The 72,089-nt window shown below is 40.8% G+C and overlaps 1 protein-coding gene and 1 long non-coding RNA gene across 3 annotated transcripts in view; both read right to left on the bottom strand.

Moving 5' to 3' along the window:
* Window positions 1-9,946, bottom strand: part of SLC38A2 (solute carrier family 38 member 2) — a 14,447-nt gene extending 4,501 nt beyond the window's left edge. Inside the window, 15 exon segments of one of the 2 annotated variants that reach the window (NM_001082424.1) lie at window positions 1-91; window positions 202-346; window positions 712-836; window positions 1,420-1,520; window positions 1,635-1,714; window positions 2,121-2,288; window positions 2,380-2,438; window positions 2,827-2,909; window positions 4,310-4,391; window positions 4,522-4,614; window positions 4,704-4,777; window positions 7,718-7,833; window positions 7,982-8,063; window positions 8,346-8,543; window positions 9,678-9,946. The exon segment at window positions 1-91 is cut by the window's left edge and continues 7 nt beyond it. In NM_001082424.1, coding sequence (NP_001075893.1) covers window positions 1-91; window positions 202-346; window positions 712-836; window positions 1,420-1,520; window positions 1,635-1,714; window positions 2,121-2,288; window positions 2,380-2,438; window positions 2,827-2,909; window positions 4,310-4,391; window positions 4,522-4,614; window positions 4,704-4,777; window positions 7,718-7,833; window positions 7,982-8,063; window positions 8,346-8,461 — 1,415 coding nt within the window. In that variant the 5' untranslated portion in view covers window positions 8,462-8,543; window positions 9,678-9,946. 2 annotated transcript variants of the gene reach the window in all.
* A 37,501-nt stretch (window positions 9,947-47,447) lies between these two features.
* On the bottom strand, window positions 47,448-48,373 carry LOC107132478 (uncharacterized). The gene is made up of 2 exons (XR_001500331.3): window positions 48,118-48,373; window positions 47,448-47,620 (listed from the first exon to the last, which is right to left on the bottom strand). It is a non-coding gene; the product is annotated as an uncharacterized lncRNA (long non-coding RNA).
* Window positions 48,374-72,089: the final 23,716 nt, after the last annotated feature.

Here is a 72,089-nt window from a genome sequence, read left to right as displayed (position 1 = left end):
TTTTGTACAGACTTCATAGGTTCTTTCTTCACTAACTTGATATAGAATGCAGATGGAAGAATAAAAATCAACATAGCAGCTGCAGATGCACCTGTAAAAACAGCATTGACTATTTCTTAAGAATTCAATGAATCACTTGCTATTCCTTTAACTTTAAAACTCCTGATAATTCAATCAACTTTGATACTTCCCAAAACTTACCAATGAAACCAAAGATATCCCTAATATTTGGTACAAAGATGACAAGCAAATTGGTAAACACCAAGATAGACACTGTAATGACACTATGACGCCACCAACTGAACTCTTTCGATGCACACAGCAAATGAGTTATGGAACTCCGGATCTGCAAAAAATAAGTGAATAAATCAAAACTGCAGCTTTAATCAATGAAAAAGAGCTACAAACAACAGGAACTACACCTAAACAAGTAGCTATTTAAATACTCAAAGTGTACCCCTCCTCTACTGCTCTTTTCCTAAACATCTAAGCATTAGAAAGATCATTATATCCTGAATTATGGGAAAAGATCCCAAGATGTATTTTAAAGATGGACAAAACATTAACAACAACAACAACAAAAACCTTTCAAAACCAAAAACCCTTGATACTGCTGTAGTAGTGTTTTTCTTCTTAGAGAACACAAAAATCTCACAAATCTTCATGTCTAACAACTCATTCCTACTGAAAAGAGAGCAGGTGATCACTTACTGGGAAAATGACAACAGGTACTGTCAGGGTGACAGCCACCAACACAGCCAAACGGACAATGAGAAGCAGAATATCAGTTTCCATGACAGAAGAGTAGGTATGAAGCAATTCTGACTCAACGTGTCCTATAGAGAAAGACAAAAAAAGAAAAAACGCTTCATGTGTGTTGTTTTCTCTGGAGATTAGTTAGAAAAATCTAACTTACAGCTATTATCTGCACCAAAGTTATTAGCTACTCACAAAACGACTATAAACTAAGAGGCTAATAAGATTAATTTGGAATTAGGGTTAATGCAATTAAAATAACATTGAAGAAAAATTTTTCTAAATACCTAGGAGAGATTTAGCCACATGACCCCCATTAAAAACAACAGGAGCTAAATAGCTAAATCCCAGGGTTTGGCTTACAGTCTGCATGTGTGTTGTATATCTGAAGGGAACGGGAGAGGAGAGCCAGGATGAACCTAGATGCAAGCACATCACATATAAAAATGCCATCATATGGCTAATGGTGGATTTTGGAGCCTGTTCTCTAGAAATTACTGATTCAATATACACTACAGGAAATTCTAAACTCTAGGTTCAATTGCTCATCACAAATATGAAATATACTGAAACAGACTGAGCATTTAAAGTGACAGAACTATACATACAAAGTATGAACTTCATTTCATTCATTGTCCTTTTTGTAAACTAGACATTATTTACCGTAAAATGTCAGGTATCCAAAGAGGGCAGCAAGCAGGTACATGAGAAACATAGCAAAAAAGGAAATCTTGGACACATTCATCATTCTTCGACGGCTGCGGCTGCACAAATTCAAAGGAAAATATACATGCATATTATAGCCGTAGTTGTAGCAGCAATCTAGTATTTTTCCAGCTTTTCCAATTAATTTATATAAAAGTTGCTAAAGCACTCACCCTTTAAGCTCTTCATAAATAGGAAGAATAGCAGGATGACAGACAAATGAAAAGGTCAGAATTGGCACAGCGTAGACAGTCTGCAAAAAAATGTGAAACCCTTCTTAACATCCTGATGTAACAAACTCATGCGATATCACAGTCCTGCAACCTACATTTTATACTCATTAATCTTAGAAATCAAAGCTTAAAATGTTTTCTTGCCTAATTAGCTCTTCTAATTTGTTCACTAGGTGTGACCAATATTCTCACTTCTGAATGTGGCAGTTACTAAAATGAGATGATCTTCTCATCTTTCAATCTACTTTAAGATACAAACCAACACTTTCTTCTCAGTCCTCAATAATGAACTAATAACCATGCTTCCTAAAGAGGAAGCTACTACCTCACCTCCCTTTACCTTAGGAGTGTTAAAACTTCCAGTGGGTTGTTTTCCCTATTTTCTTCCCCAAAATCTTTCTTTGAAAACAAAATGATTATAGTTACCTGTGAGTTGAAGATAAAATAACGTGGTTGGCAAGAATCACTTTCAGTCCTATTAAAACCCATATCAGGTAGAAAAGTTGCTGGCTGTGTTAAGCTGCTGTTTACTGTTTCATTAACTAGAAAAGCAATTTCCGCAGGACAAGAAATCTGAAATTTCTTGAAAATCACCTGAAAATATATTATTTTGCATTTGTTAGAATGAATAATGTGACAGGGCTTAGAAAAAGAATCTTTAGCTTTAAAGAAAAATTATACCTACCACAATCAGAAAGAACATCATACACAGCAAGGAAAGGCCACTGGTATATCCCAAATATCCTACAAGGAGGAAAAAACATGGGATTCATTTACTAAATCAGGTTTAGGGCAAATATGACTCAATTCTGTTTCTAAGACTTCAGTGTGGACACATGAAATTTCTAATTCTTATACAGCAAGACGCAGAATTACTTAAAAATACTTGTTAATAACTAAATCGGTAACAACTATCCCTTTTGCATTTTTTATAAAGCACAAGATGTTCTAAATGGCAACCAAGTGCTTGGGCCTTTTGGTAGAATTTCTTGAAGACTGGCAAGTTACGAATGCGATTCTCAAAGGTATGTTTTTGGGGTTCTTTAACTCAGCCTTCATTATTTTCTATTAAGAGAAAGCCAACTAGTTGGTGGAGCTCATTTCAATTCTCTTTAGAGATGGATTTGCTCACCTAAATTCCTCAACAGTGACAAGGGAAGAATGAGCACCAGTGATACCAGCAGAACCAAATAGTCACCGTTCAGATACCACAATCTGAATGAAAGAAAAGAAAACCAAGGTCACAACCAGTCATAAATATCCTCAGAATAACATATATTTCTTCTCACAGGGCTCGTTTTATACTTAAAAAAAAAAAGAGAGAGAGAGAGACAGACAGGTTGGAAAGAGTTATCACTTATTCAAAAAGCCCACATAGGCAGGAACAGCTTTCTAACTTAGTGTGCACAATGAATATTCACTCAGGTTAGAAATGGGGTCTGCAACAGTATCACTTTTGTCCCACTGTTTGCTCTGGGAAGGCTGCCAGCTGCTTCATAACATAAAATGCTTCTTAAAGGCTTGATACTAACGGAGGGAACAAAGTGGCATTGTTAAGCCAGTTAATCTTATCTTTAAGCATTTTTAGAAAATTGTACACCAACTTTGTCATAGCTTTAGCTCACATTTTTTAAATGCTGGAAACAAGGAAATTTTAAAACAAGTTTCTATCAGACATTTGTTAGCAAATGTACTTACTAAACATTTCAACACGGAAATTTTTTCACAGTTCGATAAAATACATAGGCAAAAAACAAACAACAAAACCCAGTCCCCTCCAAACAAGAGCTTATTTCAGGCTGTCAAGAGTATGTGACACCTTGACCCACCTTGACTCCAACAGTAAAAAGATCCCTTCTGAACTCAGAGAAAATGTTATGCACCTCTCTAAAAGTTTTAGCAATGTTTTTTCCTTTTTAGGTAATCAACTATACCTTGCTTTAAATCACTTATTTTCAAATTCTAATTGCCCTGTCAATTCTAACTCAGCTCACTTTAGCAATAAAGACCCCCCACAGAAAACTAACATTTAAAGACCAGCTTATTAGGTTTCAAATGCTGCAGAGATAACCACACTTTTCTGTTTTGAGATATGAGCTGCATGTAAGCAGGGAAGTACATTATCCCTCCTCATGTTTACTTTAGATAAAAACCTGTTAGTCTGCTCGGATGAGTAACTCTGCTGGAAGGACAAGGTTTCTACAGCATGGCCATACATTTTCTGGTATTCTGCATTTTCAACAGATTTTCCAATTCACAAAAATCAGACAGGGATTGATTTTTAATATAATTCAAAATGTTAGTCCTAACTTAGGTTGGGGTATAAGTTATTCAACTGAATCTTCTGGGGACAGAGAAACTAAGTAGTTTCAGAAAACCTGTTTACATACATACATACATTTGAAATTTGTTATTCAGTTAGCTATCTAGCCACTATCTTGGCCTTTCCTTTGTGAAGTTCAAATCAGTTTCTGGCGGACTTCTTGGTCAGTTTCAACAGGAATATTAACAAAAAATAATTTACTGATAATCATTTTGTATCCAACTTTGATAAAATGTATCTAATCATTTTAGACTGCAATTGTTTCTTATGAGTAACCTTACTTAGCACCTACCCATTTGTATCTTCAATGTTCATTAATGCCTGGATCACCAAAGGTAACTCATATTTCACTATGAAGAGGTAGCTTGACATAGCTGGAGGAAAACAAAATTATACCATTACAAGTGCAAAATGTTGCATGTGACACCAAAAATAGCGTGTCACCACTCTCTGCTACATAAAGAGCAAAAAACTATACCCAAATCATCTTTTAAAAACTCTTACCTCCAATGTTCTGCATTGTAATGGATCCAGATGCTGTGAGCTTCCCAACCATTCCAAATGCTTTATGTCCCAGCTGTTCATATAATAAAGACCCTATAATTTAAAGAACACAGATGCATGAAGGGAGATAAAGAAAATCACGATAGGCATAATTGTTTTAGAAATACAGAGTGCTACCATACCTCCTTCATTGGCAGTCTTCAGAAGGAGATGAACAGAATACAGGGAAAATATTGACACAAATGTCAACAGAATTCTGATGAGAGAAGAAAAAGGTGCAGGGTTATACATAAGCACGTTTATACTTAAAAGACGATTCTTTTTGACTCTATTTAAACATTAAATACAAAACCTGTCCTAATATTTTGGCTAGACAGAATGACCCCAATGATGTGTGTTCACTCTTCTGGCTAGCATGTCAACAAGCTCTTACCTGACCCTAAACATGACTGCATCATGTCTCAGGTAATAGCTCTACAGTACTGGTTATGAACAGGGTCCACCCACTGAACCAAAGGTGCTGGGAGACACTGGAAAGATTAACTTTCCAGTGGTAGAGTTATAAGACTTATATTCTGATTCTGCTACCATGGTAATTAGTTATGTACTTGCTACTTCTTTGTGTTGTAATAGTTCCTATACCTATAAAATGGTTTTAACATTTGCCAGTTACTTGGGAAATCCAATTGAGACAAGTTCAGGAAAGGTCTGGAGTTCCCTTGAACCATATAGGTAAGCATAGGAATGGGACTATATAAAGGAAGGAAGGATGATACATGCTAAGTGTCAGGGACAGCTTTACAAAAAACTGTCATCAGTTATTTGTAAAATTGATGGGTGTCATCAGCACACATCAGAGGAGTAACTACTGAGAAGATGTACTATACTGTGCCCCATGGTATGGAAGACAAGCCCAGCACTGTCACAAAGTTAAACAATGTCTGTGTGAGAACAAGCAATCTATCAGTGAGACTGGGCTGTCTCCTCCCTCAGTCCTTTCGCTTGGATGGAACAGGAGAAAAAAAAAGAATAGAGAAGAACTAAAAGGTTCTCTACTCAGTCACTAAGTTTTCCTTTAGGGCACACATTGTCTCTCATTCCAGCTTTCCTTTCCTCCCCACCAGGCAAGCCGAGAAAAACAAATTTCTTTTTATTAAAATGAGCCAACAACAACAACAAAAAATCAAAACAGGGAAACTCATAGAAGACTCTGCAAATAAGATGACAGTCACATTTTCCAAATTCTGAAATGGCAAACTGGATAAAGTACCATTTAAGGTCTGGCAAAGAAATAGATGTCTGTTAGTTAAACATAGCTGGTGGCATTAAGCTGCCGTTCCAATGCCAAAAGTTTAACGGTGTCTAATCTGCAGTGGCAATGACACCATCAGCCTCATCGCTAACTGAACAAAGCATGGCTTAATCAAAAACAATGTTGAAAGTGTGCTAACAAACTCAGTCCCTCTTTTACACAGAGAAGACAACGAGGAATGAACAGACTCCATAACCTTTGAGGTCACTTTCAATCTCAAGACTGGGTCTTCTTTATAGGGTAAGCTACAGAGTTGTTTAACCAGATGAGGGCAGCCACGAGGCTTTTGGACCATTTACCTTTATACCTCGACATATACCATGTAAAACAGTGACGGATTTAAAACTCACTTTAGCATTTGTGATATTATTTAGCCATTTATTGAATAATCAAACATTCAAACACTACTAAAGTATAAATAATTTCAAAAGTGCAAGGGTACATATCAGAATTCTGAGTTCCTTTATGAAACAAAGGTAGCATTTTACCTCATGTAAATTCTGCACCACAACCACATTGGAAGCATTTAAAAATTGCCTCTGGTTTTTACATGAAGAGTTAGGAAGGGTTTCAAACATTTAACAATGATGCCATTCAAATACCCCACTAAAAACTTTGAAAACTCTGGGGTTCTTTCTATGTAAATTCCTGGCTCTTGGTCTTAGACCTCAAAAAGCCTCATGGTTGATGAAGCATGGTGAGTGAATCCTAGCTTCCAGTGCTCAAAGCCACACTTAACACATGTGGAATTTCACCACAAAGCAGAGTTTTGCAAAGGCTTGCTTTTCTTTTGATGAACATTCTCTTCTGCTAGAAAAAAATAACTTGAGTAGAGGCACCAGTCAGCTAACTAAAATAAGACTGTAGCAAAGAGCGAATTCCATGCTCTGTGTATACGTAGTTTCCTTGTCTGCACAGTAAATCACCCTAAAAAGAAAGTGCCTTAGCCAGGAGTCCACTGTAGCCCAATCTTAGGAGCAACGATACAAACATCGCGGAAACATATACTCAAAATCACAGGTATTTTTCTTTTATGCCTTTTTCCTGGAAATAAGGTCCATAGTTTTATATTCTCCAAGAGTCAGTGACCCTAAAATGGTTAAAAAGCACTGTTTGAAAGTCTTCTCCTGCTCCGAAATCCTATTCTACGTATTCACGTGGGAAAGCACAAGGAGTAACTAATTCTAACTAGACAACTAAGGAAAAAAAAAAAACCAAAGCAATTCAAAGCAGGTATTTTTTAAAGTAGTCACATTTTGTTGTGGTAATCACACAGACATGGATTAAAAAAAAAAAAAACCCAAAAAATTGAGACAAAAAAAAAAAAATATATATATATATATATCACATATGGGTTGTTTTTCGGTGTCCAGAAAATTACGACTCACTTTTCTTAAACATGTTCTAGGTTAGACAAATACCATCACACCCTATATATTAAAAAAAATAAGTTGTTTTCCTTATGTACATAAGAGGCCACAGGTCCTTGGGGAAACTGTCAATTTACTAAACGGAGTTGAAGGTACCATGCTTTTTAAGTATTTCTTGCTTCAGAGTTTGCCAGAGTAAAAATTTTACCCTGGATCCATCCACAGTTCTTTATAAATACCCAATCCCTATTCAACTTTATTCCCTCCGACTCAAAGACTTTTCGGATTATTAGTTTTAAAAGTTGTCCTAATTTTCCCTACCTAATTGACTTTTTTGGTATCATGCAGTTATGTAGCAGAATAAAGAGATTATTGGATTTCTCACATTTTAAATTTTAAGCAAATGATTAAGTCAATTACTGCAACTGTAAATTCAGTCTCTGGAGCCAAAATATATGCTGTATCATCATATTAACTGCCCTGCGTGGCAGACTCACTACTTACACATACTTACATAAAAAGAGCAATTCCAGTATTAGCCATGGCATAAGAAAGCCCAAGGATTCCACTGCCCACAATCGCATTGCTCAGATTAAATACTGACATTCCAAAGGAAGTAGTACCTGGATGCTACATAGAGGGAAAAGGATAACCAAACATATAACAATAATTAAATGGAGAAAACCAGCTTTGGGCAAGTTAGACTTGAAATCTAAAAATAAAACTATTCTTTTACTCCATAAAGCCACAGAAACACAAATGATTATTTTTAACTTACAAAGTCAGTTTCATACTTCTTCTTCCCCAAATTCGATTCAAGTAAAAAGTTCTGGTTTTCAGGATCTACATCGGCATAATGGCTACAAAACAGAAAAACAAAAAAAATCCTAAATTGGTTGAAATACACAAAGGAATGCTTCAACACAAAACGCCCCCGCGTTTAGCTGTCACATATTTTAAATGCATATTAAGTAGTAGTCGACTTTCACACGACCTGAAGGCGTGTTCCCATACAACAACCAGATAATGTTCCAGAGATTACACGCTCTCTCCAAATGCTACAATAATTTTAAGCAACAGAATTCTACGTAAAGAACTTCCGATGCACACAAGCCGTTTTTAAAAACGCACACATCTCCCACCTTTTCAGAGCAGCTTGTTTGGTGGGGTAGGAGTAGTTGAAGTCGCTGTTGGAACTATAGCTGCTGCTGTCCTCATCTGGGGAAATATTGAACCTTCCCATTTCAGCTTTCTTCATGTTGGGCAGCGGGAGGAATCGGACGCTGAGTGTAGTGCTGGGTTCCTTTTGTCCTTGGAGACGCACGAGCCCGCGCGGCTGCCTGTGAAGGTAGAGGCGGCGCGTCAGGACTGCAGAGCCCGCCCTGGTCACGTGACACCGCCGGGAGGCGCAGCGCGGCTGATTCATCCCCCGCCAGGCGAGTGGAAAAGTACCAGCCGAGCGCGAGGGGCGGGGGCGCGCGCCGAGGGGCGGAAAAGTACAGACCGCGAAGCCGCCGAGAACAAAGATAGTCCCACCGCAACGCTGCGCCCGCTGAAGCCCGCGCCTTCCGGGACCCTAAGGACCCTCTCCCGCGCAATTTAACGTTTTGCCCTCTCTATTAGCCCAAGTTTTACGAAAGGGGCGTGGGGGGGAGCTCTGTTTCGCTTTTCCCGCAGCCTCCTTGGTCGTGCACAGGCACGCAGGGCACACATCCCATCCAGATATTTGGCTGGTGTGCATTGCATGTAGCCCAGGCACACAGCTCCCCGTTTCCAGCATTTACAATAGCAATGCCGCGTAATCCTTTCACGTCTGGAGCCCCCAGATGGGGAACTGCCTCTGCGGCAGACAGACTCGAAGGGGGCGTTAGGCGGACACGAGTTTTATCCCGAGAAGAGGAGCAGAGGGCGCGCAGAGAACCGAGGGTTTGTTTACACGCGCACGCCCGTGCCCTCGAGCACACCCGTCCACTGGCATTTGACTCCCAAGCTCTTCGCCCGGCCGGCCCCTCCTATGCCCGGAAAGGAAACTGATGCAATATCGATCGCCGATTGTCAAATGTGCCCGGTATGTCTTCCCCAATCGTGGCCTCTGCTACATTAAAAGCTCGAACCCACATCCGCCCTCCCCCAAATTCCAAGACCCCTGGATTTAATTGTTTTTATTAAATCAGTCACCAGACTTGTCGCAGTGGAACCGCGGGCCTGGCTGGCTTCCCCTCCCCCTAACGGGAAGATGCGGCTCCGATCTGGGCGGGCACACGGCCCCCGCGCCGCGCCCCTCCCCCGCCCATAAGAGGACAGTGACCCCCGCTGCAGGCCGGGATAGCAGACTGGCCAGCAAACCGAAAACGCCCTCCCCGGGAAGAAACGACACCCACAGCTGCCTTCCCGCCGCGGCCCCTCCCGGACGCCCCTCCCCCACTCCCGCCCGGCCCCCGCGGCTTTTGCACAGACGCCCCCGCGCGTGTTACCTTGGTGGTCTGGGTTCCTGTATCCCGGAAACAACACGCAAAAGACTTCGGTGAGTTTTTCTCAGTCAACAAAAATCATAAAGAAAAATAGAACAAAACGAAAAACCCAACAAGACCCAGGAAAAGAATTTTAATTAAACAAGGAAATGGCAAGTTGCCGCCCCAATCGTCCGGCGTCCGCCGTCTGAAGGGAAAGGCGCGAGTGTGCGGAGCGCGTGGTCGGGCTGCTGGCGGCGGTGCGAGAAAAGCGCTCCGGGACGGCAGCGACGCGCGGCTCTGAGGCAGCGGGGCGAGCGGTGGGTTTTAGCGGGAGGACGCGTCAATGGGCGGGGCCCCAGCCTCCCGAGCTTGCTTTTTTGTATATCAACACTACCTGGGCTCCGCCCCCGGCCAGCCTGGGCCCGCGAGGCCCCGCCCAGCACCCCGCCCCGCCCCCTGCCCCCCCTGCCTCCCTGCCCCACTGCGCCCCTCCGGGGTGGCGGAATCAAGCAGCCTAGCCCCGCCTGCTTCCTCCCCTGCTCCTTCCAGGCTAACTCCACTCTGCTGACTCTGGTCAGCCTGAAAGACCCCCTCCCCTCGCCCGTGCTTTCCCCTGTCTGTCCCTTTCAGCCCAGACTGGTGCCAAATATGCTCTTTCTCCAAATATGCTCGTGTCCGAGTTACCAGCAGGCTTTCCTTTCTCCTCTAGGCTCTTTGGGGACACATCCCGCCCATCCAGTGCTTTTCTGCATGTTATTTTTATGATTTACAGGGGGATTTTCTCTCGCACTCTTGGGCCAACGGAGCAACGTAGTCTCCGTGGTAGGTTTCTGTTCTCGTTCTTTCTTCTCGTTCCTAGACCTGCTTTCATTCTTCAGAACAAGCCTGATTAGGTCGGTTGGCAGCTCAATATCGGGATATCCTTTTTGTACGGAGATGGAAAACCCTATGAAGTGTAAAGCGACATCCTGCCCAGCAAGCCAGACTCTTTGCAAGGGTCCCCAGTGGGCGACTCGGCTCCTCCGAGGGGGTGTAGGATCCCGTTTTTCCTTCCTGGACATGTTTCGCTCATTCCACCACCCCAAATGAAGAGCTCTTCTCGCCCTCCTCGCCTTTCTCTCCTATTTACAGAGGCACTGCCTCCTTTGGAATGCGGGTGCACCCCTTCCAGTGTGGATGTGTTCTTGCTTAGCCAGGCAACTAGGGGGACCCTTCGCTGTGGAATACTCGGTGCTGCCGGAAAGGCTGGAAACAAAGGCCTCTTAGGAGAGAGAATTGTTGGTTGAATGAACGAATAAACAAACGACCTGACCTACTGCTCTCTTCCTTTTGGAGACGTGGGAGAGACTGAGCAGGGTTGGGTGTGATCACAATTTTTGCTTTCAGTGTTTTCCTGAGGAAATCTGTACAACTGTTTCCATGACACGTGAGGCTGCGGGAGCCCTTGGCTTGCACCAGTGTGTATGATTGACATGGGAGGACCCGATTCCACTTTATACTCCTTTCTTCCCAACCCCTTCAACTGGTCAGACCAGTCTCACCTAAACAATACTCTTTCTTGCTTTAGAACCCAACTTCCCATCGCCATCACTCAGGGCTTAGTCACTGAGCCTCAGGAAGGCTTCCTTCCTCACCCCTCTTTATTCCAAGGAGTGTTTGCTAAACCGTGTGGTGAAAACGTTTTAGAACCTATGCTGTCTTGTACCCCGAATTGTTCATGTTTGTAGTCTTGTCCTACCAGGGAGACTGTGAGCACGCCAGGGCAAGTTTGGCATTTGATACACAATTAAGACTTTCACACAAATTCCCCGATAACACTGATCAACTCTTCTAGACTGGACAGCAATCTTAATAGTGGGTTAGGAAGGACTCCTTGAAAGTTCCTTACTGTCAAGTTTCAACTGATGAAAATCAAAAGGTCTTAAGTCACTTCTTCATCCAATTTAGTCCCCTGCATAGTCTGAAGTGATTGTGATTGGCAAGTCCTACTCTCAGACTAGTTCTCTCGTCAGTTGAATTTTTTGGTGGTGTGTATCACAGTGCATGGGCTTCCTTGGTGGCTCAAACGGTAAAGAGGTGGCTCAAAAGGGCTCCAGTGCAGGAGACCCGGGGTTCAATCCCTGGGTCAGAAGATCCCCTGGAGAAGGAAATGGCCACCCTCTCCAGTATTCTTGCCTGGAGAATTCGATGGACAGAGGAGCCTGGTAAGCTACAGTCCGTGGGATTGCAGAGCTGAACATGAGTGAGTGACTAATTTTCACGTTCATTATAATGCATGCTTAAGGGAACCTTTAAATTTGACTCGTGTGTGTGTGTGTGTGTGTGTGTGTGTATGTTGGGAGGAGGGCTGTAATCTTGTTCTGATTTTTCTATGACAAGAACCTGAACAGTAAATGACAAAAAAGAGGTGGAGGTGTTGAAACATCAATTTTTCCATTGGCAAGTTTGATTATATCTGATCACTCAAGTGGCTTCCAAGTGAGGCCTCATGTGTTTGAGATTTTGCTCTTAGGCTCTAGAGTAAGAGCTAGTAAGGGCTAGAGTGCATGGGACATAGTGCTGCTGCTGCTGCTGCTAAGTCGCTTCAGTCGTGTCCGACTCTGTGCGACCCCATAGACGGCAGCCCACCAGGCTCCCCCGTCCCTGGGATTCTCCAGGCAAGAACACTGGAATGGGTTGCCATTTCCTTCTCCAGTGCATGAAAGTGAAAAGGGAAAGTGAAGTCACTCAGTCGTGTCCAACTCTTAGCGACCCCATGGACTGCAGCCTACCAGGCTCTTCCATCCATGGGATTTTCCAGGCAAGAGTGCTGGAGTGGGTGCCATTGCCTTCTCTGATGGGACATAGTACCCTGACCCAATTTCTGGGAGACTAAACTGCCAAATTCTTGTTGGTCAGAAGTGCTACAATTTTGCTCTTTTCCTAAGCGAATGTTTAGCAGAACAGTGCCTTTCAAACTGCAGAGTGGGTCCCAGGAGTCGATAGTGATGCATTCAGTGGATTACTACAAACTTTTTTCCCCTTTAATTCAATAGTACAAAATAGAATTTAAAATTTCAGTATGCCATACGTGGAAATGCTAAGTACTAATCTATAAAATTTTACTTTTGATTATGTATAAATATGTATATATCCTGAGTTATGATGTAAAATCTGTTTCATACTGTGAACTGGGATCAAAGAATTTTAAAAGCTAGTGAGAGTAAAGACAGGGACATAATCACAAATATAAGTTGTCAACTCTGGATTTTCAGAAATGCACTACATTGTCAAGGTAGTTTGGTAGCAGTTTTTAAGGACGGTGGATAGATTTCTTCTGTAGAATTATTTGACCTTTATCACCTGATAAAAATAGAGCGGGTCTGTTTCTAAGGGCTCCAGTGAATTGTTTCCTAACCTGTGGTTGAACAAGATCATATTTAGGATGGTCCTCAAAATTTTATTCATCCAGCATTTCAGATTGCTTCAAGTGGGCTCAAACATCATATTGGTTCTCTCTACCCTTTATGGGACTTCCCAGGTGGCACACTGCTAAAGAATCAGTCTGCCAAAGCAGGAGACACAAGAGACGTGGGTTTGATTCCTTGGTCTGGAAGAGCCCCGGAGTAGGAAATGGCAACCCACCTTAGTCTTCTTGTCTGGAGAATTGCATGGACAGAGGAGCCTGGAAGGCTACAGTCCATAGGGTTGCAAAGAGTCAGACACGACTGAGCGTGCAGGCACGCATCCCTCCTGTCCAGCCGTTCTCAGGTTGGCTTTCATGGCTGTCTCTGATGTGGCACTAGTCTGTGGCCTGCGTATGTGCTCAGTTACTTCAGTTGTGTCCAACTCTTTGTGACCCCCTGGGCTGTAGCCCACAAGGCTCCTCTGTCCATGGGATTCTCCAGGCAAGAAGACTGGAGTGGGTTGCCATGCCCTTCTTCAGGGGATCTTCCTGTCCTGGGGACTGAACCCATATCTCCTGTGTCTCCTGCATTGTAGGTGGATTCTTAACCCATCAAGCCATCTGAAAAGTCTGGCACTAGCCTTTATTTCCACCCTGATCCCCCACTATTTCTTGTGGTAGGTAGCTTCTGAGATGGAGCTCAACGAACCTCACTTGATATTCATACTTATTTGTAACCCCCTTTCCTTGAATGTGGATTGGACCTAGTGATGTGCTTCTATTCAGCAAAGTGATGGTATATTACTTCTAAGATTAGGTTACAAAGAGTTCTGGCTTCCATCTTGTTCTCTCTTGCTCTCTCCCTCATTTGCTTTGAGGGAAACCAGCTGCCATCTTGTGAACTGGCCTACAGAGATGCCCCCAGGGCAAGGAAATAAGTCTCTCTGAACAGCCCAGGGAGGCCTGCCAAGTCACAAGAGTAAGCATGGAAGCTGATCATGCCCAGTTGAACCCTGAGATGACTGCAGCCCCAGCTAATACATTCGTGAGAGGACCCAAGTAAGCCCAGCCTGGATTCCTGACCCACGGAAATAAGTGATAATAAATGTGTATCATTTTACACCACTAAGTTTTTTACTGGCCATAGGTAACTAATACATTTCCCTTCTTATACCCTATGCTTTTGCCACTCTTCTCACTAGAAACCATTTCTCATTTAAGTGATACCCACTGCTTGGAATATTCTTTATACCTCCTTGTCCCTGGTATTACTATGTATCTAAACTTTTTCCTTTGAGACTCACCTTAATTTTTTTTTTATTTGATACTCCCATTTGAAAGTGGTCATTCTATTTTGAACATTGTACTTTTAAAATATCTTTTTGTGGCACTTCTTTTCCTGTTGTCAATTTACTTGATTTTATGTTAGTTCTTTCCGGGGTTGTTTTTAAGACAGCTCCTAAGCCCCCCAAAATAGTATTAACTCTGAGTACCCTGGTGACTTCATCGCGTTTTTCTGGTATTGAAGGGTACTCTACTAGGTATTAATTGCTGTGGAACAAATTATTTCCAAAACTCAGTGGCTGAAACTCTCAAACTTTGTATGAATCAGAAATTTGAGAGCAACTCAATTGTGTGTTTTAGCTTGGAATCTCTTATGAGGTTGTAGTAATCTGACAACTATGTGTATAGTTATCTGATGGCCTGACTAGGGCCGAAAGATCTGTTTCTAAGGTCACACACTCACATGCTGGCAAGTTGGTACTGGCCAGTTGACTCTTCTCCAAGAAGGCTTCTTCACAAGCCCGTCTGGTGTCCTCATGACATGGTAGCTGGCTGATTCCAGAGCAAGTTATCCAAGAGTGATCAAGGCAGAAGTTGCAATGTCTTTATAAAGCAGACTTGGAAGTCACACTTATATTTCCACCATATTCTCCCGGTCACAAAAGCAAGCCTGGATTCAATGTAGAAGGGGATTATACAAAGACATGAATACCAGGAGGTAAGGATCATTGGGGCCTTTCTGGAGGCTAGGTACCACCCAGAAAGGTTGTCAGTTGCAGAAAACTGTTTATTGTAAGAAACACAATATGCAATTAGAAGTGGCTTAAATAATGATACTTAGTATCTCATATAATAGAAAGTCTACAGATAGAGCAGACCTAGAATTAATTCTTAGCCTTTTAATCTCCTCAAAGACTGAGAGGTCACCATCTTTTCATTCTGTCATCTTCAGCATGCAGAGATATCTCCTGGCATGGGCACATGTTGGCTGCAGTAGTTTCAGAGCTCCTGGGCAGATGGGGCCATGTCCACTGAAAAAGAAAGAACTGTCAATTCTGTGAATCATTTTTATTAAGAGAGATAATATTTCCTGACAGTACTGTTGTGGATATCTCTGATCCTATTGGCCAGAATCAGGTAATAGTCATGCAAAAAAACCACTTTATATTGTGAGTCTGTATGTTTGCAGGCATTATGTTTTGCAAGTGCACACCTTCTCATCCAGAAAAGGAAAATTATGGTGCCCACAGAAATTCAATCTTAAAAAAAATTTTAGAAATGTTTAGCTTTACAGACCTGTTAGTATAAGCATATTTAATTATGTTAGGACTGTAGAACAACTACCCAGAGTGTCAGTACTCTGTTTATCACATTTCCTCCCCAAATAAAAAGGGAAGGAATGACTTGATTAAAGATCTTTTTGTGGTATTTACACAGTGGCCTTTTCCTGAGACCCTGGAAGAGTCCATTTTGGTAGGCGTGGTATATACTAATGAATATGAACAAAAACTGTCAGAAAGATGACAGATTTTTAAACTGACAATAGTTCTTTCACTGGATAAGTTAACATCTGCTAATTAGTAGTAAATGACTTAAAAATTTCACTCATAATTTTCCATAATAAAGTGATTTAAAAATACTTTTATTTTTAGTTTTTAATTGTTAGCAGTCTGTTTTCTTGTCCAGAGAAAAAGGACAGCAACTGTGTGATGTATGCCTGTGAGCTCAGTGGTATCCAACTCTTGCTGACCCAGTGGACTGTAGCCCACCAGGCTCCTCTGTCCATGAAATTCTTCAAGCAAGAATACTGCAGTGGGTTGCCATTTCCTACTCCAGGGGATCTTCCCCACCCAGGGATCAAACCCATGTCTCTTCTGTCTCCTGCATTGGGAGGCAGATTCTTTACCACTCAGCTATTTGGGGCCATGATGGACATTTATTCCTGGTCTTCAGTTTCCCACTCTTTCTTTGCCCAGGGCTATAAGATACTAAAATAAGGTTTTATGAAAATTAACATATGTACAATTCTGGTTCTTAGATGAAAAGCATTTTAATATCTGGGCTTGGTTCTGGGATCTTTACTTAGGTAAAACTACTGTTTTGACTGAAACATTTGACACCACGTGTCAGATTAAGGTGCCTGGGTCCACCTTCAAGTAACCTTGTCTTGGGACACGTGGTGTACCAACGCCACTTCTCAACCCCTCTCCCTATTCAGCGACACCCATTTGCAAGAATAGTCCAGGGCCCACCAGTCCCCGAAATTGTTAAATTTTGTTTGCTCTCTTGAAGTGAACCATTCACATAACACATCCCTTTTGAGTACCGTTTGTCAACCCTGGATGGGTGAAGTCAACAAACTCCCCGAAGTTGCTGTCTCGGGAATACATTTTATTCGTGGCTGGGGAAATGAAGTGGGGGATGTCAGGGACAGAGAAAACAACTTGTTTTCCAGGTGGTGAGCGGGGTAAGTGAACTACAATAGAGCTGACGACACGCTGTGTCTGAACGAGGACGCAGTGCAGGGCGTCAAATGAGTGGAAGCCAAGACGCCCATCGGAACCGTGTCCTCCCTTTGTCTTCTGTCCTTCCCCTGAAAGGTGTGGGGGGACCCGTATCACGCGGATCGGAGGTGGCGGGGCCGTGGGGGCTGTGGCGCCCCTGAGGCGAAGGCGGAGGCGCCAAGACGCCGCTCCTTGCCTTTCAGGATGCCAGCGGGGTACAAGCAAGGTCGCGGGCAAGGCCGCACGGCGGCTCGGAGCTCCAAGGTGGGGCACGAAGGAAGCGAAGACTGCCGGCCGGAGGGCCAAGGCGCGGGCGGCGCCAGGCGGGCGGGGCGCGCGGAGCGCTGCTCTCGTGGGAGAAAGGAACCTCTGCAGAGGCGGCTCGGGCCGCCGCCGGAAGGCTGGGGGCCGGGGTAGGTGCGGGGAACAGAGGGAAGGGAGGTGGGGGCGGGGCCACGGGCGCGCAGCCGCAGTAGGTCTCTGAAAATTTTCCACTAGGGCCCCGAGCGACCTAGCCGCCGAGGCGTTGTCAGCCTCTGCGCATCCGTGGCCACGTGACCGTGACTCAACAGGCGCCGCCTTCCGGGTCTCAGGCCGGGTAGTGCAAGGCAGCGGAGGGAAAGTGGAAAGACTGCTCGAGGTGCGGGGATGGGCGTTTATCTCGGCCCCACCAACCCCCCTCCTCCGTCCAGCTCGGCCAACTGGGAGGCTGCCAAGTGCGCGCCAGCCGGGCTCGCCCGGGACGCGCCCAGCCCGCGTCTGCGACGTGGAAAACCTAGAGAGCCCTAAACATCAGGGCTAATCTGGGGTTCTTTGAGGAAAGCCGCAGGGAGCTTCGAGGCCCCGGGGAGTTTTCGCGGACTCGCCTGACCGCGTGGGGGGATGCATTGCGGAAGACTGCAGCCTGGAAAGTGATCACGCCCTTTTGGCAGCTGTCGATGCTTGTGTACGTGGCTCCTGCCGTGGGGAACTGTGGCTGTGACAGCCTGCACAGGAGGGAGGGACGAAAGAGTGAGGCCTTGACCCATCCCCTGTGCCCAGGGAGTCCCGAAGGCACTGGTATTTTTCAGATGAAACTCCCAGACCCACCAGGAAATCCTCGAGGCTTTCTGTGAATGTGAGATTTGTCGTGCAGCAGGTTCCAGATGGTCCCCCGTTAAGACTTTTGGAAATCGAAATTGGCTTATCGAAAATTTCCTCTGATCCTGCTACTGCATTGAATAGACCCAGACACACCGCCCTATCTGTGCTCTTGTAAGGAAGGAAACGTTTGTTACAGAAATACTCCCAACTGTTTCATCTCTCGTGTTTCTTTCTTTTCTTTTTTTTTAAGATTCTTTCTAGTAACTGTGACCGTTTCCTTCTCCTGAAGTCATTCCATCAAAGTCTTGGAAGCAAATTTAAAAAAGAAAAAGAAAATACTAGATCAAATTAGAAAGTTAAGATCTTTGTTTACCGACTGCTTTGCCTGAAAAGACAGCCTTATGGATCTGCTAGGTTCAGGTTTCCTAACAGCCTCTTCTGGGGGCCTTTTCCTCTCACTCCCACCTTGAGAAAAAAGCCCGGACTGGGACTTGCCCGAGGTCCCTGATTTTCCACAGCGGTTTTAACTTTCCCACCAGAACTGCATTTTTTTTCTTAAAGGCTTGTATAATTAGAATTATTGTAATTAATAAGAATAGCTAATATTCATATAGTACTTGAGGCAGTTGTTTATAAATATGCGATTATTTAACTCATCCACTGTGTGAAGTATGAACTATTATTGTCCCATTATTCAGCTTACTTCATTCCTTAGAGGTGAGGAAATGGAGGCACAGTCAAGTTAGATGACAAGGCTCTTTGAGCTTGTAAGTGGAAGAAGTGGGATTTGAACCCAAAACTGTCTGAGGTAAAATCCATATTGTGGTCACAGTGTTATAGAAACGCTGTGTTAACAAGCATGATTGTACTGAAACATAAAATTTACATTTTGTTAGAGATTATTTTCCTTTTACTTATTTAGCCTTCCTGAAGTTTATTTCGGAGAAATGTCTGAATTTAATGTGGATAGAAAACCACACACAATTTAAAATAGAAACACTTGAGAACAAACCATACATTCTGGGGCAGTTTTATGCTTTTCTTAATGTAAGATTATTGAACTTTTTTACCTAGGAGCTTATTTTCGTTAGTAGACTTGTTTTCATATATCTTGAGCCCCGAGAGCATGGTGAGCCCTCCAGGAAAATGATAATGAAGCTCTTCAATCATCAGTTTGAAAAATATATATTGATTAAATGTGCTCAAGAAGTGAACACCCTTGAAGTGATTGATGACGTAATTCCAAATGAAAAGGAAATTTCCAAAAAGAAACATAAATATTAGGTGGATTCAATAGGGAAGATACTCCAGGGTAATTTTTTTTTTTCTGGAACCTTCTTCTCTGCCCTTGAACTGACCCTCCACGACTGGGTTAGAAGCCTCTTCTATATGCTCCTGTGGCACCTAGAATCTATGCCTGTGGTGGTACATTGAATTCTCATTGCTTGCTCACCTGACTCTACTTCCTAGGAGATCCTTAAGTTTCTGAGGGGCACTCTGCCCTTGTCAACAGTGTGTCTCCAGATCTCAGCACAGTTGTTTGTCTTAAGAAGGAGCTTAGCAATACTAGTTAAAAGGATGAGTTTACTGGTAAGCCTGGTCTTGTTGGGATGTACTGAGTTGAGATTATAACAGAAACTGAGAGATGAGTAAGGGCTTCCCAGGTGGCACAGTGGTTAAGAACCCACCTGCCAATGCAGGAGGTGCAAGAGATGTGGGTTTGATCCCTGGGTCCGGAAGATTCTCTGGAGTAGGAAATGGCAATGCATTCCAGTATTCTTGCTTGGAAAATTCCATGGACAGTGGAGCTTGGCGGGCTACAAAACTGAGCAGACACGAGACCAGTATACCCACTGTGAATGCAGTCTCCATCCAAACCCCTCCCAGTTTGCACCTTTCTTACATTTCTTTGTTTTTTTCCTCCCTTCCTTTCCCACTAGATATAAACTAGCTGTATATTTTGAGTGTTTGTATAGATCCTATTGTCCGGCTTGTTATTTTGCACATAACAGTTTTTAATGTTTATTAAATGAGAACAAAACAACCTGAAAAATTTTATGTCAGGTTAGCTAACTTTATTTCTGCACCCAATTAATAATCCCGCCCTTAATCCTGACCTCACAGCTCGCAGTCTTTAGAATGACAGAATCACAGGATTTTCCTTTTTTTTTTTTTAATTGCTGAAGGAAACCTGATAACTCTCTAAGACAGCCAGTAGCCACAAGAGACTATTAAATTTAAATTGATTAAAATAAAATTAAAAATTAAGTTACTCCATAGCCTTAGGTACATTTCAGGGACTTAATAGCACATGTGAGGAGTGGCTCCTCTATTGGTGAGTACTGATATATAGAAGTTTTCATTATTGCAGAAGGTACCATTGGACAGAGCTGGTAAGTTACAAAAAGTAGGTAAAAGGGCATAGTTTTATTAATTTAAATATATCACTATTACTAAAAAGTATTTCATACTAAAAAGTATCACAGCAGTTCTTTTACATACAAAGAACAGCACATTCCTCTCTAAGATGTGTGTTATTTCACATAAAGATTTTTACTTAGTAGTTGTGTTTAATGCACATTTAAACATATTCAGAAGAATATAGATGGTTCAAAAGTATTCCTTTTTGTATACCCCTAATGTGAATATGCACTCAGTCAGTCCTTTGGGAATCTTAATTTTTTCTCTGTTTAAAAATACTCTGATCATCTTTGAGTCACTGCACAAGTTTGACATTCATTAGATTCGGCTGTGCATTTTAAGCTCGCGTGATTGAGAAACTAGAATACTCAGTAATGTTGGTAAAGGACAAATGCCAGATAGTTTTGGACTGACCAAATATATATTTAATGACATCACACATACCGTAGAGACAGTTCTCAATTTACAAACACTCTATTCAGAAGCAGCCCAAATATAAAACACACTGGTGTACTTTCCTTAATCTCCTCCTTAGAACAGTATTGCCAAGGTAGTCATGGTACAAAAAAATTAGTCAATAAATAAATAAATCTTGGAATTTTTAGAGAATGGATAGCTTGAATTATAGAGGCAGTAAAGACACAGAAAAACCCTGGGGAATTGATAGAGGTTATTTCTGCAGTAGAGCAGATTTGCTTAAGTGGTAACCCCCCTGACAAAAATAGTCTAGCTCCACCTTTCTCCCCGAGGCTCTGCCCTTCCTTGTTGAATTTCTGTTTCTCCTACTCCCCCAGTCTTTTACAGTTCTCCAGTTTAATTTGTAATTCAGTTTTGTGACCTCACTTCTCTAAGCCTCAGTTTTCTGAACTGTAAAATAGGAATAATAACATGCTGATTGTCAAGAATTAAAGGAACATTTATGTGAAAATACTTTATAGATTAGCAAATGAATGTAAAACAAGAGACTATGATTATATATCTTAATAAAATTCAGCTCACTCCACCCCAGGGTTAAATGGCCCTCGAATGTGCATATGGTCAGAATCTGGTTGATCGGAATATTTAAGCCAGAGTTGATGGTTTGAAGGATCTGAGGGTTGCGGAGGTGTTCTGGGAGATGGAAAAAGATTTAAAAAAGGAAATGGAAGGCTGTGAAAGAAAATAGTTCAAATTTGGCAAGAGTTTGTATAAATATCACCTTTTCCTTTAAGGAATGAATGTAATTGCTTGCATTTTCTCCCTTCTTCCATCTTCTGTTTCATTGATTATTCCTAAGGCTAAAGTTTCTACTTTACATCCTAATTCATCTGACAGAGCGTGTTTTAAAAAACTTAACGTTGCTTACTTTTATTTTCCAGTTGTCTTTTGCTGATGGAGCTTCTGTGAAGGGCAAATTCAAAGTACAACTGACTACCACAGCAAAGGGAGAGGAAAATGGTGGTTGTGTTTCTGAGGGGTCCTGGGCAGCTAAGCCTTTAACTCTTGAGGTAGCAGTGCCAGTCACAGCTACTTGCTGGCCTAAGGCAGAGGAAGCAGTAGTTAGACCAGAGCAAATCAAATCAAACCAAATAAAGCCAAACAAAAATGGCATCGGGGGGTGAGGGGAGAGGGAGAGAGAAGAGAGGGAATGAAAACGAGAATGAACAAGGGAGCGGTGGTGGATGAAGAGGAAGGGAAGGATGCCAAAGAGAATGCTGGATACTGTCAGTAGTTCTAAGCACAGTACATGTATCAACTCATTTAAGCCTCACGACAGTCCAGTGACATGAGCACTCTTATTTTTATCCCCATTCAGTAGATGAGAAAATTGAGGCACAGAGATGTTGAACAACTGTTCCCAATGTCACACGACTCCTAAGTGGTAGAAGGAGGACTTGAACTCAGCCAGTCTGGCTCTGCAGTTTGTGATCTTAATCACTACACTAGCAATTCTCAAGCTTTCTGGTCTCAGGACAACCCTCCCTCCACCCAACCCCCCACCTCAACATACACACTTTCAAAAATTATTGAGGACCATGAAAGTTTTGTTCATGTGAGTTAACCTATTGATATTTACCATATGAGAAATTAAAACTTTTAATGAATAGAGTTCCCTGTGCAATACTGTATGTTCTCATTAGTTATCTATTTTATAAATAGTGTTGATAGAGTATATATGTTAATCCCAATCTCCCAATTTCTCCTTCTCATCCCCCATTTCCTCTTTGGTGTTCATACATTTATTCTCTATGTCTGTGTCTCTATTTCTACACAAAAATAAAGTCATCTATACCATTTTTCTAGATTCCACATATATGTGTTAATATACAACATTTGTTTTTCTCTTTCTGACTTACTTTATTTGGTATGACAGTCCCTAGGTCCATCTACATCTCTGCAAATAACCCAATTTTGTTCCTTTTTATGACTGAGTAATATTCCATTGTACCACATCTTCTTTATCCATCTAGTCAAAGCTATGGTTTTTCCAGTAGTCATGTATGGATGTGAGAGTTGTACCATAAAGAAATCTGAGCCCCAAATAATTCATGCTTTTGAAATGTGGTGTTGAAGACTCTTGAGAGTCCCCTGGACTGCAAGGAGATCCAACCAGTCAATCCTAAAGGAAATCAGTCCTGAATATTCATTGGAAGGACTGATGCTGAAGCTGAAACTCCAATACTTTGGCCACCTGATGCAAAGAACTGACTCATAGGAAAAGACCCTGATGCTGGGAAAGATTGAAGCCAGGAGGAGAAGGGAATGAGATGGTTGGATGGCATCCCCGACTTGATGGACATGAGTTTGAGCAAGCTCTTGGAGTTGGTGATGGACAGGGAAGCCTGGCATGCTGCAGTCTATGGGGTAGCAAAGAGTCAGACATGACTGAGCAACTGAACTGAACTGAACTGCCTACTTTAATTTTCAATGGGTTGTTTGGATTCTTTCTCTTCTATATATATGTGTGTGTGTGTGTATACACGTATATATACATACATACATTTATATACATATATTTACACATACATACATGTATTTGAGATTCAGTAAAAAACTGTCTGTAGGATAACTTCTGAATTGGGAGGCTTCCCTGGTAACTCAGAGGGTAAAGAATCTGTCTGCAACGCAGAAGACCCGAGTTTGATTCTTGGGTCAAGAAGATGCCCTAGAAAAGGGAATGGCAACCCACTCCAGTATTCTTGCCTGGAGAATTCCATGGACAGAGAAGCCTGGCAGGCTGCAGTTCATGAGGTCGCAAAGAGTCAGACACAACTGAGCCACTTGCATTTTTTTCTGAATTGGGAGGGATTTTAGAGATTATCTGCTTAGTCTTATTTTATGGAGGAAAGCATCTGAAGCCAGGCAGGAAGATGACCTACTGCAAGACTGGTGGCAGAACACATGGTCTCCTGTGTTCTCATCCACTTCAGAGAATCATGGGTATTAATAAGTTGTATTATTCAGCCATTAGAGAAATCTGTTTCTACCAGAAAACCTGTGATTTGACAGCCATAAGATCTATGGCACATTCACAGACTTCATCACTGCCATGGTGAAAAATTGCCCTTCTCTTCCCCAAATTGCCTCTCCCCAGATATCTTGCTCTGGTGGGTATTTTGTCAGGACTTATTACCACTCCTTGCTTATTGCCTTTTGCTTTACAAGTTGTGCTGAAGAGAACATGAGCTTGATATTGAAAAGAGGGTAAGGATGTGTGAGGAGCAGCCGTTCTGAGACATCTGAGAATCCTGACTGTCAGCCCCGTTATCTGCAGGACTTGCTTTTCTTAAGGATGAGCATATTTGGCTCTTAAGGTTTCCAAGACAAGCACATTCCTGCCAACATGATCCCCGGACAAGCCGTTCTGGAATTTGAGCTTGCTACTGAAAGGGGTTAAGTCCAGGACACACACACTAGTTTCAGTGGGGGGTGAGCCATAGTTGGCTATGTTAGCACCTCATTATACAACAGTTCCAGAGAAAGTGATTCCAGATGTGCTCTCAGAAAGTACCTAGCACTTAATGTTTTTAACTCATTAAGCCAAAAATCTACCTTTTCAATTTTGGAGAACAAGAAGTTAGTTGATTTACTAGTAATTTCTAGTTACTTTGTAAAGTTGGTTCTAAATTGGCCTTACTTTGCAATGTACTTCAAGTACCTGATTATAACCAGAAAAAACTTATGTATTTACACATTGTTGTTGTTCAGTTGCCAAATCGTGTCTGACTCTTTGCGACCCCATGGACTGCAGCACACCAAGCATCCCTGTCTCTCACCAGAATTTGCCCAAGATCGTGTCAGTTGAACTGGTGATGCCATCCAGTCATCTCATCCTCTGTCACCCTCTTCTTCTACCTTCAGTCTTTCCCAGCATCAAGGTCTTTTCCAATAAGTCGGCTATTCACATCAGGTGGCCAAAGTATTGTATATTTACACATACGTCCAAGTAATCATGGGCTTCCTGGTGGCGCAGTGGTAAAGAATCTGCCGCAAAACAAGAGACCCAGGTTCAATCCCTGGGTCAGGAAGACCTTCTGCAGAAGGAAATGGCAACTCACTCCAGTATTCTTGCCCAGGAAATCCCATGGATGGAGGACCGGACAGAGGGTTGGACAGAAAGATGGACAGATACTCCATCAGGTCACAAAGAGTCAGACATGACTGAGCAACTAACACACACACATGTGCTCATGCATACATATATCTTTGACTACAATTAGAAATTCGTTTTGAGTACTGACTTATGATCACTAAGTTCCTTTGTCCTGGAAATTTCATTATGAAAAGTAAAGAGAACATATATCTGAAAAGTAGTATTCTAGTTTCCTTCTAACTAATCACGCTGCTTATGATTCTGAAATTTCATGAAAAGTCATTGTTAAAACTCTCTCCCATCACTCCTTATTTTTTTTTTAACACAACTTGAAATTTTTGTCTTCATAAACTTTGTAACCTGAATTTACAAAGTACTGAAGAGAAAAGTTGCTGAATGCTTTCTCTGACAAGTCAGATGATTATTTAGAGTGGGATTTTTGCATCCTTTGGTCCCGAAGAGAGGGAAGATCAGGGTGAGTGTTTCATCTTGCTTTAAATTATTTCAGATCGCAAAAATTATGGTTTCTGTTGAATACAAAGCAGATCTTCTTAGCTGGTCTCTGTTTACTTGAGAACATTGTATCCTGATATTCTCTTTTGATAAGATATCTAAAACATTAAAAAAAACAAAAAAACTAGGGATTATATCTGGCCTCAAGGACCACAGCATTTATTTGCCAGACTTTAACCTGGGGCATTATTTACAACATGGAGGGACTGGAAAATATGTTTTTCAGAGGTGACTGTTTTGTTGCAGATAGAGTGGCAACTGTGCTGTGCTTGTGTCAGACTCTCTGCAACCCCATGGACTGCAGCCCCCCCAGATTCCTCTCTCCATGGGATTCTCCAGGCAAGAATAGTGGAGTGGGTTGCCATTTCCTGATCTTTCCAAGGCAATCCAGACCAAGGGATGGACTCTGGGTCTAGACAGACTATCTTGATTCTTGGTTCTGTTTGTTAATAGCTGTGAGCTTCAGTTTCCACAAATGTAAACTGGAATAATAACTGCTGAGGATTTAATGAGTTTGTACTTGCAAAGAAAGCACTTAGAATCCTGCCTAGCTCATGTTAACCATTATGCTAGTGTTTTTTTTAAGCAAATAAAAAAATCTCAAATTTTGTCTTTGCCATGTCAGAGATGCTAATATCAAGTGGCAGTTTCAGCAATATACCACTTGTTAAAGTTAAAAGGAAGATGATCCTTGTGATTTATCCCCTCTTATGAAGCACCTCCTAGGTGCTTCTATCAGACTGGGGCTATAATCAGAGGACAAGAAGATGAAGAACACGTAGCAGAGTGTGAAGGCTATTGCTTAGAGCCCCAGGTGGGGGCCTTGCTACATACTGATTTGTTTATGTTATTTCCAATTGGAGATAAAGGCCCTTGGTAGTACCCTTCAGTGTGAGATGGGCCTTAGTCAGTGTGTGGAGTGTCAAGCAATTGTAGTTTGATCATGTGAAAGGCTTACTCTGGAGAAGATGGAAAAAGTCATGTTTTTTCCCAAAATCATTTAGGGACTCACTACTGAGTCAGTCAGGTAAGGCCCACTAGTCTCTATGACAGTTTTGTGACAGCTAGCCTTGTAGCCCTTCAGACTTATGGGCTTTTGATTTGGAGAAGGCTCCCTCTTTCCTGGTGGATGCAGGCCCATCCCAGGGTGCAGGGCTTGACAAGTGGAATACAGGCTGGATTTCAGCCCCCACCTCCTTCTCCACCCAGCATTTGGCGTGGTACACAGATTGCATATTGAATGTGGTAGCCCTGAAAGCAGGTGTTTGAATATTACCTCCTATGCCTCAACTCAGATGTGCTGTGCATTTGGTTTGATCATAGTCTACTTAAATAGCTGGAGCTGGGGAAGAGATGGTTGAGTGGTTTTTGTCACTGAATCCATTGGGCAGTTGTTAATTACTACTTAAGATGATCCACAAGCATCTTGCTGACAGTCCAAGACTGTTTTCTATCAGAGGTTTTACTAAGGTAGTTAATTTAGGGTTAAGATCCTGCTGAACTATATATATGTCTAAAAATGAGGAGAAAGGCATCAGGATATTAGACCCTTTTAGCCAGAAATCATATTTCTGCAATGCCGTTGGTTTGTTTTATCAATATGCACTTATAATTTGAGATGATGCTTTTTATTCTATTTCCAATGATTTATAAGCTGAAAGACCAAGTACTTGGTGAAGGCCCTGGCTAACAACCAGTCAGTCTATTGACATAAAATCATGTCAAGAGTGGCCTCACAAGATTTGTGGGTTTTGGCCTAACTTGTTTCTCATTCAATATATCTTTTCAGTATTATCGTCAGTTAAATTCCTCATTGGACAGGCAATAGATTAAAATCACATTAAAGTCTGGACTTCAACCAAACATAGCGGAAAGTCTTGACTCTTTGACATTACCTCCGCAGATTCTTCTATTACAGTTTCAGTGGTCATTGTCTCTGGAATCAATTAATATCTCTACTAGCCTGTCGGGGAGAGTGCCACATGTAAAAAGGCATTTCAGAGTTTTATTGTCCCAAATATATTTACTCACATTCTCAGCGAAACTTGAAAGGATGTCTATTGGTTCTGTTCTTATCCTTTTTTCACTTAGAAACCTTTCCTTTCCATTCCCATCTCCTGCCCTATTTTTTTTTTTTAATATTCTGAAATGAGTAGGAACTCTGCTTTTTAGCTCATTTGTGGTATAAACATAACTCTAGAAACTGTTGTTTCTATTATCAGATTTCTATTTAATAGTAAGTAATATGCATTCAACACATTACAGTTTCTAAAGTACTTTTCAAATGCGTTATCACATTTAATCAACCTGAGTGTTCGAGAGGGCTATGATGATTTTCTTCATTTTTACAAACTGGCAAACTGGAGTGCTGTCTACACTGCTACCTAAAGGACATAGGAAAAGAAACAGGCTTTGTTTTTTACCGTTTATTGATTAAAAAAAGATGTTTGTCTCCTTATTTCCCACTAACCAGTACAACAATTTAAAAACATCTTTCACTTGCTTAGTTATGTGTAGCGTAGTTTGTGTGGTGGGAAACACATACCTTGGTAGCTAGCCTGTGAATTTGTTCCAATTTATTTAGAGGAAACTTTTGGAATGATTTAAAATTCTTGGGATTTTCAACTCAGACTAGACAAAGGACAGTAAAACAACTCTGGAGCAAATTTTAAGTAGTTAGTATATCTAGCCTTTCCAAGTAAATCAGTCAGAGAACCTTGAATTTCTGTTTTGTTTTGCATATTATATGTCCCAGTTAATTTGACATTTTCACTTTTTCTAACTTTTTTCCTGGTGTGTTGACACTTAGGTTAATTCTGAACTGCTTTTAAGGACAGCCACTGCCTAGCATATTATAGGCATTTAATGCATTTCGAGTAAATGATTGAATTGTTCAGCATATGGACACATGGCAATTTGTAAATACATATCCCTAAATACAAATAATCACATTATATTATGGTTTTAAACTTGAAGGTTTTGACAGTCTGAAGTGGTGAGAAAGAAGCAAGGACTTTGGAAAGATCTGGATCTGAATCTTCACCCTAATATTCACTGTTTGTTATTACACTTTCCTTAGGCAATAACTTCTCTGATCTTCAGCCTCCTTACTTGCAAGTTTGGAATTTTATGGCCTACTCTGCAAGATTGCTGTAGGGATCATTTGAAACAGAACATGCAAAGTATACAAGTATGCATAAACTGTGCTTTGAGTTTATGGTCAGTAGTTGATGAAGACAGAGATAACCGTCATGGGCTCTACATTATTGCACTTTGATAAAGATATTTTTGAGTGCCAGTAGGTATTAAACATGTGATAAGAATGTGAAGATAATATATAACATTCTCCTAGCTCTGTAAATTCCTACGCTTGGGATGGAGGCAGTGACAAGCCTAAAATTTCCAAAGAAGCACAGACTAATTTAAATCCTATCTCAGAATTTGTGTGACTCATGTTGAGGACTCTGAAGGGCAAGCAGTTTGGAGCAGTGCCGGGGAGCAGTACAGATGAAGTGGGACATTCTCCAATCTCGCCTTGCACACTGGCCAGTGAAACAGTACTGGGACTTTCTCCTGTGTCATCAGGAACTGAAGAAGCTGCTGCCAGCTACTGACACTAATCAAGAGGGGAAAGAATCGTTGGTCACTGATTGCCATTATATAAAGCAGAGTGAGGTGGCCAAGTCTCTTATTGATGAAAGACCCAACATCTGTCAATATTCATAATTAACCAATGTTTTACAGCAATCATTTTTAATATGATTTGGGGATATGGCACTTTTCAAATGTGTATATGTAATTATTAGTATTTAAGCTCCCACTGATCAGATTGTACATATCTATTTAATCTTTTTTGTGAAAATCAGCTGCACAATCCATAGCATAAAATGCTCGTCAGGATAGTAGCAGTTCAACAAGTTATTTTAAATTTTGCACAGGAGAGCAAAAAGCCAAAAATAGTTAAGACAATTTTGAAGAATAATAGAATTTTGCTTTAAAAGAAGTGCAGAATTTTACTTTCGTAGATACGAAGACTTACTATGAAGCTGTAGTGATCAAGATAGAATAGTAATGGCAAAGGCTTAGATATTTATGCTTGTGCCATGAACTCCTTACTGCCAAATTCAGACTTAAATTGAAGAAAGTAGGGAAAATCACTAGACCATTCAGGTATCACCTAAATCAAATCCCCTATGATTATACAGTGGAAGTGAGAAATAGATTTAAGGGCCTAGATCTGATAGATAGGGTGCCTGATGAACTATGGAATGAGGTTCGTGACATTGTATAGGCGACAGGGATCAAGACCATTCCCATGGAAAAGAAATGCAAAAAAACAAAATGGCTGTCTGGGGAGGCCTTACAAATAGCTGTGAAAAGAAGAGAAGCAAAAAGCAAAGGAGAAAAGGAAAGATATAAACATCTGAATGCAGAGTTCCAAAGAATAGCAAGAAGAGATAAGAAAGCCTTCTTCAGTGATCAATGCAAAGAAATAGAGGAAAACAACAGAATGGGAAAGACTAGGGATCTCTTCAAGAAAATCAGAGATACCAAAGGAACATTTCATGCAAAGATGGGCTCGATAAACGACAGAAATGGTATGGACCTAACAGAAGCAGAAGATATTAAGAAGAGATGGCAAGAATACACAGAAGAACTGTACAAAAAAGATCTTCATGACCCAGATAATCACGATGGTGTGATCACTGACCTAGAGCCAGACATCCTGGAATGTGAAGTCAAGCAGGCCTTAGAAAGCATCACTACGAACAAGCTGGTGGAGGTGATGGGATTCCAGTTGAGCTATTCCAAATCCTGAAAGATGATGCTGTGAAAGTGCTGCACTCAATATGCCAGCAAATTTGGAAAGCTCAGCAGTGGCCACAGGACTGGAAAAGGTCAGTTTTCATTCCAATCCCAAAGAAAGGCAATGCCAAAGAATGCTCAAACTACCGCACAATTGCACTCATCTCACACGCTAGTAAAGTAATGCTCAAAATTCTCCAAGCCAGGCTTCAGCAGTACGTGAACCGTGAACTTCCTGATGCTCAAGCTGGTTTTAGAAAAGGCAGAGGAACCAGAGATCAAATTGCCAACATCCGCTGGATCATGGAAAAAGCAAGAGAGTTCCAGAAAAGCATCTATTTCTGCTTTATTGACTATGCCAAAGCCTTTGACTGTGTGGATCACAATAAACTGTGGAAAATTCTGAAAGAGATGGGAATACCAGACCACCTGATCTGCCTCTTGAGAAATTTGTATGCAGGTCAGGAAGCAACAGTTAGAACTGGACCTGGAACAACAGACTGGTTCCAAATAGGAAAAGGAGTTCATCAAGGCTGTATATTGTCACCCTGTTTATTTAACTTATATGCAGAGTACATCATGAGAAACGCTGGACTGGAAAAAACACAAGCTGGAATCAAGATTGCTGGGAGAAATATCAATCACCTCAGATATGCAGATGACATCACCCTTATGGCAGAAAGTGAAGAGGAACTAAAAAGCCTCTTGATGAAAGTGAAAGAGGAGAGTGAAAAAGTTGGCTTAAAGCTCAACATTCAGAAAACGAAGATCATGGCATCCGGTCCCATCACTTCATGGGAAATAGATGGGGAAACAGTGGAAACAGTGTCAGACTTTATTTTTCTGGGCTCCAAAATCACTACAGATGGTTGACTGCAGCCATGAAATTAAAAGACGCTTACTCTTTGGAAGGAAAGTTATGACCAACCTAGATAGCATATTCAAAAGCAGAGACATAACTTTGCTAAGAAAGGTCCGTCTAGTCAAGGCTATGGTTTTTCCTGTGGTCATGTATGGATGTGAGAGTTGGACTGTGAAGAAGGCTGAGCGCTGAAGAATTGATGCTTTTGAACTGTGGTGTTGGAGAAGACTCTTGAGAGTCCCTTGGAGTGCAAGGAGATCCAACCAGTCCATTCTGAAGGAGATCAGCCCTGGGAATTTCTTTGGAAGGAATGATGCTAAAGCTGAAACTCCAGTACTTTGGCCACCTCATGTGAAGAGTTGACTCATTGGAAAAGCTCTGATGCTGGGAGGGATTGGGGGCAAGAAGAGAAGGGGACGACAGAGGATGAGATGGCTGGATGGCATCACTGACTCGATGTACGTGAGTCTGAGTGAACTCCGGGAGTTGGTGATGGACAGGGAGGCCTGGAGTGCTGTGATTCATGGGGTCGCAAAGAGCTGGACACGACTGAGTGACTGATCTGATCTGATCTGATCTGATAGAATGTAAAGTTTAGGACCTCGTTTTATATATGTATAGACCAGATTCAAAACTTGGCATATATGAGAGGTCACACTGGAGAAAGTTTGATGGCTCAGTAATGGATTTTGTTATAACAGGAAAAAAAAGTAGTATTAGATTCCTGTATCATACTATACATAAACATCAACTATAGACAGAGTAAAGGCTTAAATGTGAAAATGATATGTTTTAAACATCAAAAAGAAAAGATTTTATGAACTTGGGATAAGTAGAAATTTCTTAAACAATGTACAGACTGGATAAATAAACTTGACTATGTTAAATTAGATCCTTCTGTAACAAAAAGACTGAAGTGAAAGACAAGTGAACAAGTAAGAAACAGATTTAAACATATAAAAAAATTCATGCCCAGAATATATAAATGATCCCTCAAAATCAATATGGAGAAGACAACCCAATAGAAAAATGGGGAAATGATAAGACCAGATAGTGCACAGAAAGATTACCCCACATGGCTAGTAATCGTGAGAATGTGGTGATCATGATAATGCAATATGAAAACTGTCAGAAGTCTGGTCCCACCAGAGAGCAAGTGTTGGTGAGGATGTAGAACAAGGAGAAATCTTAGGCGTTGCTTGTGGGAGAATTTCACTGGCATTACCATTTTGGAAAACACTTTGACAAAATGTAGCACAGTTGAAGATGAGCCTGTCATACTACCTGTATCTGCCTTGCTGGGTTTAATCCATGGAGGAAGTCCCACTGTACCAACCACAGTCCGAGTGTGAAGTAGGAGCTCAGTGTATAGAACTTACAGGAGAGGAAGGAGGGGTGGAAGGAGGGAGGAAGGAAGAAAATTTATGTTTTTGACTTCTTTTTGCTTTGTTCTGGGTATTGAGGGACAGCTTCTTCCTTGCCAGGGTGGTCCCAAACTGTCCTAAAAGTCTGTCAACTCCATTGCAACTTTGGGGAGCTCAGAAGATTAGCCTCTATATCTCTGAGAATCTACTGTGAATGGAAATAATGATTTTCATAACTGATGAATTGAGTACATTCTGTAAATGTATTTTTGTATAGAATTCACAGTGGTATGAATACTGAGCTCTAATTGCATATTTAAAATGAATCTATCTAATGCATGAAATGAGATGCACCAGTACATTATGGGTAGCATAAAATATGAGTTATTCCTGGATCCTTACAATTCTATTGGCAAAGGAAAATGAGACCTAATGCCCCCAAAAGATAAAAGTCTGGAGCTGGATGAATTAGGCGTTAATTCATCTTGCTGTACAGCAGAAACTAACATGACATTGTAAAGCAACTATCCTCCAATAAAAGTTAATTTAAAAAGAGAAAGGCAGATGAAAAAAATTCTGCTGGTTTATGAAGAAATGGGTGCTCTTTTAAAATAGTAAATATTCATATACACTAAGCCAGTCCTTTTATAACATATATTCCTAAGAGCATAGAAAACATGGCAGCTCTTCCCATAGCTGGAAAAATGTGTGGTTACCCTGGCAACAGCATCTTAGTTCATGCCAAGTACCACCTGGTGATTTCAAGTCTAACAGCTGTGCAGCATCTACATTTCCATTGAGGAAATAAAATGCATTCATGCATCATCTCATGGCACATTTAAGAAGAAACAAGCTTGCAAATTTGGGGAAGGAGGGAAAGAAATAGCACCACATACTAGCAGAGCCAATGGAGGTTTGAAAACTCTAACTGCAGTCTTGGAAACATGCCCAAAGCAGTCAGTGCCACCACATTAGGGCTGTAGGATCTCGAGGCAGAGTTTTCATCAAAGCTCTAACACTCACTTAGGTCCAGTAGCTTGAGAACATTTTTTATCCCTTACTTAAAATGTGTACATTTAAGTGGGATTCTCACTCTCCATCCTAACAGGCATTTAAACAAAATCATTGTATACCCATTACTATGACAAACAGGATTATGAAATAAAGTGTTCCCAGTTTCATGATTTCTCAGTGCTCCTAGTTTTACCCCAAGTATTGGGATCTTCTTGAGATCTAGTCATATTAAAAAAGCCAAGTCCTACAGTAATTACTACTAGAATAAATTTCATGGGCACTTCTGAATCAGGTAGTTGAGTGCTGCTGCTGCTGCTGCTGCTAAGTCGCTTCAGTCGTGTCCGACTCTGTGTGACCCCTTAGATGACAGCCCACCAGGCTCCTCTGTCCTTAGGATTCTCCAGTCAAGAATACTGGAGTGGGTGCAGTGGAGAAGAATTGCATTATTAGACTGCAGGGACATAGTCAGCTAGGGAATAATTTCCTGCTCTCTCAAAAAACCCAAAGACTATGAACAAACAATTTAAGATATATATTTAATTTTTTCCCTTTCCCCTTTTTCTGTATTATTGTAATTCTACACATGTGTTATGGAAAATTTAGAAATAGCAAAAATTATATAGAAGGAGAAAAAAATCACTGAAGATTCTAACCTTGTTAATATATTGGAAAATTTCTTTTATTCTTGTTTATGCATTCTTTTTGCCTTTGTGCTGCATTTCAGAAGAGGTACTCAAGTTATCCATCCATACTACAGGTGATTTTGTGCAGGACCAAATGTAATCATTATTACTTCAAGGGAAGACTTTCATTCTGATATGGCATTTTGAACTCCCTTGCATATTTTTTTTCATTCTGTTTTTTTCCTTTCATTGTAATCTATTCATTCTTGAATAGATGTCCTCTGATTTCATGGAGATCATGTTTTCATACACCTCTGTTTAGGACACCAAAGACGACATCGACATTTTCGCTGGTACTGTGAAATCTTTTCAAAGTCATCGAATTGCTTTTCTCCTGCTTCATCTTTGGTCAGGGAGAGCTCTATGTAGCCCAGTATAAACAGGGTGTACTGAACGGCCCTAGCTCTGTTCTGACAACCTTTCCTCTCTCACTAAACACTGAAGGCTGGCTATGTGCACAGCTTCTGTCCAGTTTCCAGGGCTTAGAATTCTTTCATTCAGTTACTTTTCTAAATACCTGGATCCCTACTATGGGCAGACAGTGCTGTAGGTGCTGAAGATAGGGCAGTGCATAAAACCAGTTAATGTAAAAGAGATTAACCTGTAACTGTGTAATTATACAGGATATATTACAAGGGCAATTGTAATATTAATCTGGTAAGGAAAGGAGGGGCTTCCCAGGTGGCGCTAGTAGTAAAGAACCTGCTCGTCAGTGCAGGAGACATGAGAGATGTGGGTTTGATCCCTGAGTTGGGAAGATCCCCTGGAGGAGGGCATGGCAACTCACTCTGGTATTCTTGCCTGGAGAATCCCCATAGATAGAGGAGTCTGGCGAACTACCGTCCATGGGGTCACACAAAGTTGGACAGGACTGAAGCAACTTAGCACAGCACAGCACAAGGGAAGGAGCGGGTAAGGGAGGCAGTTATTTTACCTAAGGAAAGACCCTCAGGCTGATAAGGTAACATTTGAACTAATGGAGATGAGGGAAGAAGTTTTGTGGTTATCTAGAAGACCATTCCCACAAGAGGACTCCAAAAAGGCCTTTAAAGCCATTCTACGGTTTTTATTCTGAGTGAGCTGGAATACCATTCTAGGGTTCTAGGTTGAATGAAGTCCCAGAAGCTGAGTGAATCAAGTGTTTTCAGAAAGAAGCAGACCTCCAGCATGTAGCTGATGGGTGGGTGAGAGGAGGGCTGGGAGCTGACCCTGGGTATAGCAACGTGGAGATCATCTGTGACTTTGACAGGAACTATGTTGATGAAGTAATGAGGCTGAGAGCAGTTTGGAATGGATTCCAGAAGGAATGGGAGGAGCTGGACAGGAGGCAGACTCTAAGGCTACTCTTTAGAGGAGTTTTACTCTTAAAAGGAAGAGAAATGGGGTGGTAGCTGGAAGAGGATATGGGACCAGGAATGTTTTACAATTTTATTAAGTGGGAGAGATTCTGACAGCACATTTGTGTGCTGGAAATGACTCAATAGAGAATAACAGCTCAGTGATGCAAGGGTGAGTATATAATTTGGAGCATTATCTTGGAGGAGGTGAGAGGGACTGGGCCCCAGTGCACAGCGGCAGAGACAGGAAGCGGTCAGTTATGGCCACAAGGGTGAGGCAGGGTTGTGAGCACAGAGGGCCCTGTGCTGGGGGAGGCCCAGACGTCCACTCAGTGTCGCTCAGGTGGACTCTGGCTGGCAGTTGATGTATTTGACAGACTGAGGTGCCACTTGCTGGCCTCTGTCCCATGCGCACATGTGCTGTCTGTGAAGGTCCACCTCTCTGCCCCTCCTCTCATAGGTACACGAGTCCAGGAGCTGTTCCCTGGCCTGGGCTCATTCTCAGCAATTTGTTTAAGCAAATACTACCCTTTTGTCCATTTTGCAGTTTAAAAGACTTGGGCTCACACAGGATCCAGCGATCCCACCTCTGGGCATCTATCCAGACAGGTAAAACTATACTTTGAAAAGACACATGCACGCCTATTTTACAGCAGCACTATTTACGATAGTCAAGACATGGAAGCAACCCAACTGCTCCTCAACAGATGAATGGATAAAGAACATGTGGTATATAAATACAATGGAATATTATTCAGCTATAAAAAGGTATGAAATAATACCATTTGCAGCAACATGGATGGACTTAGAGATTACATACTGAGGGAAGTATGTCAGACAGAGAAAAGACAAGTACCATACGATATCACTTATATGTGGAATCTAAAATATGACACAAAGGAGCCAATCTATGAAGCAGAAACAGACGTAGAGAAATAGAGAGCAGACTTGTGGTTGCCAAGGGGAAGCATGGATAGGGGAAGGAAGGACTGGGAGTACAGGAATAACAGATGCAAACTATTATATATAGAATGGATAAACAACAAGGTCCTACCATATAGCACAGGAAACTATGTTCAATATCCTGTTATAAACCATAATGGAAAAAGAAAAGACTTGCGCTCGGACCGATTTAGTTACTAACGTTAAGGTCATCTGCGAGTAAATTGTAGAGCAGAGAACTGACCCAGACACTTTGACTGTTTCTGGGTTCTTCCATACCATCATCGGTGTGGATGGAGGAGACAGAGAATGGAGATTTTACTTCCAAAGATTCAGATTCCACATCTTTCTCCTGCTCTTGTCTGCACTGGGGCCCACCCCAGGGGTGATTGTATAAGTTCAAAGTCCATGCAGACCATGGAGGTGTTTCTTCATCATGTGGAGGGGGCGCCAGTTTGGGCAGGAAATGGGGATACATGCCCCATATGCTGAGCGGAGTCTCAGAGCACTCCAGAGGCTCCCGCTCTCTCCATAGCTTCTGAGGGACTGCGCTTGGGTGGCACCTCCCTGCCTGCTCAGCCTTCTACCACTTTTCAGTAGATGCTCCACTTTTTCCTTTTGCGTTTTAGATCTGGGGAGAAGCAGGTTTTTAATGCTCGTTCAATTGCCCCTAGAAGGAGAGCAGACTTTTGAACTTGGAAGGAACCATTCCAGGACCTCTGGTGTAACCCTCTTCTTGTGTACCCTGCTTTATTCAGCTTCTGTGTTGGCATGGAAGCACCACCAAACATCTACTTCTAGAACTTTCTATCTCAACTCAGGAAAACACACACACACCCACATTTGCTTGGCTCTCTTCTGGAAGAAGCTCTCAGAGACAGGATATGAGGATTTGGCCTGAAAATAACTCTCCTGCTCTTCCAAGGACTGTCGTTGCAATCATTTTTGGGGGCCCGGGAGGTCGGGCTTTAGCGTGCTTCTGGCATTACCTTATTTAAGATGCATTCTCCTCAAAATGGGGCTTCTCTGATGGCTCAACTGGTAAAGAACCCGCCTGGCAATTCAGGAGAAGCAAAAGATATAGGTTTGATCCCTGGGTCAGGAAGTTCCCATGGAGAAGGAAATGGCAACCCACTCCAGCATTCTCTCCTGGAAAATTCCATGGACACAGGAGTCCGGCAGGCTACAGTCCATGGGGGTCACAGAGAGTCAGACATGACTAAGCAGCACCCACAGGGATGCACTTCTCAAAATTTGCTACGTTGTATCAGATGAACGGTACATTCCAAGCAGCAGGTGTTTTCTATTACACATATTAATACACACATGTGTTCAGTCTCTGTAAACAATGGTGTCATGTCATGGCTAATCCATTCAAACTCCTAATTGTTATGAGGTGTTATTAACAAGGTTCAGTGCTATAGATGAATGAAAAGGGCATTTCAGGTACTGGAATAAGACACATGTAATAAGGACTGTATTTAGATGACACTTAAAAAGTCCTTAAAAATTAAAGTTTAGAAAACAAGTGTTTAGAAAAAAATGGTAAATTGTAGAGTGTTTCTGTATATGTGTGTGTATATATATGCCTATATGATTATATATGTAAATGAGATATTTTGGCTCAGCTGGTAAGGAATCTTCCTGCAATGCCAGAGACCTGGGTTTGATCCCTGGGTTGGGAAGATCCTCTGGAGAAGTGAGTGGCTACCTACTCCAGTATTCTGGCCTAGAGAATTCCATGGACTGTATTGTCCATGGGGTCACAAAGAGTCGGACCAACTGAGCAACTTTCACTCAGAAGCATAACCCAGGAAAACGTTTCGGAATGAAAGATGTTTAGCTCTCTGCTCTATGAGAGCAGAGAAGCATACTCCTCCTATGGTTCAGAAGCATACCCCAGGAAAACATCTCGGAATGAAAGATGTTTAGTTCTCTGCTCTCACAGAAGTTTCTGCATGGGTCCTCACTTTGCTTTGCTGCTCATTGCCCCAAAGGTCCACTTCTTTGTGGAGAAGTTCAGGCATGGGTATGGGGAGAATCCATCATTTTGGTGGAATGAGATGATGGCTTTGCTAAGTGTTCCATATATGTTGATCGTTTGGTGGGGGTGGGCGTGGAGGCGGAGGACTAGGCAAAAGCTAGAATTAGTCATATGAATTATGTGCTTGTTTGGACACTGGGCTACTGCTGCCCAGAACAGTGCCAGCAAATCCTGCAGACAGCTTCAACACCACTGCTCTGTTTCTGTCCCACTCGTATAAAATTCCATGCCAAGGTACAAACCACAATCCTCCCTTTCTTGGTTTTTCATGCAAAAACTATTTTAGAAGAAATTTAAATGTCAAACCTTCAAGAACTTTGAACAGAGGAAACTTTAGCTCACTCACTTTATAGCATGGCTAAAGAAAGTTTTTTTTTTAAAATTCTGATGAAAGTACTAACATTTTAGTGGTGTCTGTTTTTCACTGAATTTATGTTCCAGAGAGAAACAAAATCACTATGTTGGAAGAATAAGATTAAAGCAGAAGCAGTGAGGAAAGCATACGTATCAACAGCATCACTTTCATGCCCAGGAGAGGCCCCGAGACCCCGTGTGTGAAGAGCATTTCGAGGCTGCTTTATGCAGTATGTCAATAAACCCCACACCATTTAAAATATTCCACATTGACCTAAGCAGGCACAGACAGAAAATGCCTGTCTAGGCAGACATTGATGAATATACACATAGAACATATTGCAGGAGGAACTTGATGCTCCCCTCCACCCCAAACATTTTATTAGGCACAAATTTCAGATTAAATACCCATTCAGAGTTCAGTCTGAGCAATAGAAAACATGTTTCAAAATTAGTCCTAGACAGCAGAGAAAACCTTCTAAAGGAGTTCTAAGAGGTTTGCTCTTCATTTAAAGATGTTTATTGATAATGGAAGGAAGGAAATTACAGGATGTATCTCTAGCTTCAAAGAGTTTACATTGTAGTAGAGATGAGGCAAGTCTGGTCATCAGAGAATTTAAGAAAACTTTTATATAGCTATGTGAGAAAGGAAAAAAGTCACAGGGAGGAAAGAGAAGGTCAGAGTTTGGATTTCAGAATTACAGACTAAAAGTGAGTGTCTACGCAATCTGGAAGAGTTTTGATGTAGAAACAGTTGAAACAAACTCATCACTATGCATTTTCTTAACCAGTTTCCTACAGTATACAATCCTTTGATCCCATACTGGACTCCTTTGAGAAGGTGATGAAAGTTATGGGCCTGGAAATAGCTATCTACCCTCAAACTCTCACACAAAATGTCAGGGATTTGGAGTCTAAGTCCATGGGCTTTTGAGTTTAAATTGAATCCAATTATATTTACCATGGTTAGTGTCTTATAACTATTTACATACTTGTCTTCTCTACTAGAACATAAGCATTTCTAGGACATAATTATGTTTTATCTTTTATTCAAATCCCTTTCTGGTTAGCATTGAATACTGTATTTGTTGTTGTTTAGTTGCTAAGTTGTGTCTGACTCTTAGAGATCCCATGGACTGCAGTCCACTAGGCTTCTCTGTCTGTGGGATTTCTCAGGCAACCATACTAGAGTGGGTTACCATTTCCTTCTCCAGGGGATCTTCCTGACCCAGGGATTGAACCTGCATCTCCTGCATTGGCAGGCAGATTCTTTACTATTGAGCCACCAAGAAAGCCAGAATTGTTGTATAGAAAGCACTAAAATGTGGACTGTCTATGGCCTATCTTAATGTATAGGTGTTAGGTTAATACAGCATTTTCCAAGTGTCAGTCATTAGAGTAACTTCCTCTATAATTTTTGCTGCAGATGTTTACTCCTTGAATTATTATTTATTATCTATAGCAGCACAAAAATGATTTTTGGTGATAGAGCCCTACATAATATTGCATTTCAAAATGAGCAAGTTATTTTCACTCTATTTTCTTTCAACATGGCTTATACCAAGGAGAGAGTTCCAGTTTACTTCTGCTGCTGCTGCTGCTAAGTCGATTCAGTCGTGTCTGACTCTGTGCGACCCCATAGGTGGCAGCCCACCAGGCTCCCTGGTCCCTGGGATTCTCCAGGCAAGAACACTGGAGTGGGCTGCCATTTCCTTCTCCAATGCAGGAAAGTGAAAAGTGAAAGTGAAGTTGCTCAGTCGTGTCCGACTCTTCTCGACCCCATAGACGGCAGCCCACCAGGCTCCTCCGTCCATGGGATTTTCCAGGCAAGAGTACAGGAATGGGGTGCCATTGCCTTCTCTGCCAGTTTACTTCTGGTGTATCTTTAATACCTCTCTGACATTCGGAGAGCTTTTGGGGGAACTAATATAAAGGCTTCTGTAGACTGCAGTATCTGGTAGAAGTGAGTAATATTGTTTTGTTTTTCCTTCATCATGTTTAGTCATGAAAAGAAACTAATTTTCTATTTATAGAAGTGACAAAATTTTCTTTTAACGAAAGAGTTTTTTAAAAAGAGCTGATTTAAAGAAAACTGGTGTATCTGTTATTTATTGCTGTGTTAACAAACTATTCCAGAACATAGGGGCTTAAAAAGCAATGACTTCTTAGGACTGTGAGTTGACTGGGCTCAGCTGGGCAGTTCTTCTTTTTCACATGCTGTCTGCTGGGATCATTCCTGTGGCTTGAGTTTGACTGGGACTAAAAGGTGATGGACAGGGAGGCCTGGCATGCTGCGATTCATGGGGTCACAAAGAGTTGGACACGACTGAGCGACTGAACTGAACTGAACTGACTGCGAAGGTCTAAGATGGCTTCACACATGAGTCTGGTAGCCCAGCTGGAGTGACTGCACTTGGCTCAGCCCGCTTCTGTGTGGTCTCTCATCATTCTGTAGTCTGGCCGGGGCTTTCTTATACTGTGCCTGGACCCCAAGACAGTGGGGAAAAAAAAGCTGCAAAATCTCTTAAAGTCTAGGTCTAGAAGTCACACAGCATTCCTCCTGCTCCATTTTATAAGCAAGCGACAGGACAAGTCTAGGTTCAAAGGGAGGAGAAACAGATTTGCATATTTGAGGGGAGGTTAGTGGCACTTGTGTTCAGGGGTGGAAGGAATCTTTGGCAATCATTTTGTAAACAATCTACCCCAAAAGGTAAGTAAGTAAACAATAGGGCAAGTTGTAGCAGAGATGCCAAAAATCGTGCAGGTGTTATTTACATGACTGATATTTAGAAGACACTGTGTTAACCTTGGAGAAGGCAATGGCACCCCACTCCAGTACTCTTGCCTGGAAAAGCCCATGGACGGAGGAGCCTGGTAGGCTGCAGTCCATGGGGTCGCTAAGAGTCGGACACGACTGAGCGACTTCACTTTGACTTTTCACTTTCATGCATTGGAGGAGGAAATGGCAACCCACTCTAGTGTTCTTGCCTGGAGAATCCCATGGACAGAGGAGCCTGGTGGGCTGCAGTCCACGGGGTCGCACAGAGTCGGACTCGACTGAAGCGACTTAGCAGCTTAGCAGCAGTGTTAACCTTACACCTAAGTATCACTGTAGACAGTCTGTAAACAGACAGTTGTTAGTAGCTAGTACATACTAAGCACAGTGCTACACACAACAAGATTAAAGAAAAAAGATAAAACATACAGACTTGCCCTAGAACTCCTTACATTCTAGTGAGGGAGACAGGTGTGTCCCCCATAAACAGTTACAACAAAATAATCAGAGTGCACATTGTAGTAAAGGGTTTAAAATACAGAGCCCTGATATTTTATATCAGTGTGAGAACACATGGATTTTCCTGGACTCATGACTTTGATCAAACTCTTGAGAAGGTGTGAGACCCTAAAAGGACCTAAAAAGCACTGAGTGAATCAACAGGCACAGTGGTGTGATGCCCCAAGATGACAGCCGCTAACTGTAGAGTGAAGGAACAGGCTTCACATCAGCGGTAACTCCTACATGTGGGAAGGAGGGACGACTGAGGAGGGCTGCAGGTGGGAACCAATCAGATGCAGCAAGGGGGTTGTGGCAGTGAGATGCCTGGAGGGGAAGAAGGAGGAAAATGGTGCAAGAAGATAGGAATGTGGGAGCTGGAGAAAGGAGGAGAGGGTTAATTCCCGGAAGACTGAATTCTCCAGCTGGGGAGAACGGTAGGAAGAATAAAGAGGAGGTTTTCTGGGGACATCGTTCCTGAATTCAGTTTTTTTCCAAGTTGTAATCGAACTGCCCACATGATAAAAACTAACCAACAATCGAACATGCAGATCTGAAACTCACTACCTTGTGCCAGGCTCCTTGATAGGAATTGGGCATGAAGCAGTGAATATCCTGAGAGAGGTGATGCCTGTGTTCCCATGGAGCTTACATTCTGGTGGGGTTGAGGGGAGGGGGAAGATGAGCAGAGAGGCAATTCATATGTAAGAGAGTTCAAGTAAATTTTGCGTGCATGTGTCTGTGCTCAGCTGCTTTGATTGTGTCTGACTGTTTGCGACCCGATGGACTATAGCCTGCCAGGCTCCTCTGTCCATGGGATTCTCCAGGCAAGAATACTGGAGTGGGTTGCCATGCCCTCCTCCAGGGGATCTTCCCAACCCAGTGATTGAACCCACGTTTCTTAAGTCTCCTATATTGGCAGGCAGATTCTTTACCACTAGCTCTACCTGGGAAGCTCCCACACAGATTTTACCTAATATTAACCGCCAATAATAAAATAAATCTACTTAATGGAATAGAGTGTTGGGGCAGTGGCTTTATGTAGGGTAGTATGGTAGTGAAGGCAGCTCTAGGAAACAACTGAAAGCCAGAAAGGAGGACTACACTGTTGTAGCTGAAGAAGGTAGGACAATTGTCCTAGCAGGAAGTTAACCTTGGCAGTGTAACCTTGCCTTACCCAGAGAGCAGCTCACTGTCAGGGACCTTCCATCACTGCCTCCACCCACAGAAGTCTGAATCTTCCCCGTCTCACAGCAGAACCATGTGGAGTAGATCATGAGAATAACAGATCACACTCGGATGGTCAGGAGACCAGAGATGGGAACTTCCAGAAAGACAGGAACTAAAGGAAAAAGAGTGAGGATGTACGGAAGATTGGCAAGAGGGAGTTACTCCCAGACCACCAGTGGTGTGGCCATATGGGGCTCCTATAAAAGAGACTGAGACCTGCTCCCAGAGTTAGTACTAGGAACGAGTTAGCTAGGCTAGGGACGTCACCCTCAACTCCTCATCATACTTGGAATGTTGTACACGATGGTTTACAACACCTGGACTTGAGTGAAGACGCTGTACAGTCTTCTGCCTTTTGGGGGCGCTGATCGGAGTCAGTGGTAGGACCTGAACCTCCCTAACCATACAGAGAGAGTTGTCTGGACCTTTCTGTGGGGACTGATGGGCTAAGAACAGAGTTGCCACTGGATCAATCTACCACCAGTGACACTTTGACTTGTGATTATTCTACTCCATCTACACTAAGGTATAGTTAATTTTTGAGAAAATTTTATTTTTTAGTCACTCATTTCTGAACACATCTCCCCCCATACATCAAGAATGGTACAATGTTAAGTAAATCAGTCTCTGGCAGTGATTCTCACCACATCTACCTTGGCTGGTGCCAGGATGTCCCTCTAGATTTAAGTTGAACAAGGATAAATTAGTTCATGACATGTGTTGAGATGATAGAATCCTGTAAAAGAAAACCTTCAGTGATTGGAATGTATCATTATTTTAGAGCTTATAAAGATTTTAAATATTGAATTGGCAAAAAAATAAAATAAATGATTGGATCTATTATTTTTTTTCAAACCTTAGTTAAAATCTAATTAAAAAACCATAGCCTTTGAGTATTGCTAGATACTGTGGGTAGATGAAGCAGCGATGATCTGGTTTCTACTTGCCACAGCTCCAGACGTCATTCTGAGAGGAGATTTGGGTTTGGGAACAATTTTAGACTATTACTTTTCTGCCATTTGCTGCTATCACCTTGATTCAATCTATTCACTGGGGTGTTATTCAAAATACAAAATATTCTTAGGGAAGAATCACTCCATCTGACACAGGCACTATATAGGGCTCTAAAATGCTAAAAAGCTTTAACATATTACAGAAAATTTGGAGAAAATGTGGGCTTGGTATCCTGGAGCTGTCGTCTTCCTTTATCCCATTGTTTGTGACCTTGACTCTTTGAATCATGACGTAAACGTGTGGAATCAAATCGCTGACATGTCTATGATTCTCTCGTCCCATTTGGTAGTTATTAATACTGTAGAGGTGGCAAGGACACGTTCAATACACAGGGCCTCCTGTCAAGAGAAAGTGAAAACCTTCCGGTAAAGTCCCCAGAGCCCTGCTTTGTCCTGAGAGTACAGACTCTTAAAGTGGGGATCTGAACTATTCACCCTAAGCCAAATATAAGCGAGGGAAAGATAACAGTGTTGGAATCCTTGAGTTGGTGACAGAGAAAACTACTCTTACCACTACTGCTACTAGCAGTAATAACAAGGCAAATGACAGCTATTACCTGGTGCATACTATGTGCTACGGACTAAGTGCCTTCCCTGTGTTAACCAGTTTAATCCTCGCAATAGCAACGGATACCATTACTACCCTCCTCTTATAGATGAGGAGACTGAGAGGTCATACTTCTGAGAGGTGGAGGAGCAGGGACAGGTGATGGTGCTGGCAGGTGAATGATACTGATAATTAAAGTGAAGAAGGTAAAATTTTTCTGTGAGGTGAAGAGAGTCATTTGGGAAAAGGCCGCTCCATCTTTGTAGCCATTGCTAACCGAGAGGTGAGAGAGTGGCAGCCACCTCCCTGCCTCTGGCCTTTGGGGATGGGGATGCGGGCTGAGGGAGGTTCCACTCCACTGGGATGAGAAGAATCAGGAGAGAGGTTGCATGAGGGCAGCTGCTGAGACTCTTCTCATGCACCACCATGCATCCCAGAATCATAAAATGTTTGTGCTGGCAGGATAGTTGGGGTTACATGAACACTCCGCATTTTACAGAGAGGTCTCTAAGGTACCACAGGGACTTAATGTTGGGTTGCCAGGGACACCTTTACTTTGATCCTAGGAAAGTCAGCATTCAGGGGCCAATTAATTGAGAAAGCATCTGGAGCCCAGTTTATTTGTGTCTTTCTTTAAATTCTACTGAGGTATAGTTGATTTACAATATTGTGTTAGTCTCAGAGGTAGAGCAAAGTAATTCAGTTATTCATATACATATATTCATTCTTTTTCAGACTCTTTACCCTTGTGGATTATTAAAGAATACTGAGTAGAGCTCCCTGTGCTCTAGTAGGTCCTTGTTGGTTGTCTTATATATAGTAGTGTGTGTATGTTAAACCCAAGCTCCTGATTTACCCCTACTTCCCAAGTTTCCCACTTGGTAACCATAAATTTGTTTTCAAAATCTGCCTGTTTATGTTTTGTCAGTAAGTTCATTTGTATTCATTTAAAAAATTAACTTCCATCTATGAGTGATATCATACATTTGTGTATTTCTTTCCTTTCTGTTCCTGACAGACAGGAATGACAAGGACAAAAGCCAGGAAAAAGCGAAGGAGATCCTACCAGATTTTATGAAGAAACATGTGAATAGGAAGGAGACCTTCAGGCAAGACTTGTTTATAGCACTGTCGGGCGTATGGATTTGTGGTTATGGGTATGGACATTCAGGAACTATGAAGCTTAAATTCTTTTAATGTTCTTTGTAGGTGTCCTGGTGGATTCATTATTTTAGTTTTCATACTGATGCTCTTAGCAAAAGCCACATTTCCTCCTAGAAACTCCTGCTGGCCCCTCCTCAGGAGGGCTACTAGGCTGGGCATTCTTTCATGCTGCATATTTTGGACATGGAGTCCTCACTGTTACCTGGACTCTTTGGATGTGGACTGAGGGATGTCAATTAGGCAAGCTGGAGAGAAGGCACTTTCCATTGCTTCTGTATTTTGCCCCAGCTTCTCGTTAGTGTGTCTTTTCTATCTCCTAATTATGCCTCTAGGTCCTTTCTGGGAAGGGTGACATTTTTCTCTCGACCGGCAGTATTATAGTCTAGAACTATCCTTGTCACTCTTTATTGCTTTTAGTCACTACAGAATCTCTCACAAGATGTCTAGAGTTTCATAAACATATGTTGATGGCCCTGTTTTGTCAGCCTTCAAATGGTCAAGGTCACAGACAATGTACCAGAGGAAGGAAGACAGTGAGCACACTATTATAAATAGATGTGTAGCTTGAAGATACACTTTCAGACATGGGGATATTAGCTGGCAATAGGAAGGAAATGATGACATACAGCAATAATTCTATATTACTTAGGGAATTCTCCATGTATGTGCTAAATGCTTGCTGTGTTTAATCTGATGGGCATCTTGGCATGTCAGAGGTTTAAACATTTATTTCATGAGAGTCAAAAGTGAATTAAAAGCTAAGAATGGAGCACAAGTACAGCTTGGATAGTTGAAAGTTGGCATAGGATAATATTAATTTAGGAAATCTAAGTGGGACACATAAGGACAATATACCTTGCCTTTTGTCATTCTGAACTCCTAGAAAACACAAGCTCTGGGGGACCCTTTTAGGTAGAGTTGAAATATTAGTACTGAATTTCATTCTCTTGCCTCTTGATAATCTCATTCATACTCAAAAAGTGTATATGTATATATATTTTGTACTTGAAAGGGTTGGAGTATTTTAATAGCCTTTAACGGAGAAGCCTGGTAGGCTGCAGTCCATGGGGTCGCACAGAGTCGGACACGACTGAAGCGACTTAGCAGCAGCAGCAGCAACAGCAGGGATAGAAATATTTTTCTTTGACATTTCAAAACTAGGAAAGTGATAGTTTGTTAAAGGTTAGTTGCAATGTGGAAGTAGAGACCATATCTATAACACTTTTTTATTCTGTTAACTAAAATCTATTCATCTATCTGCATTTTGTTTATCTTATTTTCTGGTTGTTCATTCCTAGTTTACAGAAATACAACTGATTTAAGTATTTTGATCTTGTTGTGTCCTGCAAGTTTATTGAACTGACTTATTAGCTCTAAAAGTTTTTATTTCTCTGTTTTTTTCTTAATTTTTATTTTACTTTTAACAGGTATATTTCAACAATGAAACATCTAAAAGGTCTATCAGTTTTGTTATCTGGTGCTCAGAATTGTCCCCAAGGCCTTGGTTTAGTCTTGTGGGTGTATGGGCTCATGATTTGTGCCTGATGGACCTCAGAACTCCCAGCATCTGGAGAGAGAGGAAAGCAACAAAACAAAAGTATCACCATGGAAGGAAATAGCACCAAAAATAATGTCAGTAGTGTTCACTGATAGGCGTACACACAAATGTTAACCCTTACAGTATCCTGTTCAGGCAGGTATTATAACCAAGACTTCCCTAGTGGCTCAGATGGTAAAAAATCTGCCTCCAATGCAGGAAACCTGGGTTCGATCCCTGGGTCAGGAAGATCCCCTGGAGAAGGGCATGGCAACCCACTCCAGTATTCTTGCTTGGAGAATCCCATGGACAGAGGAGCCTGGCAGGCTGCAGTCCATGGGGTCACAAAGAGCCAGACACGAACGAGTGACTAACACTTCCACTTATAACCATAGGCAAGGATTAGCCCTTGGATAAGTTAACTAACTCCTCTCAGAATTGCAATTTTTCGTCTCTAAAGAAAGAAGTATTATTACTTCTAACAGTAATTAATACTGCCCTGAATTTCCCCCCCTGAAAATTAGTACCTATTTTATGGTTGCTTGTTACCATCATCATAATCAGTGTTCCATTTTTCAGATGAAGTCACAGCTCAGAGATTCAGGAAGCTGGGAAATAGAAGGCAGGAATCCAACACTGAGGCGCTTGACTCCGGACCTCCTGCTGATTGACGGCCCACCACCATATAGCATTAGGAAAGAGAAGGTTAGGTTAGAGAGAGGAAGGCATGGGACTGAGGCTTAACTTTTGACTGGGAATCTAACTCGCATTTTGGGAAGAGGTGACAGGAACATGGGGGAGAGCAGTTATTTATAGTCGGGGCCTCAGAGACCTCAGATGGCTGCCTCTACTGGCACTCTTTCCTCTGCTGGATTTCTGCCTTCTCCCAGCGGTGTTGCCCTTTCCATGTATCAGTTCCATGTATCAGGGTTGCCCAACTCTAGACAAATGTTTCTTTACTTCATTAACCCAGTTCCCCTTTCTCTGAACTCGCTTCATTTCCTGGAGAACTAAAAGAAGGGAAAGGGACTCAACGACCAGTCAGCTATTTCTCCCTTCTTATGACCTGGGAGACCCTAGACAATTTATGCAGCTTTAAGTGTAGCATCTTTTGGGAAAGACACAACCCGTGATCTTCTTGAGCATTCGTCTGTTAAAATTACCTTCCTGGAACTCTCAGGACCAATAGCCATGCCAAATTGAGTCTGAATGAAGGTGTTATTGATGAGATTTGTAATATTTTTAAAGTTCTTTCGATTGTCCTCACTTCAATATGGCTTGGATTGTCCAAAAGTCATGATTACCAGTGGTATATGGAAAGTAGTTAAGACTAGAATGATCCTGGTGCTATCTCCAACCCAGGACAAGGATACTGAGCCCCTGAGATCATCGGATACATGCTGGTATGTGTTGCTCTTCTGACTAAGAGGTGGAAACATAGCCTTATAAGAATTTCCTCTGGTCTTCTATTTAGTTCCTCTTGTGCTAAAGACTAAGCATTTTTCCTGTGCAACACCCCACCCCTTGCAAAAAGGAGAGATGCTTTTTGAGGTTGAGGATTTTTTTTGTGTGTCATCCAATAAATCTTTATTTTGTACTCTTGTTTATTTAAGTGTTTGTAGAAAAAAATTTTTTGTATGGTATAATCTCCTGGGGGGATTGGCAAACTCATCGAAATTTAATCACTTGTCCCTCGGTGATTCTCCCTTGCCTTAGATTTAGTTGTCGTCAGGCTTGCTTTCCTCTGCTGGAGCAGAGGCTTCTTGTAGGCAGGACAAGGCTTCCTCCTCTTTGCTTATACCTGGAACAGAGCACTACTCAGCAAACATCAGAGGACGTAGAGCTAGTGGATCGCTGCAGACTAATCTGGGCTCAACCTTCTTGCTGACAAAGGAGTGAAAAGGAGAAGGGAACTCATAGCCTTGATTCCACAAGACAGAAATAGTTTCAGCAAGTCAGGCTCTTCAGCTTTGGCAGTCATTAGTTGACACTGGCACAGAATGTGGAGAGGGTCAAAAGGGAGGGGGAAAAAGGGGAGAGGGCAGAAAGATGAAGAAGGACCTGAAGGTGAGAAAGAGAATAGGATAGGGAACATATTATTTCACCCAGTTCCTAATCCCTGTCTTGGCCAGTGTGCTTTGCCATTACTCTGACTGCAAACATCTCCATTTCTTTGTTTATTTTTAAAGCCTAATCAAGAGTGAAAGTGAAAGTGAAGCTGCTCAGTCATGTCCAACTCTTTGTGACCCCATGGACTGCAGCCTGCCAGGCTCCTCTGTCCATGGGATTCTCCAAGCAAGAATACTGGAGTGGGTTGCCATTTCCTTCTCCAGGGGATCTTCCTGACCCAGGGATTGAACCTGGGTCTCCCTCATTGCAGGCAAATGCTTTACTGTCTAAGCCACCAGGGAAGATCGGATTTCAAATCAGAAAGAGGTGGCAGTTGAAACTACTTAGGCGGTGAAACATGTGTCACTGTTTTTCTTCCTTTAGTCAGGTCAAGGGTTCCAGTATTAGCAGGGAGTTGGAGATGGTAAATCAGATTCTCTGATCTCCCAGATTGAGAGTCATGTGTTTTCTTTCTAGAGACTTCTCTGAAGAGAAAGGAAGGTGCAGGAAAAGAGAAGAGGAATAATAATGGGCAATGAGTAAAGTTAAAAGGAAACATTTTTTAAAAAGTGCAATACCGATTGCAGTGGATAGATTTGATTTTGGTTGTAATGGAGAGTACAGGAACATCTTATTCCCAAAGACAAATGCAATTCAGTTGGCTTGTTCTGCATATGCGTGGCAATAGACAGCTTGGATGCATGGCCAGCATTTTCAGAATCAACTCCATCACGGACCTCGGGGATGATGAGCAACGTAGACTTCCCCTCCTGTTCCCAGTGTCTTCCATCTGTGACACTTTCTGTCACTTAGTTTCCAATTTGCTTGAAATTGTTTTATTTACTCTAAATTAGGATGGTGCTTATGTTGCCAGTGATGGTCTCTGTGGCTCCCTCATTACAGAAAATGCTATCAGTGCAGTATTGGAGAATAAAAAGCTAACAGGTGGAAGCTGAGTAAAGCCAGCAGCAGGCACAGATGGCAGTTTAAAAACCTTAACTGTACTCCACTTGGGGCATGCTTTGGGCTCCCATACTCTTGCTAACGTGGCACAAAGCTGCTGTGAGCCAGGCTCTTTTGATCTGTACTCATGGGAGAGGCAACCCTAGAGTTTGATTTTGGGGGTTTGGTTTCAGCATCTGTCTCATCCTCCCATGACATCTGTTACCTACTTTGCTAAGGAGTAGCACAACAGGTACTAAAGATCAGGGACACTGGCCCAAAGTCTCAGCTCAGTAAATGTTTACTGCTTCCTCTTACTGCATTTGTAATCCTGGGGTTATAAAGACGATAACAGCACAGTTCCTCATGGCTTAGCCAAGTGAGACAAAGGCAAAGGCAGCCTGGGCTGAGGGTGAGATGCTGCCTATGCTTCATAATATTTGTGGAAGAAATGGATCGAGTGCTAGCTTTCTTGTATCAACAACGCATTTTGGCAAGACAGTTGGAGGAGGAAAGCCCAGAGGGTGAGTAGGAAGAAGGGGGAAATCTGGTGATGGTGCTCTGCCACAGTTATGGGAGAGTGAGGGGAACTTGTTCTATAGAAAACTTTCAGACTGACAGAAAAGTTAGAAAAATAGTGTGAAAAAAATACCTTTTACTATAGGCGTTAACCTTTAACAATGGCTAACATTTAGTTATATTTATTTGCGCTGTGTGCAATAGCTTTGAACTATAAAGTAAGTTGCAGGCAGATTTCACCCCTCGGTTGTTTAATAGGCATGATCACACCCTTAAAATAAATAATAATCCCATAATGGCATCTAATATAGAATCCATATTCAAATTTCTCTAGTGTCCCAAATATCTTTTATAGATTTCTTTTCTTCCCCAAATCATAATTTGATCAAAGTTCACACATTGTATTTAGTTGTGTGTGTCTTATTGTCTTTAGATTTATATTTTGCTTTGCTGTGTTCCATGATATGGAATTTTTGAAGAATGTAGGCTGATTATATTGGAGAATATTCCTTATGTTGAATGTATCTGAGTATATCTTCATGAATAGATTCAGGTTGAACATTTTGCGGCAAGAATCTCACAGATAGGTGTTGATGTAATGTAACAGCTTTAAACTGAGAGTTCAGAGATTTCATGGGTTTATGTATATGTATGTATCTGTTTTCCACTGGGGGAGGTTTTTAGTTTTATCAAACTTTTAAAGATTCTGTGAGCTCCAAAAGTGAAGAACTGGGGAAGAGGAAGAGGAAGTCATTATTAGCGGGAGGTTAATCGGTCTTCAGTTCACAGCTATTAATAAATCTTAAACCATTAGATGTTTTGTACATTTTTAAACAGTATTTTCACTTGTATTTTTAAAGGAATGTGATATACGGTAAAACATTTGAATAATACCAAAATATTACAAAGTGAAACGTGTCCTTCCGATTCCAGTTCTTCAAGTGCCCTGTCCTTCCTGGCAAAGGTAAACTGTATTCCCAGTTTCCTGAGTGTCCCTTCAGATAGTCTATGAATAGGTAAGTATGTATGTGGATATGTGAAGAGCTTCCCAGGTAGCACAGTGGCAAGAGATGGGGGTCTCCCTAGGTCAGAATATCCCTTAGAGAAGGAAATGGCAACCCCCTCCACTGTTCTTGCCTGTAAAATTCCATGGACAGAGAAACCTGCCGGGCTACAGTCCACAGTGTCACAAAGAGTTGGACACAACTGAGCGACTAAGCACACACCTATGTACTTTTATTTATTTTACACAAGTGGAAGAATTTTGCAGAGGAAGTGTACCATAAGTGAATATGACTTAAATCTACTCTATATATCTGAAGTGAAAAATAGAGTTCCCTACATGTACTTGGCAAAAAAACAACAACAATAACACCAAAATAAAAGCAATTAAAGCAGGAGAAATTCATGCTGGTGATCGCACCTGCCATTCGACTCAATGACTGAGCAGGAGGTGGACGCAGCAACCCCTGTTCCTTGAACTGGACTCATATTCAGCATATGCACAGCCCTGCACCCAGAATGAGACTGGCTTCTTATTGTACCATGGTAAGAAAACTTAACACGAGATCTGCCCTTTTAACAGAGGGCAATACAGTATTTTAACAGTATAATATATTAATACAGTATTTTAAAGTGGGCAATACAGTATTGTTAACTCTAGGCACAGTATTGTAAAGCAGATGTCCAGAACTTAGTCAGCATGCATATACATCATGAAACTGTATACCTGGTGATTAGCAACGCCTCCTTTCCCCTTCCACCATCCCCTGGAACTTCCATTCTAATCTGAGTCTGACTATTTTAGATACCTCATAGGAATGAAATCATGCATTATTTGTCCCTTTGGGATTGGCTTAATTCTTTTAGTGCAATGCCCTCAGGTTTCATCCATGTTGCTGCATGTTGTAAGATCTCCTCTTTTATGGCTGAAGAAAGTTGGGCTTTTTTTTTTTTTTTTCGTTTTCTGAATATTCCCCAAGTCTAGTTTGTTATTTTTATTTTGATAGATCTAACACTCCAAATCTAATGCAATCAGAGAGTAAAAATAAGCTATTCAGAAGCACAGTCAAACATCAACACCAATTTCAAATTCCTATCATAGGAATTTAAAATACAAAGAGAAAGGGAGCATTACAAATAAACAGCTCCAAAAAAGCAATCCGCATCTTTTCACCTGTTAGCCATCAGTATGCTGTCTTGAGGAAAATATCGGTTCAAGTCTTCTGGCTATCTTTCAATAGGATTGTTTGATTTTTTGCTATTGAGTTGTATGAGTTCCTTACATATTTTGGATATTAACCTTTATCAGATGGTTTGCAAATACTTTTTTCCCATTCCATAAGTTGCCTTTTCATTTCGCTGGTTGCTTCTTTTGCCCACTAGGGCTTCCCAGGTGGCTCAGATGGGTAAGTGTCTGCCTGCAATGTGGGAGACCTGGGTTCGATCCCTGGGTTGGGAAGATCCCCTGGAGAAGGAAATGGCAACCCACTCCAGTACTCTTGCCTGGAAAATTCTATGGATGGAGGAGCCTGGTAGGCTAGAGTCCATGGGGCTGTATAGAGTTGAACATGACTGAGTGACTTCACTTTCTTCTTTTGCTATTTAGGAACTTTTCAGTTTGATGTAGTCCCACTTTTGATTTTTGCTTTTGTCCTTCACTTTTGCTGTGATATTCAAGAGAGGCTGACTTTTAGGACTGTATCTATTACACAACATGACCTGTAAATGATAGTTAGCTTCATCTGATGTGCAACTGAAGAACTAGCAATGCCTTTCAATGCCATAGGAAACACCGGCTCTGTGCAGGATTTATCGAGAGGTTTTGTAAGCTTCCAAACTGGCTTTGCTCCACGGGGGTCTTTGAGGAACTTTTCAGCCTTATTCATTGACTTGAGAGCCCATGTAAAGTAGGCTTCCCTGCTCCTCCTGGGAAGAACTTTTTTTAAAAGCTCTGTGCTTTTAAAAAAGGTAACAGGATATCTTGGTTGTTCCACACCAGCATATAGAGATCTATTTTATTTTTTTAAATAGTTACATAGTGTTCCATTACATAAATATATCAAAGTTTGTCCAAAACCAGTCCTCTATTGATAAATACTTAGATTGTTTTCAGACTTTTGCTACTACTATTATAATGCTGCAAAGAATAATGTATCCTTTTATAATAATACATTTTGTGGGGCTCTCCTAACCAAGTGAGAGCACCACAACATCAATAGAGGACTGGTTTTGAGCAAACTCTGATATATTTATGTAATGGAACAGTCTAACTATTTAAAAGAATAAAATAGATTTCTACTCATGACCAAGTGCGGAGAAGGCAATGGCAACCCACTCCAGTATCTTGCCTGGAAAATCCCATGGATGGAGGAGCCTGGTAGACTTCAGTCCATGGGGTCGCTAGGAGTCGGACACGACTGAGCGACCTCACTTTCACTTTTCACTTTGATGCACTGGAGAAGGAAATGGCAACCCATTCCAGTGTTCTTGCCTGGAGAATCCCAGAAACGGGGGAGCCTGGTGGGCTGCTGTTGATGGGGTCGCAGAGTCGGATAGCAGCAGCAGCAGCATGACCAAGTGACCATTGGAGAATGATTAGAATACTTTTGTTATATTTATCGAAAATAAGGACACTCTTTTCTGGTTACTTTTGGCCTGAATTCTTATGATTTTGACTTTTCAAATTGACTTTAAAAGATATCCATTACCTTTAAAAAAATCCCAATTACCAGTTTTAAAATCCACTTAATGACATTAGGATTCTAAAAGATAGCATGGACAGAAAAAAGATAGATAGAAGATACATAGAAGCTGGCCAAGCTTCTCTGTCTATGGAGTTCTCCAGGCAAGAATATTGGTGTGGGTAGCTTTCCCTTCTCATGGGGATCTTCCTCACACCACCCAGGGATCGAACTCCAAACTCTGGATTCTTTACTGTTTGAGCCACCAGGGAAGCCATATTTCTAGTAGTGTTTATTCAACAAATATTTCTTGAGTGCCTCTATGTACCAGGGTTAATGTTAAGGGTTTGAGATTATATGTCTCCTAGTATCATTGGTATTCTGCTGAAATGTAAGATTCAGAAGTACTTATTTAATAATTGCTCATTTATTCCATTAAATTTATAAAAAGACATTTGTATACTGCTGACGTAGAAAGGAGGGGAAAAGCAACATATTTGTATTGAAAACTGTATTTTAACCTATTTCCAAAGCAGCAGCTATGGAAACTGGTTCCTTTCTTACCTTTAATTTCTTTCCTATTTAGAAAATACCTATGCTGAGTATTATGGCTTAATGTTATATGGTTTTGGAATATTTGAGTGTCCTAGATTCTAGGATGAAGTTTTCAAAATATTGTTGTTGTTTAGTTGCTAAGTCGTGCACAGCTCTTTGCAACCTCCTGGACTGGATTTTCCAGGCAAGAATACTGGAGTGGGTTGCCATTTCCTTCTCCAAGGGATCTTCCCGACCCAGTGATCGAACCCGTGTCTCCTGCATTGCAGGCAGATTCTTTACTGCTGAGCCACCAGGGAAGACTTTCAAAATATACCACATTATAAACTATTTTCTGTTAAGAAGTATAACTAATCACAGATTATGGTTGTAAATCTAATACATGTAATGGATTGTAGGTGTTTAAATGCAATTGATAAATATTTCCCTTAACTTTGTAGATTATTACAGTCTTCATTTATTCAATTTATATCTGTATATTAAAGTTATTTTAAAGTTTTTGAATGGTTCATACATGCATGTATGTAGTGATAAAAAAATGTAAAACTGATACAAAAGGCATCTAATTCTGTTCCACAGAACCAAGCAATATAGCTAATTTCTTCTGAGATGTTCAGTGCAGTTCCAGACAATTCTATGTTTAAATTTCTCCCTCCTTCCATTTCTTCCTTTCTTCTCTCCCATCAGTTTTAATAACTGGTATGATCAACCCTTCCTCATTCTTTTTTAGAAAAATTTTTTTCTTAGATACTTTTTACTGGCTCTTATTTCTTATTTAGTTTTATATAGGAACTTTAAAATCAGCTTGCCTAGTCTGAAAAAATCCTATCAGCAATTTTGGGAGTGGGATGCCTAGTATTCATAAATTACCTTCTGAGAGAATTGACATCTTAAGATGCTGAGTCTTTTAAACCAAAAACATGATATGCCTTTCCAATTGTTTGAGTCTGTAAAAAAATAACTATTGAGTTTATCTTGAAGAATTTTAACCTTTTTTTCAGTAAATAGAGTGATTTCCTCTATTGTATCTTCTGATTGTTGTTTGTCTGTATGAAGACTTGATTTTTCCATATTACATTTTCACCATACAGGTCTTCATTGTTTGTAACAGTTTTTCAGCTGATTCTCTTGAGTTCTCTCCACCTAAACAATTATTTTATCTACATATACCTTCAGAGCAATATTAATTATGGTGATCTTACGTTGTATGGCTAGTAACTTATACCTGTGTACATTTTCAAATAAAGTCTCTCTGGCTAATTGCTTAATAAAAAAGCAACATAAACTGTTAAATATGAACACAAAACAAAACCTCCAAACCTACAGTCACCACAAAAACAAAACAAACCAAAAACCAACTAACAAAAACTGTTCTCATCTGCAATTACTTGTGTATCAGACATCTCAATTTTGTGTAAACAAAGCAAAATGAAATTTTGGAGCACTGAGTGTTAAGATTTGTACACTATCATGAGTAATCTCCAATTTCAAAATTTTTTGTGTTCCTTAAAACTCGCCATTTTCATTTATTAATTTTATAATAAATGTATGTGACAAATTTGGACCAATAAAATATTTTGATAAAATGTTGCTGTTATTATCTGTCATTTATGTTGTAGAGCCACATGAGATTTCATTTGCAAACTGAGTTTAGTTGACATGAAAAACAGAAAATACTGGAATCACTCCCCTGGCCTCTCAGTTTACTGGCATAGAACTTGTCATTGTAGACTCAGTGTCAGTAGGTCAATGACCCTACAGTTCCCCTTTTTGTGCTGGAAATATCTGCAGAGAGGGAATCTTGGTCTCCTAGGAGTGAAATTCTTAACAATCCTAATTGTTTGCTTACCTGCAATCTACGGATCGTTAAGATAAAGCAGGGTGGAACCTGACCTAACCAGGCATATCTTTCATCTGAATATGAAGGAAATGATTCACTGATGCTCAACCAAAAAGACCTTGCCTGGAAAACACAGATCCGTATTGTGTAATCAAGCCTTCGAAAACAAAGTGTCCAAGAAAACAATTTGGAAATCGATTCCCATCACTTTCTCTTATCAGTTAAACTATTTGTGTTAATAGTAATCGCCATTGTGTTTAGTTTTGCCGTTTATTTAATGTCTTCACGGTCACCTTGTGAGGTAGGTATCTTCATTCTCATTTTACAAGTGAGGAAAGTTAAGCTCACACTTGGCCCAGGGTTGCGTAGGCAGCAAGCGGCAGCGCCAGGAATTACTAAATCTAGGTCTGCCGCGGAGGTGGGAGGGTATGGATTATATAACTTCATCTTCTTGAAATTTCTATTATGCTTCTGTGGAATAAGCATAATAGTCATTTTGCAGTGCTGTTGTAAAAATGAAATGAGAAAATGTAAGTAAAACATTTAGGTTAGTACTTAACATATGCCAGGATTGTAACACATATTTATTTCATTTACTTTCTGCTCTGTTAGTTCCATAGGTCTATTGCTATGGCCCTAGTCAGTACACCAAAATTTCCGCTGCCTATTTTCTATACTATAATAGTAAGTTAGGGTCTTACTGTATTTTATCCTCCATATACTTTTCCTAGAATTAGCTTACATCAAGTTTCTGGTGGTATTTTAGTTACGCTTTCCCCCACTTTTGGGCAAAGGGCCAAGAATATTTTGAGAGGATTAAGATGAACCTACAATTTATTGAATCAGACCATTAAACAGAGTTAGAGTGAAGTTACAATATGGTTACAAGGTGACATATCTAAAGGGGCAATGAGCAGTGGGCGTAAGCAAAAATCATAAAAATCCATTTATCTGCCAACACATTTATGTAAGAGATTACACCACTGGTCAGGAATTTCCTGCTGTATGTCATTTTTTTTGTTTTTTTCATGGAACTTTTCAATAGCTGGTAACGGGCTGTCTTGCTTCCTCTCCAGGCTTGGCTGTTATCAGTTCCACTCAGATATTCCTTCCTATTCAGTTTAGAGTGCTTTGTGACACTTATGAATGACTGCATCTATTTTTTAACAATGAGAATGTTGATTTACATCACAGAAGGCTCATCATTTCTGCTTCCCTCGACACAGGACTGTTGTAAGAATTTACTCTTCAAACATACGTTCATTATTTGAACCTTCAGGAAAAGGGCACCATAAAATCAAAAACCATATGTGAGTTTTATAAAAAATAATTTCCTGCTAAAATAATAGGGAAAGGTAGCAATTAAGAAAATTTCCTAGGTAAGTGAGGAAACACATTTGAGTATTCTAATTATGTAGAAAAGGCCACACGAAAGGGACAGCATTATGGAGAGAATATTTCATGTGAAGCAGAAAAGCAGAGTTTGAGGCTGGGCTCTGTGTGTATGGTGTGAGCATGAGCAAGATACTCAGGTCTGCCAAGTCTCATTGTCTTCAGCTGTAGAAATGGGTGCCGTATCACTGCTCTTAATCCCTGTTTTATTTTATTAGGACAAATGACTCAGAAAAATTTAGTTTACAAATGTGGTGTAAAGCTTTACTCAGGCAACCCTTTTTTAATGGAATTGGATATACGAATTAAATTTGTAGCTATTTCAATGTTTGTACAAGTAATAGGCAAATATAAATATAAAAGAAATAAGTAGATTTAATGTTTTCTGATTTCAACGGTGAAACATGATTTTATATTTTACTTTAACAGATAGATTCAGTAATAGCTGACTCAATGAATTATTTAGCCCTCTAGGCCTCAACCAATTTGTCTTCTTTTCTTTTTATTAATTCTACATCAACAATCTGGCAGCAAAGAGAAAAAAAAATAGTATTTTCTCAAAATGAATTTAGCATCAGCTGTACCCAGCTAATGTCAATTGTATCAAGTCAAATATTTGAATCATATCAGATAATTTGATACTTAAATTAAAATTTCTGGTAGCTTATATGGGCTTAAGATTAAAAAATATTTTTAATGTCTTTTCTTCCTGACTGTTAAAATGGAATTAATTTCCAAAATATTAAGTATGGGATAAATACAGGGACTCTATTAGAAAACTTCACTATGCTAATAGATAAAACGAGAAAATGAACTAGAAATAAATATGTTTGGAAAGAGATGGCAAAGTTTTCACTATCTGAGGGTATAGTTGTCTATTTGATGAAACTAGAAAGTCATTTAAAATACTTTTAGAAGCAGTAAAAGAATTTAGTAAAAAGATCGGTTAAAAGTAACTACACAAAACTCAAAAGCTCTTTTATATGCCAAATATTACCAGTTAAAAAATATAAGGGAAAAAAGAATTCCATTTTCACAAGAACACAAAGGCCATGAAGGGAGAGAACAATTTTTGTTCACTATTGCTTTCCTAGCTCCTGAAACAGTGCCTGACATGTGGGAGACAACAGTAAACATCTATTGAATAACTGAATGAATAATAATGAAAACATACCAAAATGACTAGGAGCAATCAATATAAAATATATAGGGCCCTCACACAGAAAATCATTAACCTACACTGAGGGATATGGAAGAAGAGTTGAAAAAGTAAATAACTGAATCTTACTTGGAAGTATCTGAGACTGTAAAGCTGTCAATTCTTCCTAAAATAATCACTTTATTCAACACAGTAATCCAGTCTATGCCCCAACCACTAATGCTGAAGAAGCTGAAGTTAAATGGATCCGTGAGGACCTACAAGACCTTCTAGAACTAACACCAAAAAAATATGTCCTTGTCAGCATAGGGGACTGGAATGCAAAAGTAGGAAGTCAAGAGATATCTGGAGTATCAGGCAAATTTGGCCATGGAATACAAAATGAAGCAGGGCAAAGGTTAACAGAATTTTGTCAAGAGAATGAACTGGTGAGAGCGAACACCCTCTTCCAACAACACAAGAGATGACTATTCACATGGACATCACCAGATGGTCAATACCAAAATCAGATTGATTATATTCTTTGCAGCTGAAGATGGAGAAGCTCTATATAGTTAGCAAAAACAAGACCAGGAGCTGACTGTGGCTCAGATCATGAACTCCTTATTGCAAAATTCAGACGTATATTGAAGAAAGTAGAGAAATTCATTAGACCATGCAGGTATGGCCTAAACCAAATCCCTTATGATCATACAGTGAAAGTGACGAACAGATTCAAGGGATTAGATCTGATAGAGAGAGAGCCTGAAGAACTGTGGACAGAGGTTCATGACATTGTACAAGAGGCAGTGATCAAGACCATCCCCAAGAAAAAGAAATGCAAAAAGGCAAAATGGTTGTCCGAGGAGGTCTTACAAATAGCTGAGACAAGAAGAGAAACGAAAGGCAAAGGAGAAAAGGAAAGATATACTCATCTGAATGCCCAGTTCCAAAGAATAGCAAGGACAGATAAGAAAGTCTTCCTCAGTGATCAATGCAAAGAAATAGAGGAAAACAACAGAATGGGAAAGACTACAGGTCTCTTCAAGAAAATTAGAGATACCAAGGGAACATTTCATGCAAAGATTGGGCACAATAAATGACAGAAATGGTATGGACCTAACAGAAGCAGAAGATACTAAGAAGAGGTGGCAAGAATACACAGAAGAACTATATAAAAAAAGATCTTTATGACCCAAATCACCATGATGGTGTGATCACTCACCTAGAGCCAGACATCCTGAAGTGTGAAGTGAAGTGGGCCTTAGGAAGCATCATAACAAACAAAGCTAGTGGAGGTGATGGAATTCCAGTTGAGCTATTTCAAATCCTAAAAGATAATGGTGTCAAAGTGCTGAACTCAATATGTCAGGAAATTTGGAAAACTCAGCAGTGGCCACAGGACTGGAAAAGGTCAGTTTTCATTCCAATCCCAAAGAAAGGCAATGCCAAAGAATGGTTCAAACTACTGCACCATTGCACTCATCTCACACGCTGGCAAAGTAATGCTCAAAATTCTCCAAGCCAGCCTTCAACAGTACATGAAACGAGATCTTTCAGATGTCCAAGCTGGATTTAGAAAAGGCAGAGGAACCAGAGATCAAATTACCAACATCCATTGAACCATTGAAAAAGCAAGAGAGTTCCAGAAAAAACATTTACCTCTGCTTTATTGACTAGGCCAAAGCCTTTGACTGTATCAGTTCAGTTCAGTTCAGTTGCTCAGTCACGTCTGACTCTTTGCGATGCCATGAACTGCAGCATGCCAGGCCTCCCTGTTAATCACCAACTCCTAGAGTCCACCCAAACCCATGTCCATTGAGTCAGTGATGCCATCCAACCATCTCATTCTCTGTCGTCCCCTTCTCCTCCTGCCCTCAATCTTTCCCAGCATCAGGGTCTTTTCCAATGAGTCAGCTGTTCGCATGAGGTGGCCAATATATTGGAGTTTTAGCTTCAACATCACTCCTTCAGAACTGATGATCAGAACAACCCAGGATGGATCTCCTTTAGGATGGACTGGTTGGATCTCCTTGCAGTCCAAGGGACTCTCCAGAGTCTTCTCCATCATGACTATTCAAAAGCATCAATTCTTTGGTGCTCAGCTTTCTTCATAGTCCAACTCTCAATCCATACATGACCACTGGAAAAACCATAGCCTTGACTAGACGGACCTTTGTTGACAAAGTAATGTCTCTGCTTTTCAATATGCTATCCAGGTTGGTCATAACTTTCCTTCCAAGGAGTAAGCATCTTTTAATTTCATGGCTGCAATCACCATCTGCAGTGATTTTGCAGCCCCTCAAAATAAAGTCAGTCACTGTTTCCACTGTTTCCCCATCTATTTCCCATGAAGTGATGGGACCGGATGCCATGATCTTAGTTTTCTGAATGTTGAGCTTTCAGCCAATTTTTTCACTCTCCTCTTTCACTTTCATCAAGAGGCTCTTTAGTCCTTCTTCACTTTCTGCCATAAGGGTGGTGTCATCTGCATATCTGAGGTTATCAATATTTCTCCCAGCAATCTTGATTCCAGCTTGTGCTTCCTCCAGCCCAGCGTTTCTCATGATGTACTTTGCATATAAGTTAAATAAGCAGGGTGACAATATACAGCCTTGACATACTCCTTTTCCTATTTGGAACCAGTCTGTTGTTCCATGTCCAGTTCTAACCGTTGCTTCCTGACCTGCATACAGGTTTCTCAAGAGGCAGGTCAGGTGGTCTGGTATTCCCATCTCTTTCAGAATTTTGCCACAGTTTATTGTGATCCACACAGTCAAAGGCTTTGGCATAGTTAATAAAGCAGAAATAGATGTTTTTCTGGAATTCTCTTGCTTTTTCAATGATCCAGTGGATGTTGGCAATTTGACCTCTGGTTCCTCTGCCTTTTCTAAAACCAGCTTGAACATCAGGAAGTTCATGGGTCACATATTGCTGAAGGCTGGCTTGGAGAATTTTGAGCATTACTTTGCTAGCGTGTGAGATGAGTGCAATTGTGCGGTAGTTTGAGCAGTCTTTGGCATTGCCTTTCTTTGGGATTGGAACTGACCTTTTCCAGTCCTGTGGCCACTGCTGAGTTTTCCTATTTGCTGACATATAGAGTGCAGCACTTTCACAGCATCATCTTTTAGGATGTGAAATAGCTCAACTGGAATTCCATCACCTCCACTAGCTTTGTTTGTAGTGATGCTTCCTAAGGCCCACTTGACTTCGCATTCCAGGATGTCTGGCTCTAGGTGAGTGATCACACCATCGTGATTATCTGTGTCGTGAGGATCTTTTCTGTACAGTTCTTCTGTGTAATACACACACCTCTTCTTAATATCTTCTGCTTCTGTTAGGTTCATACTATTTCTGTCCTTTATTGAGCCCATCTTTGCATGAAATTTCCCCTTGGTATCTCTAATTTTCTTGAAGAGATCTCTAGTCTTTCCCATTCTATTGTTTTCCTCTGTTTCTTTGCATTGATAGCTGAGGAAGTCTTCCTTATTGCTCCTTGCTGTTCTAAGTGGGGAAAACCACTAGACCATTCAGGTATGACCTAATCAAATCCCTTATGACTATACAGTGGAAGTGAGAAATAGATTTAAGGGACTAGATCTGATAGACAGAGTGTCTGATAAACTATGGTCGGAGGTTCATGACATTGTACAGGAGACAGGAATCAAGACCGTCTCCAAGAAAAAGAAATTCAAAAAAGCAAAATGGTTGTCTGAGGAGGCCTTACAAATAGCTGTGAAAAGAAGAGAAGTGAAAGGCAAAGGAGAAAAGGAAAGATATTTACTGTATAGATCAAATCAAAACTGTGGTAAATTCTTTAAGATTTGGGAATACCAGACCACCTGACCTGCCTTCTGAGAAATCTGTATGCAGGTCAAGAAGCAACAGTTAGAACTAGACATGGAACAACAGACTGGTTCCAAATTGGGAAAGGAGTATATCAAGACTGTATATTGTCACCATACTTATTTAACTTATATACAGAGTACATCATGCTAAATGCTGGGCTGCATGAAGTACAAGATGGAATCAAGATTGCCGGGAGATATATCAATAACCTCAGATATGCAAATGACACCACCCTTATGGCAGAAACCAAAGAGGAACTAAAGAGCCTCTTGATGAAAGTGAAAGAGGAGAGTGAAAGAGCTGGCTTAAAACTCAATATTCAAAAACTTAAGATCATGGCATCCTGTCCCATCACTTCATGGCAAATAGATATGGAAACAATGGAAGCAGTGACAGACTTTATTTCTTGGGCTCCAAAATCACTGCAGATGGTGATTGCAGCCATGAAATTAAAAGACACTTGTTCCTTGGAAGAAAAGCTATGACCAACCTGAAAGTGAAAGCAAAGTCGCTCAGTTGTGTCTGACTTTTTGCAACCCCATGGACTGTAGTCTACCACAGTGCTCTGTCCATGGGATTTTCCAGGCAAGAGTACTGGAGTGGGTTGCCATTTCCTTCCTCAGAGGATCTTCCCAACCCAGTGATTGAACCCGGGTCTCCTGTATTGTAGGCAGATGCTTTACCATTTGAGCCACCCAGCCTGCTTGTATGACAAACCTAGACAGCATATTAAAAAGCAGAGTCATTACTTTGTTAACAAAGGTCCGTCTAGTCAAAGCTATGGCTTTTCCAGTAGTCAGATACGGATGTGAGAGTTGGACCACAAAGAAAGCTGAGTGCTGAAGAATTGATAATTTTAAACTGTGGTGTTGGAGAAAACTCTCAAGAGTCCCTTGGACTGCAAGGAGATCCAACTAGCCATCGTAAAGGAGATCAGTCCTGAATAATATTGGAAGGACTGATGCTGAAGCTGAAGTTCCAGTACTTTGACCACCTGATGCGAAGAACTGACTCATTGGAAAAGACCCTGATGCTGGGAAAGGTTGAAAGCAGGAGGAGAAGGGAACAACAGAGGGTGAGATGGTTGGATGGTATCACTGACTGGATGGACATGAGTTTGAGCAAGCTCTTGGAGTTGGTAATGGACAGGGAAGCCTGGCATGCTGCAGTCCATGGGGTCGCAAAGAGTCGGACATGACTGAGCAACTGAACTGAGATTAATCAAAATTTCATGGATTTTCTTTTTTGACCTGGTCAACCTAATACTGTATTTCATGGAAGAATGGTTGTGTAAAAAGAACTAGGAAGTTTCAAAAAAAAAAAAAGAGTAGTGGCTGTATGTAGTATGTTTTTCTCTACCGGATAGTCATTCATTCAACAAATATTTTTGAGAATCTATTCTGTCGTTGACAGTGTTCCAGGCACTGGGGATACACAAGTGAATACAAGAGAATAAAATCCCTGTTCTCATGAAACTTGTCATCTCATGAAACTCAGTTTAGAGATAACAGATAATAAGCAAATGAATAAATATAACACTTAGGATATCAGATGGAGACATGTGCTAAGGAGAAGAATAAAGCAAAGAAGAGACTGCTTTGTGGCAGGGGGCGGGCAGGGGAGGGGGAGAGGGAAACTGCAATTGTAAGTAGGCTGCTTGGGAAGGATCTCACAGAAAAGGTGGTATTTGGGTAAAGACCTGCAGGAGGTGAGTCATGGGGTTATCTGGGATATTAAAAGCTACAGTAATTAAAACAGTGTGGTCTTAGCTTCAAAGAGCCACAGGGGGAGAAAATGCAACAAAATATTGAGTTCAGGAATTGGCCCAAATATATGTGAAGATTTAGCATGTGATAAAGTGGCCAAAAAGATCAGCTGTTTATAAACAGTGTTGTAACAATTTGCTAGACATTTGTTAAAAAAAAAAAGTCGAGATCCTACCTTTATAGACAAAAATTGCAAATGGATGAAAGATTTTAATGTTGAAATACATACCCAATGGGTTAGTGGGTTAAGAATCTGCCTGCAAGCAAGAGCCACAGGAGATGCAGTTTCAATCCCTGGGTCAGGAAGATCTCCTGGAGGAGGAAGTGGCAACCCACTCCAGCTATCTTGCTTAAAAAATTCCATGGACAGAGGAGCCTGAGCCCTATAGTCCAAAGAGTTGCAAAGAGTCTGACACAACTGAGCACGGCACAGCTTATATACATTAAACTACAGGATAAATATTTAAGTAAATATATTTGTACTCATATGCTTTGACTAGAGAAAGCCTGTTAAAATGTGATAACAAAGCAGAAAACAAAATAGAAGGTCCACAGAATTGACCATATGAAAGTTTAATGCGGCAAAACAAAACAAAATAAACAAAAAATAAAATCCTCATTTATGAAAGTTACATTTGTTTTTTTAAAACAACACACATCACAGAAACACTGAATTTCCTTTTTCTATTTTTTTTACCCTTCCTGAAGTTTGTATATACATTTAATGTTCTGTTTCTTTCCCCTTGTTCTTAACAGTGGTTAAACTGATAGTACATATTCTTATAAACTACTTATTAGAAAGCAGAAATAAGATATATAAAGAGTTTTAGTAAGCAAAAAAATTTTTTTGCATACTCAAACAGCACGAGTAAAAGGAATATGAACAGAATTAACAAAAAAGAGATAGAAATATTCAAAAAAGTTGAAAAAGTGTTTAACCTCTTGAGCTATTAAAGAAAGATAAGGTGAAACACATTGAGATGCAATTTATTACCTGTTGGATTGGTAAGGTTGAAGAGGATTAATTATGAGAGACAAAGGGGAAACAGCATTTTCATTTACTTCTAATGGGAGAGTAAATTTGTATAGTCTTTCCTCAGAACTACATATGAACTACATATGCTTTACACATTTTCTTGGATTTTCCCCCAGGTGTACCTAAACATGCAATCAAAGATGTATGTATGAGAATGTTTATCTCAGCATCATTTGCAGTAGTGAAAAATTAGAAATGATATTGAGGCCTATAATAGACAAAAGGTTAAATAAACTATAGTATAGAATATGGAATACCAAGCAATTATTATTTATTTATATGGAAAGATGTCTATACTAAATTTTTAATTAAAATACAGGCTACAGCAATCATTTTGGAAAACAGTTTGGCAGGTTCTCACAAAGCCAAACATGGCCTTATCATACGACTGGCAATCACACTTCTAGGTGTCTATCCAAAGGAGTTGAAAACTTCTCTCTGCACAGAAACCTACACATGCCTTTTTATAGCAGCTTTATTCATAGCTGCCAAAAATTGGAAGCAACCAAGACATCTTTCAGTAAATAAATAGATGCATTAACTGTGGTACATCCAGACAATGGAATGTTATTCAGCAATTAAAAAAATAAACAACTATCACATCATAAAAAGATAGAAAAGACACAGAGGAAACTTTAATGTATATTGCTATGTGAAAGAAACTGATCGGAAAGGCTACGTGCTGTATGATTCCATCTATATGACATTCTGAAAAAGGCAAAACCATGGAGACAGTAAAAAGATGAGAGCTTGCTGGGGTTTGGGAGAGGAGTGAGGATCGCTGAGTAGGTGGAGTACGGGGGACTCTTAGGACAGTGAAACTTTCCTGTATGCTACTCTGATGGTGGACACATGACACTACGTATTTGGTAAAAAACCATAGAGGAGTGAATCCTATTGTAAACCTTAGTTAATAATAATATATCAATATTGTTTCATCAGTTGTTACAAATATACCATGCCAAGATGTTAATTGCAGAGGGAATGGGTGTATGTGTAGGGAGGAATGTTGTTGTTCAGTCACTCAGCCGTGTCTGACTCTTTGTGACCCCATGGTCTGCAGCATGCTAGGCTTCCCTGTCCATCACCAACTCCGAGAGCTTGCTCAAACTCATGTCCATCAAGTCAGTGATGCCATCCAATCATCTCATCCTCTGTTGTCCCCTTCTCCTCCTGCCTTCAATCTTTCCCAGCATCAGAGGCTTTTCTAGTGAGTCAGTTCTTAGCATCAGGTGGTCAAAGTATTGGAACTTCAGCTTCAGCATCAGTCATTCCAATGTTATTCAGGACTGATTTCCTTTACGATGGACTGGTTGGATCTCCTTGCAGTCCAAGGGACTCTCAAGAGTTTTCTCCAACACCACAGTTCAAAAGCACAATTCTTCAGCATTCATCTTTCTTTATGGTCCAACTCTCACATCTGTGTATGACTACTTGAAAGCCATAGCTTTGACTAGATGGACTTTTGTTGGCAAAGTAATGTCTCTGCTTTTTAATACCCTGTCTAGGCTGGTCATAGCTTTTCTTCCAAGGAGCAAGCATCTTTTAATTTCATGGCTGCAGTGACAATCTGCAGTGATTTTGGAGCCCAAGAAAATAAAGGATGCTGCTGTTTCCATTGTTTCCCTATCTATTTGCCATGAAGTGATGGGACTGGATGCCATGATCCTAGGTTTCTGAACGTTGAGTGTTTAGCCAGCTTTTTCACTCTCCTCTTTCACTTTCATCAAGAGGCTCTTTAGTTCCTCTTCGCTTTCTGCCATAAGGGTGATGTCATCTCCCTGTACTTTATGTTTGCTGTTTCTGTAAACCTAAAATTGTTCTAATAAAGTCTATTAGTTTAAAAGAAGACAGACTATGAAGCACATGTATGTTTGATTCTGTTTCTGTACTGTATGAATGTGTGTGAGTGTAGGGGGACTTGTGTAGAAGTAAGTTCAGAAGGACTACACCAAAATGTTAACTACAATGTCTGCCAGTAGGGAGTTTTGAATGATTTTTGCCTTTCATTTGGTGTCTTTATGTACTACCTAAATATTTTACAGTTGTTTTATAATCAGGAATAAAAAAGTATTTTTATTTTGAAGACAAGACAACACAGCAAAAAGAAAAACAAGCAACAAAAAGAAAATTAAATAGATAAAAAATTCCCATAATCCCACCACCTAAAGATAACCACTATTAATGTTTGGTATACCTCCTTTCAGGCTAGCTAGAATACAATATGCAATATGTAATATATATATATATATATATACACACACACACAGATATACACACTGCATGTAATTTTGCAACATAATTATATGTATTGTTCCTTTTGCATTAAGCTTACTTTATTAGTATTAACATTCACCATGGTCTTAAAAATCTTTTGAAAGTATCGCTTTATGTTGCATAATATTCCATCCTAGGCTATATGATCAATTACTGAATATTTAGTTTCTCCCCCCAGTATTTTGGTGTTTTAAATAGCATTGTGGGTGACATCATTATATAAAGAGTTTGCATTATGTTCTTATTATTTCAGGACCAAGGATATTTCGAAGGTGATTCATAGGGACCAATTCAAATAAAGGGCAGCAAGGTAACTAAGTATTTAAGATGGGAAGAGATATTAAGAAACCATTTCCTTCCATCCCTGTTTGCATGGAAGCAATGCAACCAACCAGTTTAGGGCCACATTTCCTTATAACCTTAAATTTTCCCAAATGTACATGATGCCTTTATGAAAAAAGTCCAAAAAGTGGAAATCTGAACTTATATACATTATAAAAGGATATTTCATTTATAAAAGTATGTGATCACAGTTCAGTCAAGATACCAAAGTATTTTAGAATGATGTATTTAATTTGGGGAGTGAGGCATGAAAGAAGAGAAGAACCAAAGATCCTTTGGAGAAACCCATGAAAATTATGGCCCCTCCACTCAAAAAATGTCCATGGACAGATATATTTATGGTTTGCATACCCAGGTGACAATGACAATGGTCCATCAGTGAATCTCAGGTTAAGAACTCTCACTGTAGCAGTTGAACCTTCTCAAGATGTCAGTTCACTCTAATAAAATTACTTGTGTTTTATACAACATTTTGCAAAATTCTTTCCTATTTGAAGTTTCATCCAAGCATCCCAACCATCTGAAATAAATCAGGGATATAATATTTATTCTAATTTTAATGACTGAGAAGTTCAAGTGCTTTATTTGAGGCCTCCCTGTTACTCAAGTCTGTTTTTTTTTTTTTTAAACTTTAAATCCGATTCTCTTTTTCCTCTGCTCTGATCTACCACTCTACTCTACAGGCTTGGGACTCTGTAGCTAAATAGTATTTAGTAGGGCCTTTGTAGTCTCTGATTTGGTGTCACTATAGCACAATATTTTCATCTAAACAGAATAGGTACTCAATCGTGATTTATTTAGCAGAAAATTCTGGTGTTGTTAAACACTGTCACACGTATCTACACAACTCTGTGCAGAGTCAAGATTTTGGTAATTGTCTGGTTATTTTGATCTAGGCACGTACCTGCTAATTGATGCTTTAGAGGCATCAATTTCCCTCCCCTCCACCCCCGAATTATTGGACTGTGAAATCATGGAAAATTAAACAGTAACAAACATAATATGTACATATTTGGAGATAGATTTTTAAATAGTTTTACTATTGCGTTTTTTCCTTGTCAAATGTTATTTATGAATAATGTTAAGGGCAACCGGAGAAGAAAAATGCTACAGAGAACAATTCCCTTGGGTTGAGTCATGTTGTATATTAGGTGCCTCTTGTCAGTGATGCCATTTCTTCTTTCAGTAAAGCAAAGCAAGATTTCTTTGACCTATTTGAGTTATTTATTGGCATCAGAGAGGTCATTCCTGATGTATGTTTATTCATATTTTTTAAGAGTACACAGTACAAAGTTTAAAATACACAGTACAAAGTTCTTGTGGGATGGAAGAAATTGTCCATAGAAACCTAAAACTTGGAAGTATTTCTTTTAAAGATATTTATTGACTCTTGTGGTTTGGGGGATTAATGGAATCTGCCTAGAGACAGTTTAGAGGAGAAGACAAAGGGGATGGAATATAGTGTGAATGGGGTAGAGGTGGAGGAGGGCCCAAAGGCTGTCTAGGAACTGGGGCATGAGAGCAGCTGGAGGGATGTAACTGCTGCTCCCTAGATTTTCTGTGCTTTTCCTGCTCCGTGCTAAGCACCCTGCATACATCTTCTCATTATTTTCCTTAACAAGATTACGAGGGGGAAGATATTATTATCTGTATTTAAAAATGAGCAAACTGGCTCAGAAAGATTTAGCTAAATAACCCAAGGTGTCACAGCAGATAAACAGCAGAGTCGGGATTCCAATTCATGAATGTTTGGGCTCCAAGTCTACGTGTTGTACTGTGATGCATACGCCCGTCAAACAACGCTGACTTTACAATAATTTCTCCCAGTATGGCTTTGGTGAACTGCCCACAATTTTTTTTTTTTAACACAAGTGGCACATGCTCCAGTTTATTTTTATTCTAAGATAAGGGTCTGTAGAGAGATGTAGTTCCTTTTGTGGCCTGTTGAAGTTTAGCTTGTATTTAGTCCTTATCGTGGGAGAAGGCGATGGCACCCCACTCCAGTACTCTTGCCTGGAAAATCCCATGGACAGAGGAGCCTGGTAGGCTGCAGTCCATGGGGTCACGAAGAGTCAGACACGACTGAGCGACTTCACTTTCACGTTTCACTTTCATGCATTGGAGAAGACGGCAACCCACTCCAGTGTTCTTGCCTGGAGAATCCCAGGGACGGGGGAGCCTGTTGGGCTGCCGTCTATGGGGTCACACAGAGTCGGACACGACTGAAGCGACTTAGCAGCAGCAGCAGCAGTCCTTATTGTGCATCAGAAAGACCTTATGAGTTGAAAATAGAATCTTTGAATTCCTGTGTTGCTTGTTGTTTAGTCACTAAGTCATGTCAAACTCTTTTGAGACCCCATGGATTGTAGCCTGCCAGATTCCTCTGTCCATGGGGTTTCCCAGGCAAGAATGCTGGAGTGGGTTGCCATTTCCATTGGAACCCGAGTCTCCTGCATTGCAGGTGGATTCTTTACCCCTGAGCCAACAGGGAAGCTTCCTAATTTCTGTGTAGGATTGGGAAAATGTACTTCATAAATCTCTAATTTATCTTTTTCCTGGAGTGGGGTAATTTGTATTTGTCTCTATTCCTGTATGCTTCTGGCAGTAGCCAGAGACTTCAAGTAACAGACATCAGTGAGCTACTGTATATGATATTCTGTATTGTTTGGGAGGGAAAAAGTGGTCTGGGGGACAGATTTGAGTGATGTGAGATTTCAGCTGGACCCTTAGGTCTCTCTGGGGGAGCACTGCCGCAACCTGAAGGTGTGTGAGATGGCACACTGCTGCTATCGGTTTACTTGGAAATTTTAGCAAACAGCACAGCAAGAACACTCTTGAAGGACCAAGTGATTTCCTTTTGCAGGAGAGAAAAATTTCAAAGTTGGAAACTATGAAAATAACCCCATATCTGATAATCCATTATTCATCAAATATTTGTTGGGTAGGAGATGCTGGAAGTACCATGATGAATTAATCATTGTTCCTACTTTCAAGGAACGCACAGACCAGAGGGAAGACAATATATTATTAAATTCCAGTATGAGAGAGATA

This window comes from Bos taurus, chromosome 5, assembly GCF_002263795.3.
Source record: "Bos taurus isolate L1 Dominette 01449 registration number 42190680 breed Hereford chromosome 5, ARS-UCD2.0, whole genome shotgun sequence".
Classification (NCBI taxonomy): Eukaryota; Metazoa; Chordata; class Mammalia; order Artiodactyla; family Bovidae; genus Bos; species Bos taurus.
This window is presented reverse-complemented; position numbering and strand designations above follow the sequence as displayed.